Raw genomic sequence first — 72,089 nt, 5'->3', positions numbered from 1 at the left:
CAGTTGGGATATCTACCTATTTGGACCAAGTTCTACAATGTACCACATAGCTACTAGACTGTAAAAGGCCTAAGCCACATTTCAAGTGCTATAGGAGAGCTACTATATACTGATGAAACAACAGAAACAACAACCAAGTTGAAATATGCAAGAATTTGCATCAACATTGACCTCAACAAACCTCTGAAGCATAATGTTCAACTCAAAATGGAAGACATGGACATCAGAATTAAATACCAATGGCAACCAAAAATTTGTGCTAAATGCAAACTCCTCAACCATTCGGAAGCCAATTGTTCCCTCAAATTCATCAACACAGCCCAATGAAATGGCACTACAATCAACACAAGCACCACCAGCCCTCAAGTCCATCCAATAACTGAAGGCTCACCATATAAAGACCACAGTCTTGCAATCCAACCATCCACAGAATGGGTAATAGTTAGAAGAAAGAAGAACAAGGGCACTTCTATCACTATTAAACCACCTTCCCCAACAACTGACAAGCCATCAATTGTTAATCAATTCTCCACTCTACAACATCAATATCTTGATTCAAATAACCTTAACTCACATTCACCAATACAAACTCCCTCCTCAAATAGCACAAATAATACAATGGTCAGCAATTCCCTCACTGAATCACACTCTTATATAGCATCACCATTCCCACCTCATTCTCCCTTTTGCAGCAAGAAGCTCAACTTCTCCTCACCTAAAACCACCCTACTCTCCCCTCACAACCTTTCCATATCATCTGTGCCAACTCCTCATTGCAAAACACCTTCTCCCTACCATATATCTGGCATACCAAATACAATCCTCCAAAATAAAAATCACAGGAAATCCATGCTTTCTAAGACCACTGATGTGGTACAAAGTCATATTACCCCATCAAAACAATCCCCATTGCCTTCTCAGGCCAACAAGCACATTTCTAAGTGATCCAGGAAGCCGTAACAAGCTTATACAGGAAGGGAAAATGACTGCAAGAAGCATCAAGAAAGTTGCAAGATTGAAGGAGCTCAACAATTCAGTGTTGATGCATGAGGGTTCTTCAGGTAAACCAAGGCATCTTGGAGGTCACTTCTCTCCACCCTTCCTATGATTTCATTTCTTGCATGGAATATTAGAGGGTAAACAATTAGAAATTTAAAAACTAATTTCTGATAAAAAATTGGATCTGGTTTCTATAGTGGAAACCAAATTAAGTAGCACCTTCAAATGTGGTAGTTATTCACAAAAACATTGCTCCACAGTGGTCTATCACACATAATTATACTTTTTCAGACCTTAGGAGAATCTAGATAATTTGGAACTGAAATATTTTTAATCTGTGAGTTATTCATTGCGGCAGACAAGCAATTCACTGCTCAATATCATTGATTGGTTTTAATTTATCATTTTTTACCTCATTCATCTATGCTTCAAATTGTGTCATTGAAAGACAGATTCTATGGGATGATATCACCCACCACTCAACAATCTTTGCTCTTACCCCTTGGCTATAAATGGGAGATTTTAATGTCATCCCCAACAAAAGAGAGAAACATGGTGGATCTATGAAATGGAGCACTGCTATGACTAAATTCAAGGACTGCCTCCAAAATGCTAACTTGGAGGACCTTAAGTTCTGTAGATTTCTCTACTCTTGGTCAAATAAGAGTATGGGAGATGTTTGTATAGCTAAGAAGCTTGATAGGGCACTGGTCAACCAAAAATGGACATCCTCTTTCCCAATCTCTGAATGTAATTTCTTTCCCCCAGGTATATCTTATCACAGCCCTATTTTGGTTACCATTGGCATCAATAGACCACAAAGGCATACCCTATTCAGGTTCTTCAATGCTTGGACATCTCATAAGCTTTTTACATTTTTAGTATAAGGGGTTTGGAGGTCACACATCAAAAGATTTATAATGTTTCAAGTTGTTCAAAAGCTCAAACAACTTAAAACAGTCCTAAGAACTAATTGTGGGAAAGAATTTTAAGAAATGGACTCCAAAATCCATGCCATTCAGATTGAGCTACAGTCTTGCCAAATAGATCTTGACCTCTCTCCCAGTGACCCTACTCTCAAAGAAATGGAAAGAGCCCTCACCACAGAATTTTTGAGACTGGCGAACATACAGGAAGATATCCTGAGGCAGAAGTCTAGAACGGTTTGGCTTAAGCTAGGGGACTGCAATTTAAGCTATTTCCATAGATCACTTAGCTTAAGGAATACCAAGAAGAAGATTGTCTCACTGACTGTTGATGATGGATAAGTCATTCATGATATGGAGGGCATTAAAGTTCAGGTGGTTTAGCACTTCCAATCCTTGCTAAGTCAATCTCCCCTTTCAACTCATCACATCATTAACCTAGCCCTATTCATCACCAAGGTTGTTCCCACAAGCCTACACTCCTACTTGGAAGACTTGCCATCCAATTTGGAGGTCCAAAGCTGTATGTTGAAGCTAAACAAAGATAGAGCCTCTGGTCCTGATGGCTATAATGCTTTATTTTTTTAAAGTTCCTGGAATATTGGGGGGAGGATTGTTATCAAAGCAATCTCAAAGTTCTTTAGAAATGGGAAGCTTCTTGCTAAAGTCAACAACACGTATATTGCCTTGGTCCCAAAATGTTAGAATCCAACTTCACTTCATGACTACAAGCCTATCTCTTGTGTCAACACTATCTACAAGTGTATTTCAAAACTTCTTGTTACCAGGCTCCAGTCCACACTGCCACTTCTCATTGATCAAGCCCAATCTACTTTTGTCCATGGTAGGAAGATCACAGACCCTATCTCTTAGCTCATGAGTTGCTTAGAGGATATCACAAACATGGGACTCCTGCAAGATGTGCAATCAAGGTGGACCTCAAGAATGATTTTGATTCAGTGAAATGGGACTTTATTATCAGTTGCCTATCACTGCATAATTTCCCTCTTGAGTTTATTGCACTGATTAAAGCTTGTATCTCATCCCCTTCTTTCACCGTTGCCTTAAATGGTGAGTTTCAAGGCTATTTCAAAGGGAAAATGGGTCTCAGACAATAAGATCCCATCTCTCCATTCCTTTTTGTCATAGTTATAGATGTTTTTTCTTCTATTGCTACTAACTAAGTAGGCAAAGTATTATATTTCAAATACCATTGGAGGTGCAAAGATCAAAAAATAACTCACCTATTGTTTACACCATAAATATTTTCCAGCTGGAAAGGTTATCATGGCTAATCCCATTAGAAATATGATATGCAAAAGCGCAATCATGAAGCAACACGTGGCTTCATCAAATGAAGCCATTTGGTACAAGATCTACAATTGGAAAGAAGTGGACTTTCCAAGTGGACATGTGGCAAACATCTGGAAAGCCATATGTACCTTTGACCTAGTGATCAAGAATGAAACTCCCCCACTCCTATAATATCTGGCGGGGCCATACCAGTTGTTGCATGCGCCCGCCAGTTGCCATCAGCAGCCCAAAGTGCCTTATTGCTAGCGTGTGGAAGCCAGTCCCCCTAATTTTAAAAGGATAGGCCTGGTATTTTGGTTAATTATTTAATTGCATTTTTAATATTTTAAATTTCTTGTTTATGTGAATATTTGAGTTTGTTGATTATTTGCCCAATAGTTGACTTAATTGTGTATTACTTGACAAAAATTTATTTAATTGTTTATTTGTCTATTTAATTGTTTTGTTTAATTAAAGTGTGTGATTGTATGTTTTTACGTGATTCATGATAATAATTGTTTAATTATGTAGTTAAGTTTAATAAGTTTTAAAATACGTTCACTACTTAGGGTTGGTTTTGAAGTTACGTATTGGTAACCGACGGAAAGTATAACTTAGGTTTTCTATGGGCCGATTAGGATTCATTATAGGGTTTGGATTGAATTTAGGTTTTGTATAAACCTATAAAATACGTAATAAGGTTCTACCTAGGGTTTTTAGAACCTAAACACGACTGTGGAGGCAGAGAGAGAGAGAGCAGAAGAAGGTTTCCAGTAGTCGGAGTTCGCCGTAGAATTTAGGAAGCGACGGTGCAAGGTTTCAAACTGAGACCTAAAGGCAAGTTCTAATCCTAACTCCTTCCCTTTGCCTCATATTCTTTGCTTGTCTAACACAACTCCAGGGAACCATTAAAGATTAAAATTAAACTGGATTTTTTGTACCTCTGTTGATTTAAAACTGATCGTAGTGGTAATGTTGTGTACTGCTTGTTTTAATGCTTCCTTGCATATCTTGTGTTTTAAATTCATGTAAATTGGTGTATGAAGATTTTATTAGATTTAAAACACATTGGGAACAATTAAAAATTAATTTGTCTCACATGGTGAATTTACTTCAAACAGTGATGTTCCTGATTTCTTAACTTGCTCTTCTTGAAATCTTCTTGCAATAATCCATGGTTTAATCGATACCGGAAGTTGAAAATGAATATAATGGATTTTGGAACATGTTAAAACTTATTTTACACATCTAAGAACCCTAGGATAGAAAGACAGTTCATCAGAAACACGCCGAACGAGAAAGAGATGAAGAACAGAAAAAAGACGGCTCAAGATTTAACAGAGCAGGCTCTTCCGGACAAAGAGCAGGCTCTTCCAGACAAAGAGCAGGCTCTTCTTTTAAGTAGAGCCGGCTCTAGGGGTCTTGGAGCAGGCTCTTCTTCTTATAGAGCCAGCTCTAAGATGGGAAGAGCAGGCTCTTCTTTTGGTAGAGCAGGCACTTCCCTCGGGTGTGCGTTTTTCAGTTTTTTTCTACGACTGTGTGGGCTACAGAACTTCGATTTTGAAATTTTCAGTTTCTGTTGGAAGCTATATTGAGGTGTTTAGAGGTGGTCTAAGCTTGATTAAAATCCTTGAGAGAAGATTTATGTAAAATAGAGTGACTTTGTTTAATGCAACGGTAAGCAAAAGCTAAGTAAATGAATTTACTTTTCTGGTTGGAAGGATTTCGAATTGCTTAAAGTTTAGGATAGCAATTCTTAGTAATAAAATTTAAAGTTAAATCTATCCCAATGTTATAAAAATAAGCATGTGGATATATATAATATAGTATGCTTATTTGGAACATTGTTGGTTTACGGTTTCCGGAAAGAAAGGATTTTATATTGCTTACTTTTATGATAGCAATTCTCATAGATGATTTGTTTTAAATTAAGTTCCAGTGTTATAAAAATAAGCCTGTGAACGTCTATATTCTGTTATAGTTGTTTTGAAATAACTGGTTTACATATATGACCTGTTGTATCAATTATTGGACATTGCGGAGTAGTATAGATTAAGCCTATTAACGGACAATCTTTTTATCATGCTTAATTTGGAACAATTGATGTTTGTACTTAATGTTTTATTATCAATTGTGGATTGTATGGATTAGTTGATAGTTATAATTTGTATTTATTCTGTCAACTGCTGGATGGATTGGATTGTATGCACTGGTATAGGACGGTGACATACCAGGAATGGTTTAGTTTCAAAATACTAAATCCAACCTGTATTGGAATAAGGGAATGGATTATAAATAAATCCTACTTATATTTATGCTAAGTCAAAGAAGCTGCACAAGCTGAATGACTAGCTGGATTACTTGTTATCTATGTTGAGTCAAAGAAGCTGCACAAGCTGAATGGCCAACTGGATTTCTTATGGATGGATAGGATAGGATTTTAAATATATTTTTATGGAAACACGATATGAGCCTGAGTCTCAGAGTCGCTGGTTAGGGAAAAAATATGCATTGGGATGCATAGCTAGCTATGATGGTTGGATGTGTACCCTGCTAGGTCTAGGAAGTCATGCCCACTTCAGGTGCGCTTTGCATAGTGCCTACTAGTCAGGTTGAGATGGGCTTGTAGTCCAGTGAAAGTCCTGTAGTGTGAATATATATATATATATATATATATATATATATATATATATATATAGATTATTTAGTTATAGTTAACTTGGTTAGCATATATATGCGTATCGAGTCTCTGCTTGGATTGTAGTAGGATAGAACTTGTTCGTGGGCCTGACCCACTCCTATTTTTCAGGTGTACGTTAGTTCCAGGCTAGAGCTTGTTCGTGCTGAGTAGAGACGGTCACTGATTGAGTAGAGACGGTCACTCATTCTTCCGACGACATAGGATCTCTCTTCATGATTTAGATAGGGATTTCTTCAGTTAACATTTCAGTTTTGTTATTCTTATAAGGGGTCCACTAGAGATAGATTCCCGAGTTGTTTAAACTTTCAGTGGTTTTGGACTAATAGATTTCAAGCATTATATGGTTAAGAATTTTATTTTAGAATTCCTTCCGCTTTTATTTATTTATTTTCTTAATTTGTTTTGTAATCTATGTTCGTTAAATATTAATTGTCTGATATCCCTCGGGTTTGGACCTGGGCCTGATCAACCCGTTGTCTCAGATCCGAGGAGTATCACAGTTGGTATCAAAGTACTCTAGGTTCAAGAGTCTCTAGGATGTTTCGTATTAAGACTTCCGCGTAGCGTTTTCTCTTGATTAGAGCTTAAGGTTAGGATTTATTGTATTCCTTTATGGTCCGTTTAGAAATCGTACTGATGTCTGTCTTGCTATATTAACAGATGGTTAACAGTAGGAGAGGAGGACAGAACAGCAGGCAATGAAGTACGGCACGTAGGCAACAATAGTTTCTCTTATGGCATCAGCAGATTGGGGAAGAGCAGCAAATGCCAGCGTTTCAGAATGGTGATGGTCAGTTGCATGTCAAGCAGGAGAACATACAGCTGACTCAGGAGTCTAAGGATCGGGGCTACAATCAAGACAGGAAATCAGAGTTTTCTTCTCAGTTAGTTTACACCATTATTCAAGCTGTAGCAGAGGGCACAACAACTACACTTCAGAATCAACTACACGTTCAGCAGACACTAGAAGCAGTACCAATGGTGCCGAATGTGTTTAAAGGACATTGTTATGCCTGCGGAGATTATGGGCATACAGCCAGATAAGGTCCTAGGTTCGCTCAGCGACAGCATAATGAGGGACCACAGGTAGGATGGGATCAGTCAGAGGCTAACCAACAGAGGAGACCGTTTGGTACTTTTAGGGGTACTTGCTATTCTTGTGGCGAGATAGGTCACACTTTCAGGCAATGTCCAAAACAAGGAGATACCGGGCCGTCCAGGCAGGAGGGTACAGACTCATAGGGAAGATGGTTCTATTAGGAGTTTTTTTAGTTACTTATTGTAGTGCAGGCATTAGTAGAAGTCTGTTACAGATTTAATCACGCACACTAGTAGCATGTTAAATAATTTTTTTTTTTTTTTCTTTTGACAGGTTATGGTTTAAAATATGTTAAGGTTTCTTCTATAAATGGTTTATGGAACTATTTTGTTTTTATTTATTATTCTTATTGCAATAATAAGGATTATCACGATGGAGTGATTGGTTTGGGACAAACAAACAAATATTTGTTTATATGTATGTTGTGTTGAGGCAGGACGATTACCAAGGAGTTATAAACGAACTTGTGTAAATCGATATGGTAGTTTTGTTACCGAATGATGAAGTCCAAGGATAGCACGATAATCTAAAAGGGTGTAGCTTCGGAGTATTTTAGTTACCATACATATTTTACTCTACGGAGTATTCAGCATTCTGGTTTGGATAGTTTAGTTGGTCACACTAGATGTTACAGGCTCAGATTTTTAGCCAATCTAGTGGTTCTGGATATGCACACTCATGTTGTGCTACTTGGGATAGGCTGGTTATCCTATTATTATGGCCAAGTTAATTATTACGATAGGTTAGTTATTTTCACCATACCTGGTCAGGACATGTACGTCGTTGCTACGCCACGTTCTAGCGGGGTCACTAGCACATATTTGTTTCATATGGAGGAGGAAACGCAGGAGGGGACTACTCTATCATTGGATAACATACCAATTGTACAAGATTTTCCAGATGTATTTAAGGAGATTCCAGGGTTGCCGCCTAGTCGAGAGATTGACTTTGTGATAGACTTGGCTCTAAGCACTACGCCTATTGCTAGGGCACCGTAAAGGATGGCACCAGAAGAGATGCGAGAGCTGAGGGATCAAATTCAACAGCTACTCAGCCAGGGTTTTATACGCAGGAGTACATCACCCTGGGGAGCACCGGTTTTATGTGTGAAAAAGAAGGATGGTTCATTTCGGCTGTGTATAGATTACAGGGAGTTGAACAAGGTTATTATTCAAAACAAGTATCCATTACCCATGATTGATGATCTTTTTAATCAGTTAAAGAGAGCTACGTACTTCTCTAAAATTGATCTGCGGTCTGGATATCATCAACTTCGGGTTCGGAAGCAGGATGTTCTAAGGACGGCGTTTCTCTCAAGATACGGATCTTATGAGTTTCGAGTGATGCCATGTGGGTTGACTAATGTACCAGCGATTTTCATGGATTTAATGAACAGAGTCTTCAGGCCTTACTTAGATCAATTTTTCAATGTCTTCATAGATGACATTTTAATTTACTCGAGGTCAGAGGATGATCATGCTAAACATCTTCGGATAGTCTTATAGACGTTTCGTGAGCACCAGTTGTATGCTAAGTTTTAGAAATGTGAATTTTGGCAGTGGGAGGTGAAATTTCTGGGTCACGTGGTGTCAGAAAGGGGAATAGCAGTGGATCCAGCCAAGGTCTCAGCGGTAGTTGAGTGAGGACAGCCTACTTCACCTACCGAGATTTTGAGTTTCCTCAGATTGGCAGGATATTACAGGAGGTTTATCCAGGGGTTCTGCAACATAGCAGGGCCACTCACTCATTTGACTAAGAAGGGTGTACGGTTCGTGTAGGATGAACATTGTCAGAAAGCTTTTGATGTGCTGAAGACTAAATTGACTTCTGCACCGGTTTTGTCTACCCCACAGAGTGGGATAGAGTATCTTGTGTACACAGATGCTTCATTGCAGGGTCTTGGATGTGTTTTGATGCAGGAAGAGCGACCGATTTCGTATGGATGTCGGAAGCTTAAGTCTCTTGAGCTTAATTATCCAACACATGACTTGGAGTTGGCAGTGGTAGTTTTTGCCTTACGTATTTGGAGGCATTATCTATTGGGTGAGTCCTTCAGGATTATTCAGGAATTGCAAGAATCTGTAATATTTGTTCACTCAGCGGAAGCTGAATATGAGACAATGCAGGTGGTTGGAGTTTGTAAAAGACTATCACTTTTCTATACAGTACCATCCAGGGAAAGCGAATATGGTGGCAGATGCACTCAGTCGCCGACCTGTTGGTAGTCTTTTTGCTCTATTCACTTCTGAGTGGAATGCTTTGAAGACAATGGATGAGTTGTCGGATGCTTTCATGGCTTGTATGGTAGTTACACCTTCTAACATTCGCAAGGTTTTGCAAGTACAACTCACGGATCAGCAGTGTATTGACAAAGTTGCGGAGATAGCTTCAGGGAAGGTTCCATTTTACTATATTAGGACTGACGGAGGCTTGAGGTACAAGGGACGCTTAGTGGTACCTTCTGTAGATGATTTGAGGAAGGACGTGAGGACTGAGACTCATCAATCTGACTTTTCTATTTATCCAGAAGGGGACAAGATGTAGCAGGATATGAAGCGGCAGTTTTGGTGGGCAGGTATGAAGAGGGACATTACTCTTTTTATCTCACAATGCAGTACTTGTTAGATGGTCAAGATTGATCATCAGAGGCCACTAGGAGCTCTACAGCCACTGTCGATATCAGAGTGGAAATGGAAGAACATTTCTATGGATTTTGTGGAAGGGTTGCCAAATTCCTTCAGCGATCACAATTCCATTTGGGTATTCGTGGACAGATTGACGAAATCAGCTCACTTCTTACCTATTCGCACTGACTTCACTTCGGAGCAGTTGGCGAGTCTATACATTTCAGAGATTGTAAAGTTGCATGGTATCCCATTATCTATTATATCAGACAGGGATTCAAGCTTTGTATCAGGCTTTTGGAAGATTTTTCAGCAGGCTTTGTGTGAGCTGTTATTTATCGGTTGGCACTTCCAGATAATTTGGATCGTGTGCATAATGTGTTTCCATGTTGCGGAAATTTCTGCGAGATGAGGATCGGTATCAGCGTATCGATGTTGGGGAGATTGAGTTGCAGCCCGATGCAACTTATTTGGAGTCACCGCGTCGTATTGTTGACCATAGGGATCAAATCCTTGGTAACAAGGTTATCCCTTTGGTTCGAGTTCAGTGGAGTAACCACAATGAGGCTAAGTCAACTTGGGAATGGGAGGATGTCGTTCGTTCGCAGTTTCCAGAATTATGGGAAGAAGGTAAGAGCGAATTCCGAAGACGGAATTCCTTTTGTTACGGGGGAAGAATGTAATACCCCCAATTTTAAAAGGATAGTCTTGCTATTTTGGTTAATTATTTAGTTGCATTTTTAATATTTTAAATTGCTTGTTTATATGAATATTTGAGTTTGTTGTTTATTTGCTTGATAATTAACTTAATTGTGTATTACTTGATTAAAATTTATTTCATTATTTATTTGTCTATTTAATTGTTTTGTTTAATTAAATTGTGTGATTGTATGTTTTTACGTGGTTTATGATAATAATTGTCTAATTAGGTAGTTAAGTTTAATAAGTTTTAAAATACGTTCATTACTTAGGGTTGGTTTTGAAGTTACGTATTGGTAGCCGAAGGAAAGTATAACTTAGGTTTTCTATGGGCCGATTAGGATTCATTGTAGGGTTTGGATTGAATTTAGGTTTTGTATAAACCTATAAAATACATAATAAGGTTCTACCTAGGGTTTTTAGAACCTAAACACGTCTGTGGAGGCACTGAGAGAGAGAGCAGAGGAAGGTTTCCAGTAGTCGGAGTTCACTAGAGAATTTAGGAAGCAACGGTGCAAGGTTTCAAACTGAGACCTAAAGGCAATTTCTAATCCTAACTCCTTCCCTTTGCCTCAAGTTGTTTGCATGTCAAACACAACTCCAGGGAACCTTTAAAGATTAAAACTGATTGTAGTTGTAACATTGTGTACTGCTTGTTTTAATGCTTCCTTGCGTATCTTGTGTTTTAAATTCATGTAAATTGGTGTATGGAGAGTTTATTAGATCTAAAACACATTGGGAACAATTAAAAATTAATCTGTCTCGCATGGTGAATTTACTTGAAACGGTGATGTTTCTAATTTCTTAACTTGCTCTTCTTGAAATCTTCTTGCAATAATCCAAGTTTTAATCGATACCGCAAGTTGAAAAATGAATATAATGGATATTGGAACATGTTAAAACTTATTTTATACATCTAAGAACCCTAGGATAGAAAGACAGTTCGTCAGAAACACGCCGGACGTGAAAGAGATGAAGAACAGAGAAGAGACGGCTCAAGATTTCATAGAGCAGGCTCTTCCGGACAAAGACCAGGCTCTTCTTTTAAGTAGAGCCGGCTGTAGGGGTCTTCGAGCAGGCTCTTCTTCTAGTAGAGCTGGCTCTAAGATGGGAAAAGCAGGCTCTTTTTTTGGTTGAGCAGGCTCTTCCCTCGGGTGTGCGTTTTTCAGTTTTTTCTACGACTGTGCGGGCTACAGAACTTGGATTTTGGAATTTTCAGTTTCTGTTGGAAGCTACATTGAGGAGTTTAGAGGTAGTCTAACCTTAATTAAAATCCTTGAGAGAAGATTTATGTAAAATAGAGCGACTTTGTTTAATGCAACGGTAAGCAAAGGCTAAGTAAATCAATTTACTTTTCTGGATGGAAGGATTTCGAATTCTTTAAGTTTAGGATAGAAATTCTTAGTAATAAAATTTATAGTTAAATCTATCACCGTGTTATAAAAATAAGCATGTGGATATATATAATATAGTATGTTTATTTGGAACATAGTTGGTTTACGGTTTCCGGAAAGAAAGGATTTTATATTGCTTACTTTTATGATAGCAATTCTCCAGGATGATTTGTGTTAAATTAAGTTCCAGTGTTATTAAAATAAGTCTGTGAACATTTATATTCTATTATGGTTGTTTTGAAATAATTGGTTTACATATATGACCTGTTGTATCAATTATTGGGCATTGCGGAGTAGTATGGATTAAGCCTGTTATCTGACAATCTTTTTATTATGCTTAATTTGGAACAATTGATGTTTGTGCTTAATGTTTTATTATCAATTGTGGATTGTATGGATTAGTTGATAGTTATAATTTGTATTTATTCTATCAACTGCTGGATGGATTGGATTGTATGCACCAGTATAGGACGGTGACATACCAGGAATGGTTTAGTTTCAAAATACTAAATCCAACTGGTATTGGAATAAGGGAATGGATTATAAATAAATCCTACTTATATTTATGCTAAGTCAAAGAAGCTGCACAACCTGAATGACTAGCTGGATTACTTGTTATCTATGTTGAGTCAAAGAAGCTGCACAAGCTGAATGGCCAACTAGATTTCTTATGGATGGATAAGATAGGATTTTAAATATATTTTTATGGTACCACGATATGAGCTTGAGTCTCAGAGTCAATGGTTAGGGAGCATAAATACATTGGGATGCACAGCTAGCTATGATGGTTGGATGTATACCCCGCTAGGTCTATGTAGTCATGCCTACCTCAGGTGCGCTTTGCATAGTGCCTACTAGTCAGGTTGAGATGGGGGCCTGTAGTCCAGCGAAAGGCCTATAGTGTGAATATATATATATATATATATATATATATATATATATATATATATATATACAGACTATTTAGCTATTATTGAGTTGGTTAGCATATATATGCGTATCGAGTCTCTGCTTGGATTGTAGTAGGATAGAACTTGATCGTGGGCCTCACCCACTCCTAATTTTCAGGCCTACGTTGGTTCCAGGCTGGAGCTTGTTCGTGCTGAGCAGAGACGGTCACTCATTCTTCCGACGATGTAGGATCTATCTTATTGATTTAGATAGGGATTTCTTCAGTTGACATTTCAGTTTGGTTATTCTTATTAGGGGTCCACTAGAGATAGATTCCCGAGTTGTTTAAACTTTCAGTGGTTTGGACTAATGGATTTTAAGCATTATATGGTTAAGGATTTTATTTTAGAATTCCTTCCAGTTTTATTTATTTATTTTCTTAATTTGTTTTGTAATCTGCGTTGGTTAAATATTAATTGTCTGATATCTCTCGGGTTTGGGCCTGGGCCAGATCAAGCCGTTATCTCTGATCCGAGGGGTATCACAATTGGTATCAGAGCACTCCAGGTTCAAGTGTCTCTAGGATGTTTCGAATTAAGACATCCACGTAACATTTTCTCTTGATTAGAGCTTAAGGTTAGGATTCATTGTATTCCTTTATGGTCCGTTTAGAAATCGTACTGATGTTTGTCTTTCAATGTTAACAGATGGTTAACAGTAGGAGAGGAGGACAGAACAGCAAGCAAAGAAGTGCGGCACGTAGGTAACAATAGTTTCTCCTATGGCGTCAGCAAATTAGGGAAGGGCAGCAAATGCCGGCGTTTTAGAATGGTGATGGTCAGTTGCATATCAAGCAGGAGAACGGACAGCTGACTCAGGAGTCTAAGGATTGGTGCTACAATCACGACAAGAAACCAGAGTTTTCTTCTCAGTTAGTTTACACCATTGTTCAAGCTGTAGTAGAGGGCATAAAAACTGCACTTCAGAATCAACTACACGTTCAGCAGACACTAGAAGCAGTACCAGTGGTGCAGAATGTGTTTAAAGGAAATTGTTATGCCTGCGGAGATTATGGGCATATAGCCAGACAAGGTCTTAGGTTCGCTCAGCGACAGCATAATGAGGGACCACAGGCAGGATGGGATCAATCAAAGGCTAACCAACAGAGGAGACCGTTTGGTACTTTTAGGGGTACTTGGTATTCTTGTGGTGAGATGGGTCACACTTTCAGGCAATGTCCCAAACAAGGAGATACCGCGCTGTCCAGGCAGGAGGGTACCGACTCACAGGGAGGATGGTTCTATTAGGAGTTTTTTTTAGTTATTTATAGTAGTGCAGGTATTAGTAGAAGTGTGGTACAGATTTAATCACGCACACTAGTAGCATGTTAAAGAATTTTTTATTTTTTTTCTTTTGACAGGTTATGGTTTAAAGTATGTTAAGGTTTCTTCTATAAATGGTTTATAGAACTATTTTGTTTTTATTTATTATTCTTTTTGCAATAATAAGGATTATCACCGTGGAGTGATTAGTTTTGGACAAACAAACAAATATTTGTTTATATGTATGTTGTGTTGAGGCAGGACGATTACCAAGGAGTTATAAATGAACTTGTGTAAATTGATATGGTTGTTTTGTTATCGAATGATGAAGTCCCAGGATAGCACGATAATCTAAAAGGGTGTAGCTTCTGAGTATTTTAGTTACCTTACGTATTTTACTCTATGGAGTATTCAGCATTCTGGTTTGGAGAGTTTAGTTGGTGACACTAGATGTTGCAGGCTTAAATTTTTAGCCAATCTAGTGGTTCTAGATATGCACACTCATGTTGTGCTACTTGGGATGGGCTGGTTATCCTATTACTATGGCCAAGTTAATTATTATAATAGGTCAGTTATTTTCACCATACCTGGTCAGGACATATACGTCGTTGCTATGCCACGTTCTAGCGGGGTCACTAGCACCTATTTGTTTCATATGGTGGAGGAAACGCAGGAGGGGACTACTCTATCAGTGGATAACATACCAATTGTACAAGATTTCCCAGATGTATTTCAGGAAATTCCTGGGTTGCCGCCTAGTCGAGAGATTGACTTTGTGATAGACTTAGCTCTAAGCACTACGCTTATTGCTAGGGCACCGTATAGGATGGCACCAGTGGAGATGCGAGAGCTGAGGGATCAAATTCAGCAACTACTTAGCCAGGGTTTTATACGCATGAGTACAACACCCTGTGGAGCACCGGTTTTATTTGTGAAGAAGAATGATGGTTCACTTCGGCTGTGTATAGATTACAGGGAGTTGTACAAGGTTACTATTCATAATAAGTATCCATTACCCAGGATTAATGATCTTTTTGATCAGTTGAAGGGAGCTACGTATTTCTCTAAAATTGATCTACGGTCTGGATATCATCAACTTCGGGTTCGGGAGCAAGATGTTCTGAGGACGGCGTTTCTCACAAGATACTGATCTTATGAGTTTCGAGTGATGCCGTGTGGGTAGACTAATGTACCAAAGGTTTTCATGGATTTAATGAACAGTGTCTTCAGGCCTTACTTAGATCAATTTGTCATTGTCTTCATAGATGACATTTTGATTTACTCGAGGTCAGAGGATGATCATGCTAGACATCTTCGGATAGTCTTATAGACGCTTCGTGAGCACCAGTTGTTTGCCAAGTTTGAGAAATGTGAATTTTTGCAGCGGGAGGTGAAATTTTTGGGTCACGTGGTGTCAGAAAGGGGAATAGCAGTGGCTCCAGCCAAGGTCTCAACGGTGGTTGAGTGAGGACAGCCTACTTCACCTACCGAGATTCGGAGTTTCCTCGGATTGGCAGGATATTATAGGAGGTTTATCCAGGTGTTCTCTAACATAGCAGGGCCACTCACTCATCTGACTAAGAAGGGTGTACGGTTCGTGTGGGATGAACATTATGAGAAAGCTTTTGATGAGCTGAAGACTAAATTGACTTCTACACCAATTTTGTCTACCCCACAGAGTGGGATAGAGATCTTGTGTACACAAATGCTTCGTTGTAGGGTCTTGGATGTGTTTTGATGCAGAGGGAGCGACCGATTTCATATGGATGTCGGAAGCTTAAGTCTCATGAGCTTAATTATCCAACACATGACTTGGAGTTGGCAGTGGTAGTCTTTGCCTTACGTATTTGGAGGCATTATCTATTAGGTGAGTCCTTTAGGATTATTCAGCGATTGCAAGAGTCTGTAGTATTTGTTCACCCAGCGGGAGCTGAATATGAGACAATGCAGGTGGTTGGAGTTTATAAAAGACTATCACTTTTCTATACAGTATCCAGGGAAAGCGAATATGGTGGCGGATGCACTCAGTCGCCGACCTGTCGGTAGTCTTTCTGCTCTATTCACTTCTGAGTGGAATGCTTTGAAGACAGTGGATGAGTTGTCAGATGCTTTCATGGCTTGCATGGTAGTTACACCTTCTAACATTCGCAAGGTTTTGCAAGTACAACTCACGGATCCGCAGTGTATTGAAAAAGTTGCGGAGATCGCTTCTGGGACGGTTCCATTTTACTATATTGGGACTGACGGAGGCTTGAGGTACAAGGGATGCTTTGTGGTACCTTCTGCAGATAATTTGAGGAAGGACGTGAGGACTGAGACTCATCAATCTGAGTTTTCTGTTCATCCAGAAGGGGACAAGATGTATCAGGATATGAAGCGGCAGTTTTGGTGGGCAGGTATGAAGAGGGACATTACTCTTTTTGTCACACAATGTAGTACTTGTTAGATGGTCAAGATTGATCATCAGAGGCTGCCAGGAGCTTTACAGCCACTGCCGATATCAGAGTGGAAATGGGAGACCATTTCTATGGATTTTGTGGAAGGGTTGCCAAATTCCTTCAGGGATAACAATTCCACTTGGGTCATCGTGGACAGATTGACAAAATCAGCTCACTTCTTACCTATTCGCACTGACTTCACTTCGGAGCAGTTGGCGAGTCTATACATTTCAGAGATTGTAAAGTTGTATGGTATCCCATTATCTATTATATTGGATAAGGATTCAAGCTTTGTGTCAGGCTTTTGGAAGATTTAATAGCAGGCTTTGTGTGAGCTGTCGCTTATCGGTTGGCACTTCCATATAATTTGGATCGTGTGCATAATGTGTTTCCATGTTGCGGAAATTTCTGCGAGATGAGGATCGGTATCAGCATATTGATGTTGGGGAGATTGAGTTGCAGCCCGATGCAACTTATTTTGAGTCACCGTGTCGTATTGTTGACCATAGGGATCAAATCCTTTGTAACAAGGTTATCCCTTTGGTTCGGGTTCAGTGGAGTCACCAAAATGAGGCTAAGTCTACTTGGGAACGGGAGGATGTGGTTCGTTCGCAGTTTCCTGAATTTTGGGAAGAAGGTAAGGGCGAATTCCGAGGACGGAATTCCTTTTGTTAGGGGGGAAGAATGTAATACCCCTAATTTTAAAAGGATAGTCCTGCTATTTTAGTTAATTATTTAATTGCATTTTTAATATTTTAAATTGCTTGTTTATGTGAATATTTGAGTTTGTTGTTTATTTGCTGGATAGTTGACTTAATTGTGTATTACTTGATTAAAATTTATTTAATTATTTATTTGTCTATTTAATTGTTTTGTTTAATTAAATTGTGTGATTGTATGTTTTTACGTGGTTTATGATAATAATTATTTAATTAGGTAGTTAAGTTTAATAAGTTTTAAAATACGTTCATTACTTAGGGTTGGTTTTGAAGTTACGTATTGGTAGCCGACGGAAAGTATAACTTAGGTTTTCTATGGGCCGATTAGGATTCATTGTAGGGTTTGGATTGAATTTAGGTTTTGTATAAACCTATAAAATATATAATAAGGTTCTACCTAGAGTTTTTAGAACCTAAACACGTCTGTGGCGGCACAGTGAGAGAGAGCAGAGGAAGGTTTCCAGTAATCGGAGTTCGCCGGAGAATTTATGAAGCAACGGTGCAAGGTTTCAAACTGAGACCTAAAGGCAAGTTCTAATCCTAACTCCTTCCCTTTGCCTCATGTTCTTTGCATGTCTAACACAACTCCAGGGAACCATTAAAGATTAAAATTAAACTGGATTTTTTGTACCACTGTTGATTTAAAACTGATTGTAGTTGTAACGTTGTGTACTGCTTGTTTTAATGCTTCCTTGTGTATCTTGTGTTTTAAATTCATGTAAATTGGTGTATGGAGAGTTTATTAGATCTAAAACACATTGGGAACAATTAAAAATTAATCTCTCTCGCATAGTGAATTTACTTGAAACAGTGATGTTTCTGATTTCTTAACTTGCTCTCCTTGAAATCTTCTTGCAATAATCCATGTTTTAATCGATACTGGAAGTTGAAAAATGAATATAATGGATATTGGAACATGTTAAAACTTATTTTACACATCTAAGAACCCTAGGATAGAAAGACAGTTCATCATAAACACGCCGGACGTCAAAGAGATGATGAACAGAGAAGAGACGGCTCAAGATTTAATAGAGCAGGCTTTTCCGGACAAAGACCAGGCTCTTCTTTTAAGTAGAGCCGGCTCTAGGGGTCTTCGAGCAGGCTCCTCTTCTAGTAGAGCCGGCTCCAAGATGGGAAAAGCAGGCTCTTCTTTTGGTTAAGCAGGCTCTTCCCTCGGGTGTGCGTTTTTCAGTTTTTTCTGCGACTGTGTGGGCTACAGAACTTGGATTTTGGAATTTTCAGTTTCTGTTGGAAGCTATATTGAGGAGTTTAGAGGTAGTCTAAGCTTGATTAAAATCCTTGAGAGAAGATTTATATAAAATAGAGCGACTTTGTTTAATGCAACGGTAAGCAAAGGCTAAGTAAATTAATTTACTTTTCTGGATGGAAGGATTTCTAATTCCTTAAGTTTAGGATAGAAATTCTTAGTAATAAAATTTATAGTTAAATCTATCACAGTGTTATAAAAATAAGCATGTGGATATATATAATATAGAATGCTCATTTGGAACATAATTGGTTTACGGTTTCCGGAAAGAAATGATTTTATATTGCTTACTTTTCTGATAGCAATTCTCATGGATGATTTGTTTTAAATTAAGTACCAGTGTTATAAAAATAAGTCTGTGAACATCTATATTCTGTTATGGTTGTTTTGAAATAATTGGTTTACATATATGACCTGTTGTATCAATTATTGGACATTGCGGAGTAGTATGGATTAAGCCTGTTAACTGACAATCTTTTTATTATGCTTAATTTGGAACAATTGATGTTTGTGCTTAATGTTTTATTATCAATTGTGGATTGTATGGATTAGTTGATAGTTATAATTTTTATTTATTCTGTCCACTGCTGGATGGATTGGATTGTATGCACCGGCATAGGACAGTGACATACCAGGAATGGTTTAGTTTCAAAATACTAAATCCAACCTGTATTGGAACAAGGGAATGGATTATAAATAAATCCTACTTATATTTATGCTAAGTCAAAGAAGCTGCACAAGCTGAATGACTAGCTGGATTACTTGTTATCTATGTTGAGTCAAAGAAGCTGCACAAGCTGAATGACCAACTGGATTTCTTATGGATGGATAAGATAGGATTTTAAATATATTTTTATGGTACAATGATATGAGCCTGAGTCTCAGAGTCATTAGTTAGGGAGCATAAATACATTGGGATGCATAGCTCGCTATGATGGTTGGATGTGTACCCTGCTAGGTCTAGGTAGTCATGCCTACCTCAGGTGCGCTTTGCATAGTGCCTACTAGTCAGGTTGAGATGGGGGCCTGAAGTCCAGCAAAAGTCCTGTAGTGTGAATATATATATATATATATATATATATATATATATATGTATGTATATATATATCTACAGACTATTTAGCTATTATTGAGTTGGTTAGCATATATATGCGTATCGAGTCTCTGCTTGGATTGTAGTAGGATAGAACTTGTTCGTGGGCCTGACCCACTCCTATTTTTCAGGTGTACGTTAGTTCCAGGCTGGAGCTTGTTCGTGCTGAGCAGAGACGGTCACTCATTCTTCCAACAATGTAGGATCTCTCTTGATGATTTAGAAAGGGATTTCTTCAGTTGACATTTCAGTTTGGTTATTCTTATTAAGGGTCCACTAGAGATAGATTCCCGAGTTGTTTAAACTTTCAGTGGTTTTGGACTAATGGATTTTAAGTATTATATGGTTAAGGATTTTATTTTAGAATTCCTTCTGGTTTTATTTATTTATTTTCTTAATTTGTTTCGTAATCTGTGTTCGTTAAATATTAATTGTCTGATATCTCTTGGGTTTGGGCCTGGGCCTGATCAACCCGTTGTCTCGGATCCGAGGGGTATCATAATTGGTATCAGAGCACTCCAGGTTCAAGTGTCTCTAGGATGTTTCGTATTAAGACTTTCGCATAGCATTTTCTCTTGATTAGAGCTTAAGGTTAGGATTCATTGTATTCCTTTATGGTCTGTTTACAAATCATACTGATGTCTGTCTTTCTATGTTAACAGATGGTTAACAGTAGGAGAGGAGGACAGAACAGCAGGCAAAGAAGTGCGGCACGTAGGCAACAATAGTTTCTCCGATGGCGTCAGCAAATTGGGGAAGGGCAGCAAATGCCGGCGTTTGAGAATGGTGATGGTCAATTGCATATCAAGCAGGAGAACGTACAGCTGACTCTGGAGTCTAAGGATCTGTGCTACAATCAAGACAAGAAACTAGAGTTTTCTTCTCAGTTAGTTTACACCATTGTTCAACCTGTAGCAAAGGGCATAAAAACTGCACTTCAGAATCAATTACACGTTCAGCAGACACTAGAAGCAGTACCAGTGGCGCAGAATGTGTTTAAAGGAAATTGTTATGCCTGCGGAGATTATGGGCATACAGCTAGACAAGGTCCTAGGTTCGCTCAGCGACAGCATAATGAGGGACCACGGGCAGGATGGGATCAGTCAGAGGCTAACCAGCAGAGGAGACCGTTTGGTACTTTTAGGGGTACTTGGTATTCTTGTGGCGAGATGGGTCACACTTTCAGGCAATGTCCAAAACAAGGAGATTCCGGGCCGTCCAGGCAGGAGGGTACCGACTCACAGGGAGGATGGTTCTATTAGGAGTTTTTTTTAGTTATTTATAGTAGTGCAGGTATTAGTAGAAGTGTGGTACAGATTTAATCACGCACACTAGTAGCATGTTAAAGAATTTTTTATTTTTTTTCTTTTGACAGGTTATGGTTTAAAGTATGTTAAGGTTTCTTCTACAAATGGTTTATGGAACTATTTTGTTTTTATTTATTATTCTTGTTGCAATAATACGGATTATCACAGTGGAGTGATTAGTTTTGGACAAACAAACAAATATTTATTTATATGTATGTTATGTTGAGGCAGGACGATTACCAAGGAATTATAAATGAACTTGTGTAAATCGATATGGTAGTTTTGTTACCGAATGATGAAGTCCCAGGATAGCACGATAATCTAAAAGGGTGTAGCTTCAGAGTATTTTAGTTACCTTACGTATTTTACTCTACGGAGTATTCAGCATTCTAGTTTGGATAGTTTAGTTGGTGACACTAGATGTTGCAGGCTCAAATTTTTAGCCAATCTAGTGGTTCTGGATTTGTACACTCATGTTGTGCTACTTGGGATGGGCTGGTTATCCTATTACTATGGCCAAGTTAATTATTATAATAGGTCCGTTATTTTCACCATACCTGGTCAGGATATGTACGTCGTTACTATGCCACGTTCTAGCGGGGTCACTAGCACCTATTTGTTTCATATGGTGGAGGAAACGCAGGAGGGGACTACTCTATCATTAGATAACATACCAATTGTACAAGATTTCCCAGATGTATTTCAGGAGATTCCAGGGTTGCCGCCTAGTCGAGAGATTGACTTTATGATAGACTTAGCTCTAAGCACTACGCTTATTGCTAGGGCACCGTATAGGATGGCACCAGTGGAGATGCGAGAGCTGAGGGATAAGATTCAGCAGCTACTTAACCAGGGTTTTATACGCAGGAGTATAACACCCTGTGGAGCACCGGATTTATTTGTGAAGAAGAAGGATGGTTCACTTCGGCTATGTATAGATTACATGGAGTTGAACAAGGTTACTATTCATAATAAGTATCCGTTACCCAGGATTAATGATCTTTTTGATCAGTTGAAGAGTGCTACGTATTTCTCTAAAATTGATCTACGGTCTGGATATCATCAACTTCGGGTTCGGGAGCAAGATGTTCTGAGGATGGCATTTCTCACAAGATACGGATCTTATGAGTTTCGAGTGATGCCGTGTGGGTTGACTAATGTACCAACGGTTTTCATGGATTTAATGAACAGAGTCTTCAGGCCTTACTTAGATCAATTTGTCGTTGTCTTCATTAATGACATTTTGATTTACTCGAGGTCCGAGGATGATCATGCTAGACATCTTCGGATAGTCTTATAAACGCTTCGTAAGCACCAGTCGTTTGCCAAGTTTGAGAAATGTGAATTTTGGTAGCGGGAGGTGAAATTTCTGGGTCACGTGGTGTCAGAAAGGGGAATAGCAGTGGCTCCAGCCAAGGTCTCAGCGGTGGTTGAGTGAGGACAGCCTACTTCACCTACCGAGATTCGGAGTTTCCTCGGATTGGCAGGATATTGCAGGAGGTTTATCCAGGGGTTCTCCAACATAGCAGGGCCACTCACTCATCTAACTAAGAAGGGTGTACGGTTCGTGTGGGATGAACATTGTCAGAAAGCTTTTGATGAGCTGAAGACTAAATTAACTTCCGCACCGATTTTGTCTACCCCACAGAGTGGGATAGAGTATCTTGTGTACACAGATACTTCGTTGCAGGGTCTTGGATGTGTTTTGATGCAGGAGAAGCGACCGATTTCGTATGGATGTCGGCAGCTTAAGTCTCATGAGCTTAATTATCCAACACATGACTTGGAGTTGGTAGTGGTAGTCTTCGCCTGACGTATTTGCTGGCATTATCTATTGGTGAGTCCTTCAGGATTATTCAGCGATTACAAGAGTCTATAGTATTTGTTCACTCAGCGGGAAATATGAGACAATGCAGGTGGTTGGAGTTTATAAAAGACTATCACTTTTTTATACAGTACTATCCAGGGAAAGCGAATATGGTGGCGGATGCACTCAGTCGCCGACCTGTTGGTAGTTTTTCTGCTCTATTCACCTCCGAGTGGAATGCTTTGAAGACAGTGGATGAGTTGTCGGATGCTTTCATGGCTTGCATGGTAGTTACACCTTCCAACATTCGCAAGGTTTTGCAAGTACAACTCACGGATCAGCAGTGTATTGACAAAGTTGCGTAGATCGCTTCTGGGAAGGTTCTATTTTACTATATTGGGACTGACGGAAGCTTGAGGTACAAGGGATGCTTTGTGGTACCTTCTGCAGATAATTTGAGGAAGGACGTGAGGACTGAGACTCATCAATCTGAGTTTTATGTTCATCCAGAAGGGGACAAGATGTATCAGGATATGAAGCGGCAGTTTTAGTGGGCAAGTATGAAGAGGGACATTACTCTTTTTGTCACACAATGTAGTACTTGTTTGATGGTCAAGATTGATCATCAGAGGCCGCCAGGAGCTCTACAGCCACTGCCGATATCAGAGTGGAAATGGGAGAGCAGTTCTATGGATTTTGTGGAAGGGTTGCCAAATTCCTTCAGCGATCACAATTCCATTTGGGTCATCGTGGACCGATTGACCAAATCAGCTCACTTCTTACCTATTCGCACTGACTTCACTTCGGAGCAATTGGTGAGTCTATACATTTCAGAGATTGTAAAGTTGCATGGTATCCCATTATCTATTATATCGGACAGGGATTCAAGCTTTGTGTCAGGCTTTTGGAAGATTTAATAGCAGGCTTTGTGTGAGCTGTCGCTTATCGGTTGGCACTTCCAGATAATTTGTATCGTGTGCATAATGTGTTGCCATGTTGCGGAAATTTCTACGAGATGAGGATCGGTATCAGCATATCGATGTTGGGGAGATTGAGTTGCAGCCCGATGCAACTTATTTGGAGTGACCGTGTCGTATTGTTGACCTTAGGGATCAAATCCTTCGTAACAAGGTTATCCCTTTGGTTCAGGTTCAGTGGAGTCATCACAATGAGGCTAAGTCTACTTGGGAACAGGAGGATGTCATTCATTCGCAGTTTCCTGAATTATGGGAAGAAGGTAAGAGCGAATTCCGAGGACGAAATTCCTTTTGTTAGGGGGGAAGAATGTAATACCCCTAATTTTAAAAGGATAGTCCTGCTATTTTGGTTAATTATTTAATTGCATTTTTAATATTTTAAATTGCTTGTTTATGTGAATATTTGAGTTTGTTGTTTGTTTGCTTGATAGTTGACTTAATTGTGTATTACTTGATTAAAATTTATTTAATTGTTTTGTTTAATTAAATTGTGTGATTGTATGTTTTTACGTGGTTTGTGATAATAATTATTTAATTAGGTAGTTAAGTTTAATAAGTTTTAAAATACGTTCATTACTTAGGGTTGGTTTTGAAGTTACGTATTGGTAGCCGACGGAAAGTATAACTTAGGTTTTCTATGAGCCGATTAGGATTTATTGTAGGGTTTGGATTGAATTTAGGTTTTGTATAAACCTATAAAATACATAATAAGGTTCTACCTAGGGTTTTTAGAACCTAAATACGTCTGTGGAGGCACACAGAGAGAGAGCAGAGGAAGGTTTCCAGTAATCGGAGTTCGCCAGAGAATTTAGGAAGCAACGGTGCAAGGTTTCAAACTGAGACCTAAAGGCAAGTTCTAATCCTAACTCCTTCCCTTTGCCTCATGTTCTTTGCATGTCTAACACAACTCCAGGGAACCATTAAAGATTAAAATTAAACTGGATTTTTTGTACCACTGTTGATTTAAAACTGATTGTAGTTGTACCGTTGTGTACTGCTTGTTTTAATGCTTCCTTGTGTATCTTGTGTTTTAAATTCATGTAAATTGGTGTATAGAGAGTTTAATAGATCTAAAACACATTGGGAACAATTAAAAATTAATCTGTCTCGCATGGTGAATTTACTTGAAACAGTGATGTTTCTGATTTCTTAACTTGTTCTTCTTGAAATCTTCTTGCAATAATCCATGTTTTAATCGATACCGGAAGTTGAAAAATGAATATAATGGATATTGGAACATGTTAAAACTTATTTTACACATCTAAGAACCCTAGGATAGAAAGACAGTTCATCAGAAACACGCCGGACGTGAAAGAGATGATGAACAGAGAAGAGACGGCTCAAGATTTAATAGAGTAGGCTCTTCCGGACAAAGACCAGGCTCTTCTTTTAAGTAGAGCCGGATCTAGGGGTCTTGGAGCAGGTTCTTCTTCTAGTAGAGCTGGCTCCAAGTTGGGAAAAGCAGGCTCTTCCCTCGGGTGTGCGTTTTTTAGTTTTTTCTGCGACTGTGTGGGCTAAAGAACTTGGATTTTAGAATTTTTAGTTTCTGTTGGAAGCTATATTGAGGAGTTTAGAGGTAGTCTAAGCTTTATTAAAATCCTTGAGAGAAGATTTATATAAAATAGAGCGACTTTGTTAAATGCAACGGTAAGCAAAAGCTAAGTAAATCAATTTACTTTTCCGGATGGAAGGATTTCTAATTCCTTAAGTTTAGGATAGAAATTCTTAGTAATAAAATTTATAGTTAAATTTATCACAGTGTTATAAAAATAAGCATGTGGATATATATAATATTGTATGCTTATTTGGAACATAGTTGGTTTACGGTTTCCGGAAAGAAATGATTTTATATTGCTTACTTTTCTGATAGCAATTCTCATGGATGATTTGTTTTAAATTAAGTACCAGTGTTATAAAAATAAGTCTGTGAACATCTATATTCTGTTATGGTTGTTTTGAAATAATTGGTTTACATATATGACCTATTGTATCAATTATTGGACATTGCGGAGTAATATGGATTAAGCCTGTTTACTGACAATCTTTTTATTATGCTTAATTTGGAACAATTGATGTTTGTGCTTAATGTTTTATTATCAATTGTGGATTGTATGGATTAGTTGATAGTTATAATTTGTATTTATTCTGTCAACTACTGGATGGATTGGATTATATGCACCGGTATAGGACGGTGACATACCAGGAATGGTTTAGTTTCAAAATACTAAATCCAACCAGTATTGGAATAAGAGAATAGATTATAAATAAATCCTACTTATATTTAAGCTAAGTCAAAGAGGCTGCACAAGCTGAATGACTAGCTGGATTACTTGTTATCTATGTTGAGTCAAAGAAGCTGCACAAGCTGAATGGCCAACTGGATTTCTTATGGATGGATAAGATAGGATTTTAAATATATTTTTATGGTACCATGATATGAGCCTGAGTCTCAGAGTCATTGGTTAGGGGCATATATACACTGGGATGCATAGCTGGCTATGATGGTTGGATGTGTACCCTGCTAGGTCTAGGTAGTCATGCCTACCTCAGGTGCGCTTTGCATAGTGCCTACTAGTCAGGTTGAGATGGGGGCCTGTAGTCCAGCGAAAGTCCTGTAGTGCGAATATATATATATATATATATATCTACAGACTCTTTAGCTATTATTGAGTTAGTTAGCATATATATGCGTATCGGGTCTCTGCTTGGATTGTAGTAGGATAGAACTTGTTCGTGGTCCTGACCCACTCCTATTTTTCAAGTGTACATCAGTTCCAGACTGGAGCTTGTTCGTGCTGAGCAGAGACAGTCACTCATTCTTCCGACGATGTAGGATCTCTCTTAATAATTTGGATAGGGATTTCTTCAGTTGACATTTCAATTTGGTTATTCTTATTAGGGGTCCACTAGAGATAGATTCCCGAGTTGTTTAAACTTTCAGTGGTTTTGGACTAATGGATTTTAAGCATTATATGGTTAAGGATTTTATTTTAGAATTCCTTCCGGTTTTATTTATTTGTTTTCTTAATTTGTTTTGTAATCTGTGTTCGTTAAATATTAATTGTCTGATATCTCTCGGGTTTGGGCCAGGGCCTGATCAACCCGTTGTCTCAGATCCGAGGGGTATCACAGTTGGTATCAGAGCACTCTAGGTTCAAGTGTCTCTAGGATGTTTCGTATTAAGACTTCCGTGTAGCATTTTCTCTTGATTAGAGCTTACGGTTAGGATTCCTTGTATTCCTTTATGGCCCGTTTAGAAATCGTACTGATGTCTGTCTTTCTATGTTAACAGATGGTTAACAGTAAGAGAGGAGGACAGAACAGCAGGCAAAGAAGTGCGGCACGTAGGCAACAATAGTTTCTCCTATGGCGTCAGCAGATTGGGGAAGGTCAGCAAATGCCGGCGTTTCAGAATGGTGATGGTCAGTTGCATATCAAGCAGGAGAACGTACAGCTGACTCAGGAGTCTAAGGATCGGTGCTACAATCAAGATAGGAAACCAGAGTTTTCTTCTTAGTTAGTTTACACCATTGTTCAAACTGTAGCAGAGGGCATAAATACTGCACCTCAGAATCAACTACACGTTCAGCAGACACTAGAAGCAGTACCAGTGGTGCAGAATGTGTTTAAAGGACATTGTTATGCCTACGAAGATTATGGGCATACAGCCAGACAAGGTCCTAGGTTCGCTCAGCGACAGCATAATGAGGGACCACAGGCAGGATGGGATCAGTCAGAGGCTAACCAACAGAGGAGACCGTTTGGTACTTTTAGGGGTACTTGGTATTCTTGTGGCGAGATGGGCCACACTTTCAGGCAATGTCCCAAACAAGGAGATACCGAGCCATCCAGGCAGGAGGGTACCGACTCACAGGGAGGATGGTTCTATTAGGAGTTTTTTTTAGTTATTTATTGTAGTGCAGGTATTAGTAGAAGTGTGGTACAGATTTAATCACGCACACTAGTAGCATGTTAAAAAAAATTTTATTTTTTTTCTTTTGACAGGTTATGGTTTAAAGTATGTTAAGGTTTCTTCAACAAATGGTTTATGGAACTATTTTGTTTTTATTTATTATTCTTGTTGCAATAATAAGGATTTTCACAGTGGAGTGATTAGTTTTGGACAAACAAACAAATATTTGTTTTTATGTATGTTGTGTTGAGGCAGGACAATTACTAAGGAGTTATAAATGAACTTGTGTAAATCGATATGGTAGTTTTGTTACCAAATGATGAAGTCCAAGGATAGCACGATAATCTAAAAGGGTGTAGCTTCGGAGTATTTTAGTTACCTTACGTATTTTACTCTACAGAGTATTCAGCATTCTGGTTTGGATAGTTTAGTTGGTGACACTAGATGTTGCAAGCTCAAATTTTTAACCAATCTATTGGTTCTGGATATACACACTCATGTTGTGCTACTTGGGATGGGCTGGTTATCCTATTACTATGGCCAAGTTAATTATTATAATAGGTCAGTTATTTTCACCATACCTGGTCAGGACATGTACGTCGTTGCTATGCCACGTTCTAGCGGGGTCACTAGCACCTATTTGTTTCATATGGTGGAGGAAACGCAGAAGGGGACTACTCTATCATTGGATAACATACCAATTGTACAAGATTTCCCAGATGTATTTCAGGAGATTCTAGGGTTGCTGTCTGGTCGAGAGATTGAATTTGCGATAGACTTAGCTCTAAGCACTACGTCTATTGCTAGGGCACCGTATAGGATGGCACCAGAGAAGATGCGAGAGCTGAGGGATCAGATTCGGCAGCTACTCAGCCAGGGTTTTATACGCAGGAGTACATCACCCTGGGAAGCACCGGTTTTATTTGTGAAGAAAAAGGATGGTTCATTTCAGCTGTGTATAGATTACAGGGAGTTGAACAAGGTTACTATTCATAATAAGTATCCGTTACCCAGGATTGATGATCTTTTTTATCAGTAAAAGGGAGCTCCGTATTTCTCTAAAATTGATCAGCGGTCTGGATATCATCAACTTCGGGTTTGGGAGCAAGATGTTCTGAGGACGGCATTTCTCACAAGATACGGATCTTATGAGTTTCGAGTGATGCCGTGTGGGTTGACTAATGTACCAACGGTTTTCATGGATTTAATGAACAGAGTCTTCAGGCCTTACTTAGATCAATTTGTCATTATCTTCATAGATGACATTTTGATTTACTCGAGGTCAGAGGATGATCATGCTAGACATCTTCGGATAGTCTTATAGACGCTTCGTGAGCACCAGTTGTTTGCCAAGTTTGAGAAATGTGAATTTTGGCAGCGGGAGTTGAAATTTCTGGGTCACGTGGTGTCAGAAAGGGGAATAGCAGTGGATCCAGCCAAGGTCTCAGCGGTGGTTGAGTGAGGACAGCCTACTTCACCTACCGAGATTCGGAGTTTCCTCGGATTGGCGGGATATTACAGGAGGTTTATCCAGGGGTTCTCCAACATAGTAGGGCCACTCACTCATCTGACTAAGAAGGGTGTACGGTTCGTGTGGGATGAACATTGTCAGAAAGCTTTGGATGAGCTGAAGACTAAATTGACTTCTGCACCGGTTTTGTCTACCCCACAGAGTGGGATAGAGTATCTTGTGCACACAGATGCTTCATTGCAGGGTCTTGGATGTGTTTTGATGCAGGAGGAGCGACCGATTTCGTATGGATGTCGGAAGCCTAAGTCCCATGAGCTTAATTATCCAACACATGACTTGGAGTTGGCAGTGGTAGTTTTTGCCTTACGTATTTAGAGGCATTATCTATTGGGTGAGTCCTTCAGGATTATTCAGCGATTGCAAGAATCTGTAGTATTTGTTCACTCAGTGGGAGCTGAATATGAGACAATGCAGGTGGTTAGAGTTTGTAAAAGACTATCACTTTTCTATACAGTACCATCCAGGGAAAGCAAATATGGTGGCGGATGCACTCAGTCGCCGACCTTTTGGTAGTCTTTCCGCTCTATTCACTTCTGAGTGGAGTGCTTTAAAGACAGTGGATGAGTTGTCTGATGCTTTCATGGCTTGCATGGTAGTTACACCTTCTAACATTCGCAAGGTTTTGCAAGCACAACTCACGGATCAGCAGTGTATTGACAAAGTTGCGGAGATAGCTTCAGGGAAGGTTCCATTTTACTATATTGGGATTGACGGAGGCTTGAGGTACAAGGGATGCTTTATGGTACCTTCTGCAGATGATTTGAGGAAGGACGTGAGGACTGAGACTCATCAATCTGAGTTTTCTGTTCATCTAGACGGGGACAAGATGTATCAGGATATGAAGCGGCAGTTTTGGTGGGCAGGTATGAAGAGGGACATTACTCTTTTTGTCTCACAATGTAGTACTTGTTAGATGGTCAAGATTGATCATCAGAGGCCGCCAGGAGCTCCACAGCCACTGCTGATATCAGAGTGGAAATGGGAGAGCATTTCTATGGATTTTGTGGAAGGGTTGCCAAATTCCTTCAGGGATCACAATTCCATTTGGGTCATCGTGGGCAGATTGACGAAATCAGCTCACTTCTTACCTATTCGTACTGACTTCACTTCGGAGTAGTTGGCGAGTCTATACATTTCAGAGATTGTAAAGTTGCATGGTATCCCATTATCTATTATATCGGACAGGGATTCAAGCTCTGTGTCAGGCTTTTGGAAGATTTAATAGCAGGCTTTATGGGTGCTGTCGCTTATCGGTTAGCACTTCCAGATAATTTGGATCGTGTGCATAATGTGTTTCCATGTTGCGGAAATTTCTGCGAGATGAGCATCGGTATCAGCATATCAATGTTGGGGAGATTGAGTTGCAGCCCGATACAACTTATTTTGAGTCACCGTGTCATATTGTTGACCATAGGGATCAAATCCTTCATAACAAGGTTATCCCTTTGGTTCGTGTTCAGTGGAGTCACCACAATGAGGCTAAGTCTACTTGGAACGGGAGGATGTCATTCGTTCGCAGTTTCCTGAATTATGGGAAGAAGGTAAGAGCGAATTCCGAGGACGGAATTCCTTTTGTTAGGGGGGAAGAATGTAACACCGCTAATTTTAAAAGGATAGTCCTGCTATTTTGGTTAATTATTTAATTGCATTTTTAATATTTTAAATTGTTTGTTTATGTGAATATTTGAGTTTGTTGTTTATTTGCTTGATAGTTGACTTAATTGTGTATTACTTGATTAAAATTTATTTAATTGCTTATTTGTCTATTTAATTGTTTTGTTTAATTAAATTGTGTGATTGTATGTTTTTGCGTGGTTTATGATAATAATTGTTTAATTAGGTAGTTAAGTTTAATAAGTTTTAAAATACGTTCATTACTTAGGGTTGGTTTTGAAGTTACGTATTGGTAGCCGACGGAAAGTATAACTTACGTTTTCTATGGGCCGATTAGGATTCATTGTAGGTTTTGGATTGAATTTAGGTTTTGTATAAACCTATAAAATACATAATAAGGTTCTACCTAGGGTTTTTAGAACCTAAACACGTCTGTGGAGGCACCCAGAGAGAGAGCAGAGGAAGGTTTCCAGTAGTCAGAGTTCGCCGGAGAATTTAGGAAGCAACGGTGCAAGGTTTCAAACTAAGACCTAAAGGCAAGTTCTAATCCTAACTCCTTCCCTTTGCCTCATGTTCTTTGCATGTCTAACACAACTCCAGGGAACCATTAAAGATTAAAATTAAACTGGATTTTTTGTACCACTGTTGATTTAAAACTGATTGTAGTTGTAACATTGTGTACTGCTTGTTTTAATGCTTCCTTGCGTATCTTGTGTTTTAAATTCATGTAAATTGGTCTTTGGAGAGTTTATTAGATCTAAAACACATTGGGAACAATTAAAAATTAATCTGTCTTGCATGGTGAATTTACTTGAAACAATGATGTTTCTGATTTCTTAACTTGCTCTTCTTGAAATCTTCTTGCAATAATCCATGTTTTAATCGATACCGGAAGTTGAAAAATGAATATAATGGATATTGGAACATGTTAAAACTTATTTTACACATCTAAAACCCCTAGGATAGAAAGACAGTTCATCAGAAACACGTCGGACGAGAAAGAGATGAAGAACTGAGAAGAGACGGCTCAAGATTTAATAGAGTAGGCTCTTCCGGACAAAGACCAGGCTCTTCTTTTAAGTAGAGCCGGCTCTAGGGGTCTTGGAGCAGGCTCTTCTTCTAGTAGAGCCGGCTCCAAGATGGGAAAAGCAGGCTATTCTTTTGGTTGAGCAGGCTCTTCCCTCGGGTGTGCGTTTTTCAGTTTTTTCTGCGACTGTGTGGGCTACAGAACTTGGATTTTGGAATTTTAGTTTCTGTTGGAAGCTATATTGAGGAGTTTAGAGGTAGTCTAAGCTTGATTAAAATCCTTGAGAGAAGATTTATGTAAAATAGAGCGACTTTGTTTAATGCAACGGTAAGTAAAAGTTAAGTAAATCAATTTACTTTTCTGGATGGAAGGGTTTCTAATTCCTTAAGTTTAGGATAGAAATTCTTAGTAATAAAATTTACAGTTAAATCTATCACAGTGTTATAAAAATAAGCATGTGGATATATATAATATAGTATGCTTATTTGGAGCATAGTTGGTTTACGATTTCCGGAAAGAAAGGATTTTATATTGCTTACTTTTATGATAGCAATTCTCATAGATTATTTGTTTTAAATTAAGTTCCAGTGTTATTAAAATAAGTCTGTGAACATCTATATTCTGTTATGGTTGTTTTGAAATAATTGGTTTACATATATGACCTGTTGTATCAATTATTGGACATTGCGGAGTAGTATGGATTTCGCCTGTTAACTGACAATCTTTTTATTATGCTTAATTTGGAACAATTGATGTTTGTGCTTAATGTTTTATTATCAATTTTGGATTGTATGGATTAGTTGATAGTTATAATTTGTATTTATTCTGTCAACTGCTGGATGGATTGGATTGTATGCACCGGTATAGGACGGTGACATACCAGGAATGGTTTAGTTTCAAAATACTAAATCCATCCTGTTTTGGAATAAGGGAATGGATTATAAATAAATCCTACTTATATTTATGCTAAGTCAAAGAAGCTGCACAAGCTGAATGACTAGCTGGATTACTTATTATCTATGTTTAGTCAAAGAAGCTGCACAAGCTGAATGGCCAACTGGATTTCTTATGGATGGATAGGATAGGATTTTAAATATATTTTTATGGTACCATGATATGAGCCTAAGTCTCAGAGTCATTGGTTAGGGAGCATATATACATTGGGATGCATAGCTGGTTATGATGGTTAGATGTGTACCCTGCTAGGTCTAGGTAGTCATGCCTACCTCAGGTGCGCTTTGCATAGTGCCTACTAGTCAGGTTGAGATGGGGGCCTGTAGTCTAGCGAAAGTCCTGTAGTGTGAATATATATATATATATATCTACAGACTATTTAGCTATTATTGAGTTGGTTAGCATATATATGCGTATCGAGTCTCTGCTTGGATTGTAGTAGGATAGAACTTGTTCGTGGGCCTGACCCACTCCTATTTTTTAGGTGTACGTTAGTTCCAGGCTGGAGCTTGTTCGTGCTGAGCAGAGACGGTCACTCATTCTTCCGACGATGTAGGATCTCTCTTGATGATTTAGATAGGGATTTCTTCAGTTGACATTTCAGTTTGGTTATTCTTATTAGGGGTCCACTAGAGATAGATTCCCGAGTTGTTTAAACTTTCAGTGGTTTTGGACAAATTGATTTTAAGCATTATATGGTTAAGGATTTTATTTTAGAATTCCTTCCGGTTTTATTTATTTATTTTCTTAATTTGTTTTGTAATCTGTGTTCGTTAAATATTAATTGTCTGATATCTCTCGGGTTTGGGCTTGGGCCTGATCAACCCGTTGTCTCGGATCCAAGGGGTATCATAGTTGGTATCAGAGCACTCCAGGTTCAAGTGTCTCTAGGATGTTTCGTATTAAGACTTCCGCGTAGCATTTTCTCTTGATTAGAGCTTAAGGTTAGGATTCATTGTATTCCATTATGGTCCGTTTAGAAATCGTACTGATGTCTGTCTTTCTATGTTAACAGATGTTAACAGTAGGAGAGGAGGACAGAACAGCAGACAAAGAAGTGCGGCACGTAGGCAACAATAGTTTCTCCTATGGCGTCAGCAGATTGGGGAAGGGCAGCAAATGTCGGCGTTTCAGAATGGTGATGGTCAGTTGCATATCAAGCAGGAGAACGTACAGCTGACTCAGGAGTCTAAGGATCTGTGCTACAATCAAGACAAGAAACCAGAGTTTTCTTCTCAGTTAGTTTACACCATAGTTCAAGCTGTAGCAGAGGGCATAAAAACTGCACTTCAGAATCAACTACATGTTCAGCAGACACTAGAAGCAGTACCAGTGGTGCAGAATGTGTTTAAAGGAAATTGTTATGCCTGCGGAGATAATGGGTATACAGCCAGACAAGGTCCTAGGTTCGCTCAGCGACAGCATAATGAGGGACCACAGGTAAGATGGGATCAGTCAGAGGCTAACCAGCAGAGGAGACCGTTTGGTACTTTTAGGGGTACTTGGTATTCTTATGGCGAGATGGGTCACACTTTCAGGCAATGTCCTAAACAAGGAGATACCGAGCCGTCCAGGCAGGAGGGTACCGACTCACAGGGAGGATTATTCTATTAGGAGTTTTTTTTAGTTATTTATAGTAATGCAGGTATTAGTAGATGTGTGGTACAGATTTAATCACGCACACTAGTAGCATGTTAAATAATTTTTTATTTTTTTTCTTTTGACAGGTTATGGTTCAAAGTATGTTAAAGTTTCTTCTACAAATGGTTTATGGAACTATTGTGTTTTTATTTATTATTCTTGTTGCAATAATAAGGATTATCACAGTGGAGTGATTAGTTTTGGACAAACAAACAAATATTTGTTTATATGTATGTTGTGTTGAGGCAGGACGATTACCAAGGAGTTATAAATGAACTTGTGTAAATCGATATGGTAGTTTTGTTACCGAATGATGAAGTCCCAGGGTAGCACGATAATCTAAAAGGGTGTAGCTTCGGAGTATTTTAGTTGCCTTACGTATTTTACTCTACGGAGTATTCAGCATTCTGGTTTGGATAGTTTAGTTGGTGACACTAAATGTTGCAGGCTCAAATTTTTAGCCAATTTAGTGGTTCTGGATTTACACACTCATGTTCTGCTACTTGGGATGGGCTGGTTATCCTATTACTATGGCCAAGTTAATTATTATAATAGGTCAGTTATTTTCACCATACATGGTCAGGACATGTACGTCGTTGCTATGCCACGTTCTAGCGGGGTCACTAGCACCTATTTGTTTCATATGGTGGAGGAAACGCAGGAGGGGACTACTCTATCATTGGATAACATACCAATTGTACAAGATTTCCCAGATGTATTTCAGGAGATTCCAGGGTTGCCGCCTAGTCGAGAGATTGACTTTATGAAAGACTTAGCTCTAAGCACTACGCTTATTGCTAGGGCACCGTATAGGATGGCACCAGTGGAGATGCGAGAGCTGAGGGATCAGATTCAGAAGCTACTTAGCCAGGGTTTTATACACAGGAGTACAACACCCTGTGGAGCACCGGTTTTATTTATGAAGAAGAAGGATGCTTCACTTCGGCTGTGTATGGATTACAGGGAGTTGAACAAGGTTACTATTCATAATAAGTATCCGTTACCCAGGATTGATGATCTTTTTGATCAGTTGAAGGGAGCTATGTACTTCTCTAAAATTGATTTGGGTTGCGGATATCATCAACTTCGGGTTCGGGAGCAAGATGTTCTGAGGACGGCGTTTCTCACAAGATACGGATCTTATGAGTTTCGAGTGATGCCGTGTGGGTTGACTAATGTACCAATGGTTTTTATGGATTTAATGAACAGAGTCTTCAGGCCTTACTTAAATCAATTTGTCATTGTCTTCATAGATGACATTTTGATTTACTCGAGGTCAAAGGATGATCATGCTAGACATCTTCGGATAGTCTTATAGACGCTTCGTGAGCACCAGTTGTTTGCCAAGTTTGAGAAATGTGAATTTTAGCAGCGGGAGGTGAAATTTCTGGGTCACGTGGTGTCAGAAAGGGGAATAGTAGTGGATCCAGCCAATGTCTCAGCGGTAGTTGAGTGAGGACAGCCTACTTCACCTACCGAGATTCGGAGTTTCCTCGGATTGGCAGGATATTACAGGAGGTTTATCCAGGGGTTCTCCAACATAGTAGGGCCACTCACTCATCTGACTAACAAGGGTGTACAGTTCGTGTGGGATAAACATTGTCAGAAAGCTTTTGATGAGCTGAATACTAAATTGACTTCTGCACCAATTTTGTCTACCCCACAGAGTAGGATAGAGTATCTTGTGTGCACAGATGCTTCGTTACAGGGCCTTGGATGTGTTTTGATGCAGGAGGAGCGACCGATTTCGTATGGATCTCGAAAGCTTAAGTCTCATGAGCTTAATTATCCAACACATGACTTGGAGTTGGCAGTGGTAGTCTTTGCCATACGTATTTGGAGGCATTATCTATTGGGTGAGTCCTTCAGGATTATTTAGCGATTACAAGAGTCTATAGTATTTGTTCACTCAGCGGGAGCTGAATATGAGAAAATGCAGGTGGTTGGAGTTTGTAAAAGACTATCACTTTTCTATACAATACCATCCAGGGAAAGCGAATATGGTGGCGGATGCACTCAGTCGCCGACCTGTTGGTAGTCTTTCTGCTCTATTCACTTCTGAGTGGAACGCTTTGAAGACAGTGGATGAGTTATCGAATGCTTTCATGGCTTACATGGTAGTTACACCTTCTAACATTCGTAAGGTTTTGCAAGCACGACTCACGGATCAGCAGTGTATTGACAAAGTTGCGGAGATAGCTTCAGGGAAGGTTCCATTTGACTATATTGGGACTGACGGAGGCTTGAGGTACAAGGGATGCTTTGTGGTACCTTCTGCAGATGATTTGAGGAAGGACGTGAGGACTGAGACTCATCAATCTGAGTTTTCTGTTCATCCAGAAGGGGACAAGATGTATTAGGATATGAAGCGGCAGTTTTAGTGGGCAGGTATGAAGAGGGACATTACTCTTTTTGTCTCACAATGTAGTACTTGTTAGATGGTAAAGATTAATCATCAGAGGCCGCCAGGAGCTCTACAGCCACTACCGATATCAGAGTGGGAATGCGAGAGCATTTCTATGGATTTTCTGGAAGGGTTGCCAAATTCCTTCAGGGATCACAATTCCATTTGGGTCATCGTGGACAAATTGACGAAATCAGCTCACTTCTTACCTATTCGCACTGACTTCACTTCGGAGCAGTTGGCGAGTCTTTACATTTCAAAGATTGTAAAGTTGCATGGTATCCCATTATATATTATATCGGACAGGGATTCAAGCTTTGTGTCAAGCTTTTGGAAGATTTTTCAGCAGGCTTTGTGTGAGCTGTCGCTTATCGGTTGGCACTTCCAGATAATTTGGATCGTGTGCATAATGTGTTTCCATGTTGCGGAAATTTCTGCGAGATGAGGATCGGTATCATCATATCGATGTTGGGGAGATTGAGTTACAGCCTCATGCAACTTATTTGGAGTCACCGTGTCGTATTGTTGACCATAGGGATCAAATCCTTCGTAACATGGTTATCCCTTTGGTTCTGGTTCAGTGGAGTCACCACAATGAGGCTAAGTCTACTTGGGAACGGGAGGATGTCGTTCGTTCGCAGTTTCCTGAATTATGGGAAGAAGGTAAGAGCGAATTCCGAGGACGGAATTCCTTTTGTTAGGGGGGAAGAATGTAATACCCCTAATTTTTAAAGGATAGTCCTGCTATTTTGGTTAATTATTTAATTGCATTTTTAATATTTTAAATTGCTTGTTTATGTGAATATTTAAGTTTGTTGTTTATTTGCTTGATAGTTGACTTAATTGTGTATTACTTGATTAAAATTTATTTAATTGTTTATTTATCTATTTAATTGTTTTGTTTAATTAAATTGTGTGATTGTATGTTTTTACGTGGTTTATGATAATAATTGTTTAATTAGGTAGTTAAGTTTAATAAGTTTTAAAATACGTTCATTACTTAGGGTTGGTTTTGAAGTTACGTATTGGTAGCCGACGGAAAGTATAACTTACGTTTTCTATGCGCCGATTAGGATTCATTGTAGGGTTTGAATTGAATTTAGGTTTTGTATAAACCTATAAAATACATAATAAGGTTCTACCTAGGGTTTTTAGAACCTAAACATGTCTGTGGAGGCACAGAGAGAGAAAGCAGAGGAAGGTTTCCAGTAGTCGGAGTTCGCCGGAGAATTTAGGAAGCGACGGTGCAAGGTTTCAAACTGAGACCTAAAGGCAAGTTTTAATCCTAACTCCTTCCCTTTGCCTCATGTTCTTTGCATGTCTAACACAACTCCAGAGAACCATTAAAGATTAAAATTAAACTGGATTTTTTGTACCACTATTGATTTAAAACTGATTGTAGTTGTAACGTTGTGTACTGCTTGTTTTAATGCTTCCTTGCGTATCTTGTGTTTTAAATTCATGTAAATTGGTGTATGGAGAGTTTATTAGATCTAAAACACATTGGGAACAATTAAAAATTAATCTGTCTCGCATGGTGAATTTACTTGAAACAGTGATGTTTCTGATTTCTTAACTTGTTCTTCTTGAAATCTTCTTGCAATAATCCATGTTTTAATCGATACCGGAAGTTGAAAAATGAATATAATGGATATTGTAACATGTTAAAACTTATTTTACACATCTAAGAACCCTACAATAGAAAGACAGTTCATCAGAAACACGCCGGACGTGAAAGAGATGAAGAACAGAGAAAAGACGGCTCAAGATTTAATAGAGCAGGCTCTTCCGGACAAAGACCAGGCTCTTCTTTTAAGTAGAGCTGGCTCTAAGGGTCTTGGAGCAGGCTCTTCTTCTAGTAGAGCCAGCTCCAAGATGGGAAAAGCAGGCTCTTCTTTTGGTAGAGAAGGATCTTCCCTCGGGTGTGCGTTTTTTAGTTTTTTCTACGATTGTGTGGGCTACTGAACTTGGATTTTTGAATTTTTAGTTTCTGTTGGAAGCTTTGTTGAGGAGTTTAGAGGTAGTATAAGCTTGATTAAAATCCTTGAGAGAAGATTTATGTAAAATAAAGTAACTTTGTTTAATGCAACGGTAAACAAAAGCTAAGTAAATCAATTTACTTTTCTGGATGGAAGGATTTCAAATTGCTTAAAGTTTAGGATAGCAATTCTTAGTAATAAAATTTATAGTTAAATCTATCACAGTGTTATAAAAATAAGCATGTGGATATATATAATATAGTCTGCTTATTTGGAACATAGTTGGTTTACGGTTTCCGGAAAGGAAGGATTTTATATTGCTTAATTTTATGATAGCAATTCTCATGGATGATTTGTTTTAAATTAAGTTCTAGTGTTATAAAAATAAGTCTGTGAACATCTATATTCTGTTATGGTTGTTTTGAAATAATTGGTTTACATATATGACCTGTTGTATCAATTATTGGGCATTGCGGAGTAGTATGGATTAAGCCTGTTAACTGACAATCTTTTTATTATGCTTAATTTGGAATAATTGGTGTTTGTGCTTAATGTTTTATTATCAATTGTGGATTGTATGGATTAGTTGATACTAATAATTTGTATTTATTCTATCAACTGCTGGATGGATTGGATTGTATGCACCGGTATAGGACGGTGACATACCAGGAATGGTTTAGTTTCAAAATACTAAATCCAACCTATATTGGAATAAGGGAATGGATTATAAATAAATCCTACTTATATTTATGCTAAGTCAAAGAAGCTGCACAAGCTGAATGACTAGCTGGATTACTTGTTATCTATGTTGAGTCAAAGAAACTGCACAAACTGAATGGCCAACTGGATTTCTTATAGATGGATAGGATAGGATTTTAAATATATTTTTATGGTACCACGATATGAGCCTGAGTCTCAGAGTCATTGGTTAGGGAGCATATATACATTGGGATGCATAGCTGGCTATGATGGTTGGATGTGTACCCTGCTAGGTCTAGGTAGTCATGCCCCCCTCAGGTGCGCTTTGCATAGTGCCTACTAGTCAGGTTGAGATGGGGGCCTGTAGTCCAGTGAAAGTCCTGTAGTGTGAATATATATATATATATATATATATATCTACAGACTATTTAGTTATTATTGAGCTGGTTAGCATATATATGCGTATCGAGTCTCTGCTTAGATTGTAGTAGGATAGAACTTGTTCGTGCGCCTGACCCACTCCTATTTTTCAGGTGTACGTTAGTTCCAGGCTGGAGCTTGTTCGTGCTGAGCAGAGACGGTCACTCATTCTTCCGACGACGTAGGATCTCTCTTAATGATTTAGATAGGGATTTCTTCAGTTGACATTTCAGTTTGGTTATCCTTATTAGGGGTCCACTAGAGATAGATTCCCGAGTTGTTTAAACTTTCAGTGGTTTTGGACTAATGGATTTTAAGCATTATATGGTTAAGGATTTTATTTTAAAATTCCTTCCGCTTTTATTTATTTATTTTCTTAATTTGTTTTGTAATCTGTGTTCGATAAATATTAATTGTCTGATATCCCTCGGGTTTGGGCCTGGGCCTGATCAACCCGTTATCTCGGATCCGAGGGGTATCATAGCTGATCATCTCAACCTCTTCTTCTCTTGCTTCTATGGGTAACTAACTCCCTTTTTAGGGAGGTGATAAAGCCCTTCTTTGTAAGCATGCTTTAGTTTTGTTTAATTTGGGGAATGAAGTATGTATGTGGTATTTTTATAATCTAGAGCTCTACACAAGTTGTAATAGATCTTAATTTGTATAAATGATTATGTTGAATCTATTATCTTGTCTTAGATTATATTTTCTCATGATTATATGGCTTGCATCTTCATAATGAAAATGGAGATGAGATTATGAAATGGTGTATAATGGCATGTTATATGTGAAGTTTGATAATCCATAGCTTAGGGCCTCCCTTTGATGGATTATTCTTGGTTTTTGACTTCATGTGCTATTACCATATTTATTGAGGAGTTTGATAGTCTCTAGCTTAGTGAGCATGTCAAGAACTACAACTTAGTTTAGGTAGTTCAAGCATATAAAACTTTGATAGATTATACTTACTTCTTGATTTTATGAATTTCTTGAAGATAATGTAGCAATAGTGTATTACTACTTCTCATTGTCATATACATAAGTTGTTTCCCTAAGTTAATCACAAGCTAGTATGTTTATATGGTTGGTGGTAGATTCACTTCCCTAGCCCTCTCTACATAAGTTCCTCTCCTCTCAAATTCCTTCCATTTACGGTTTTATGCAAATTTCATTTCTAGTTCTAAGTGACAAACAAACCAAACCTTTTACACCTCTTCCCTCAAACAAAGTGATTTTAAAAACCTTGGTTGCCATAAACTTGCAGTCTTTGTGGTTCGACTTACCCCTATGATAGCCCTATTTTACAATGATTTGTGCTATTGCAAGGGTTGATTATAATTGGTAGACATATATTCCACCCACCACTTATCAATGAAATCTCAATAGATTTCATTCTCAATAGATTATGATTAATTATATGATTGGAACATAATTGCAATCTGCTATCCTTGCACTAAATTCGGAGTCTTCCTTCCATTTTTAACTTTTTTTTTTCCTTATCATACTCTTGCGTTTTGGTTTTCAGCAATCTTGTATAACTGATCATCTAAGGGTGTTCTAGCCTTTTAGATTTCAATGCATCCAACGTGACTTCTGAGCGCCATTTTGCCTTTATTTGGATGAAGCACAATGTTGATGGAGACTAATACACTACCAAAGTGTTTGGAAGAAAGTTTTTATTAGAAAAGATCTTGATTTTGAGTTATTTCTTTTTTATAACCTATCTCTTGCTGATAGCAAAATAAACATAGAGACATGACAACGTAAGAACTTAATTAAAGGGATTCCCTTCTTTGTTTATCTGATTTGAGGGAGAAGATCCCGTTGAGTTCTTAATAATCATAATATATTTTGTTTTTCTTTAGATATGGCTAAATGGAGAGTATCTTTGGACTATCTCCTTTGGGTAGTTGATACTGACCAAAAGAAATTGGTGCATCTGTATTATTTTAACCATATTAGTCTATATAGGGATCCCATATTGGTCGATACATATAAGAGAATTCATCAATTCTAATTCGGAATGGGCATAACATAACTAGAGCACCAGAAAAAAAAAAAAAGCAGAAGAGATGTATAAAAAAAGCATTAAGACTATTTCCCATCGTGATTAGCTTACATAACATGGAAAATAAGATAAGAGGACAACAAAATTTTCTTACTGATGATGATTTCTTAAACACTAGAAGTAGGAAAATCTTTCAGTGATTATACACTATTATTCAAACAAGAACATGTAATATATGGCCTTAACCATCAGATTTACTTGGACAATAGATATTGGACATTTGACGATGATAATATACTATTATCCGATCAAAGTGGAAGCAGCATCCCAAGGCCCAGTGAGTTTTACTACCGCAAATTCATTCTCTTCATAGTTTTGTTGAATAATAGATGCTCCATATGGCATCCTAATTGCTTCCAACTCTGTTGCAACTTCTTTCATTGTAGGCCTTTTTCTCCCATTCAAGTTCAAGCATCTTTTTACAAGATTAGCAACTCACATGATCTCTTCTTTCCCACCTTCTTTCACAACTCGAACATCAAGAATATCAAATAGACGATTCTCCTCCTTGTCAATATGAAATATGTTGCTGAACTTTACCATTCTTCAAGTCTGGTGGATGAAATCGACTTTTGTCCTGTTAAGAGCTCAATAAGAACTACTCCAAAGATATAAACATCGTTTTTCTCTGTAAACTAGCTTGATTAGAAGTACTGAGGATCTAAGTGTCTAAAGGTCCCCAGTACTTTTGTGGTCAAGTGAGTTTGATTAACTGCAATTGATCTTGAAGTCCCAAAATCAGACACTTTTGCTCTGTATTTATCATCCAATAGTATGTTTATGGACTTGCTGTCTCGATGATAAATGGGTATGGAAGCTGCTGAGTGTAGATATGAAAGAGCTCTTGCAACTTCTATAGCAATCCGAATATGAATGCCCCAGGAAAGAGGGAATTCTTCATTTTGTTCATGGATATACTCGAAAAGGGTTCCATTAGGGATGAATTCATAAACAAGCAGAGGTACTTCTGTCTCCAAACAACATCCTGTAGCTTGACTACATTTTTGTGGATAATTTGTGATAAAATGACCACCGCATTATTAAATTGCTCAAGTCGGCTTTCATCCACTATTTTGGACTTCTTAACCTCTACAATTTTACCATCTGCCAACATGCCTTTATAAACAGTACCTTGCCCTAGTATCCGATTCTCATTAAAGTGGTCAGTGGCCTTTCCCAACTCCTTTAAAGAAAAGAGTTTGGTTTTCTCAACATTACCTTACCTGAAGACAATTGTTGTTGTAGTAACAAACCCCCATTTCGTTTAAAGAATTTTTCATGGAGCTTAGTTTTCCTTCTTCTTTTCAGTAGTTTAATCATCCACCATGTACCTAGTTTAAATAATATTCAGGAACCTCTTCCAGTGCCTGTAGAACTCAATAGGAAAGAATCACCTTTTTATGCTTGAGTGAAAAAAATAATTGTATATGCTAATATTTCCTAGGCTCGTTCATGTCCTATCTCTTCCCATAAGAAAGACAAGTATTTTAGTGTTCAAAAAGGCAGTCAATTGTAAGGTTAGACTGCTGCAATGGGAATATATCAATTTTTTTATTTTTTTTATTGACAAGTGCAATGGGACTATATCAATGCTACATAGTTTTATTATGAGTGCAAAACTACCCAATTAGAACAGCCAACAGTAATTAGGAACCAACTCAAATGAATTCAGTTAAACCATATTAAATTAAACTTGAAGCTATTAGTTCACAAATTTGATCTAGACTTTATGTTTACTTTTTGGAGCTATATTAATTGTGATCATATTTCCTAAGGGATTCAAGGTTTGCAAAGTTGAATTCTATTTGTGTTAAAAGGCAGATTTAAAAGTCTAGTGTTTTTGTGTGTGTGTGTGTGTTATATTTCCTAAGGGATTCAAGGTTTGCAAATTTAAATCATATTTGTGTTAAAAGGCAGATTTAAAAGTATAGTGTTTGTGTCTCCCCCCCCCCCCCCCCCCCCCCACCCCCCAGTTTGGCTCAAAATTTAGTTCTTTTTTATGTAGACTCTAACTAAATCAATCAATTGTCTGGATTCTCAAATTTGTGCTTTTTGTCTCTTTAGGGGGCGAGGGGGGGGAGAAAGACGTACCTATAATAATGATCGCATTTCTGTTGCCTTCATTGCCTTTAAGTTTATAGCAAGGATAATATCCAACCTTTAAGTACTCAGGTGGACAATAGCACTTGTAACTCCCTAGCGTATTCGAACAGTTCATGTCACAACGATTGGTCTCTATCATCACACATTCATCGATATCTGACATGAAATACCAAACAAAATAAGCTATTAACATGTTTATTTACGCATCTGCACATGACTACACACATAGTAGTTAAGGCATATATTGTGTGCCAAATATAGAAGAGTGACAATTGATTAGGTATTTGGTAATCAAGTGATTAAGATATGTTCTAGTACTGCATAACTAAACTTGACTTTGAATTGAAGCTGACAAAATTCTGAAATTGGTAATCGAATCAATTGATTAAAGAATTGGGAATACACTGTTATATGTACATCAGAATAATGTTATTCTAGGAAACTAACTAATCCTGGAGATATATATTAATACATATAAAAAAACTAATCCCTAGAAATCAAGGATTACAATAACTAATAAATCCCTATCTATTAATAGCATGTACATGATTTCCTTGTACAAGGAAAGAATTGTATTTTCCCACACAACCCCTCAAGCTGGTGAATGGATGTCATCCATTCTAAGCTTGCTGGTTATTCTCTGAAAAATAGAACCAGGCAATCCTTTGGTAAGCATGTCTGCTAGCTATTCTCCAGGAACAAAAGGAGTACAAATGAGGCCACTATCCAACTTCTCTTTAATAAAATGCCTGTCCACTTCAATATGTTTTGTGCGATCATGTTGCACAGGATTGTGTGTAATATTGATGGTTGATTTATTATCACAATAAAGTTTCATTGGACCTTCCCATCTGACTCTCAGATCTTCCAAGATTATCCTTAGCTATAGCAGTTCACATATCCCGAGTGTCATTGCTCTAAATTTAGCTTCTGCGCTGGACCTTGCAACCACATTCTGTTTTTTGCTTCTCCAAGTAACGAGGTTACCACATAGGAAGGTACAATAGCTTGAGGTTGATCTTTTGTCAATCATGGATCCTGCATAATCCGCATCTGTGTAGGTTTCAAGAGTCAGTCCTTCCCTTTTTTAAACAGAATTCCTCTTCCTGGTGTACCCTTCAAGTACTACAGAATTCTATACACAGCTTTAAGATGTGATTCTTGGGATTGTGCATGAATTAAATCACAACACTCACAGCATAAGCTATATCCGGCTTGGTATGTGACAAATAAATTAACTTCCCCACAAGTCTCTGAAAAGAGCCTTTATCCACGGCCACGTCTTCTAGAGCATCACAAAGTTTGTGGTTTGACTCCATATGTGTCTCAACTGGTTTACAGCTTACCTGTATCAGCCAATAAGTCTAACACATAATTTTGCTGTGATATAAAAATCCCTTGCTGAGAGTGGGTTACTTCAATACCAAGAAAGTACTTTAGTTTTCCTAGCTCTTTGATCTTGAATTCCTTCACTAATTGTTTCTTCAAGCTCTCCAATTCCTTCCAAGCCTTCTCCTGTTACTATGATGTCATCCACATAGACCAACAATACTGTCACTCCCCCTGATGCTGAGTGTTTTACAAACAGTATATGATCACCATGACTTTGCTTATATCCTATACTCACCATCACTTTGGTAAATCTCCTAAACCAAGCTCTTGGGGATTGTTTCAATCCATACAAAGCTTTTTTTGAAGCTTACATACCATTCCTTCCTTTTCATTTGAGCCAAACCCAGGCGGAATCTCCATATAGATCTCCTCCTCAAGATCGCCATGTAAGAAGGCGTTCTTGACATCAAATTGCTGTAATCTCCAGCCAAAATTTGCAGCCACTAATAACAGGATTCTCACAGTATTCATTTTAGCAACTGGAGCAAAAGTCTCAAGATAATCTATGCAATAGGTTTGTGTATACCCTTTGGCAACTAATCTTGCCTTACACCTTTCCAAAGAGCCATCTGAGTTGTATTTAGTTGTAAACACCTATTTACACCCAACCACCTTCTTCCTTTTAGGCAGTCTCACCAAGTCCCAAGTCTTGTTTTTCTCAAGTGCTTCTATCTCAACCTTCAAAGCATTTTCCCAATTCTCATTTCCTAATGCATCAGATAAAGTTTTGGGAATAGGGACTGTATTTAGGCTAGTAAGAAAGGCCCTGTGGTTATGAGAAAGATTTTTATATGACATGAACAGATAAATAGGGTGTTTGGTACAAGTTTGAGTTCCTTTTCTAATTGCAATAGGGACATCATAATCATTTTGTTCAGCGGTTTCATGAGTGTTATCATTGGGTTGAGTAATTACCTCGACATTACCAGGAGTAGATTTGGGTGATTGAACTTGCACAAGTTAAGAGATTGGTGCTTTTTTCCTTGAGTAAATCTGCAATGGACGAATAGAGTTTTGAGTTTGCTTCCCATGTAACACTCTTTGTGATTTGGGTGTATGAGGCTCGGCTTCTGACCGTGTATTTGGCTCGGACTGAATGTTTGGGAGTATGTTTGACTCAGATTGATGAGAGATAGGGGCTGAAAACTCAAGGAGAAAAAATCCTTGTCCTTATCTTTTATGAAAGATGTCTCCCCCTAAAGATAAGGACCGTTAAAGTACTAATCTTGTTCGACAAAAGTAACATTAGCAGACACATAAAATCTCCTTGTCGGAGGATGATAACATTTGTAACCTTTTTGGGTGGAGGAATAGCCAAAAAAGACATATTTAAGAGCTCAAGGATCAAGTTTTCCCCTGTTTTGAGAATGCACAAGAACAAAGGCAACACAACCAAATATCTTTGGAATCAGATTATTAGATGCATTAAAATTGGGAAATAACTGTGTAAAGACCTGCATTGGACTTTTAAAACTAAGGACTCTTATAGGAAGCCGATTGATGAGATGAGTAGCGGTTAAAACAGCCTCCCCTTAGTATTATTTTGGAACATTTTTTTGGAACAAGAAAACTCTTGTAATAATGAGAATGTGGCTATTCGTTCGTTCAGCCACCCCATTTTGTTGAGGTGTGCTAACACAAGAGGATTCATGTATTATACCCTATTTTTGGAAATACGGAGAGAAAATTTGATAAAGTAGTCCTTAGCATTGTCAGATTGAAATCTTTTTATCCCTACACCAAACTGAGTTTTGACCATATTGAAAAAAATTGGAAACACATAACTCAAATCCGATTTATTTTTTAACAGAAAAATCCATGACACACGAATGCAATCATCAATAAATAAGATAAACCACCTTGCCCCAGAAACATTAGCAACAGTGGAAGGTCCCCAAATGTCACTGTGAATCATGGTAAATGGAACAGAAGTTCTTTTATTACTGATTTGAAAAGTACGTTTGTACTTTGTAAGTTCACATACATCGCAATGAAAATTTTCAATGGATAAACTTTTGAACAATGAATATTATTTTGAGAACACTAAATGATTGGTGACCAAGACAAATGTGTTGAAGCCATATCTTGTCTTTATTGGATTTGAATGACTCAAAAAGAAATGATAATGGTGATAAACTCTCAACTCTATTTTGTCCATTTGATTCTTCAAGTTAGTATAGACCATCCCTCTCCCTAGCATGTCCAATCATCCTCTTCATGCCCTGTTCCTGAAATATACAACAGAGAGGATAAAATGTCACACTGCAATTAGAATCTGTTATGAGTTTCTGGATTGACACAAGATTGGTGCATAGTTTTGGGACATGGAGGACATTCTTAAGTGTAAGGTGGTCATTCAAAAAAACATCTCTTTGCCTAGCCACGGTTGTCACTGATCCATCAGCTATTACTATTTTCCTATTGTTAGGACAAGGGGTATATGAAATAATTTTTTTTAAGGAATGGGTCATGTGATCTATAGCTCCTGAGTCAATGACCCAGGAGCTTGAGGAGACTGTATCCGGAGCACTAAAAACATAAGAAAATGGGGAAGGAGAAGAAATACCTGAGAACACCAAAGAACAAGTACCTGTTGTAGATAGTTTCTCCAACGTTCCCAATAGGCTCCTTAATTTCTCTATCTCTTCTTTGTTAAATTCGGCAGATAGGATTGAAAGATTGTCTTCACTGTTTGATTGTGTGGTTGCCACATGTGCATGTCCCTGTCCTCTTGGCTGTCCACTCTTTTTCTGACCAGGCTTTGTTCACAGTTTAAGGCTTGCCATGGAGTTTCCAGCACTTCTCCTTAGTATGGCGGGATTTTTTACAGTATGTACACCACAGGGAATCCTTGTTGAATGGTTTTGGCATGTCTGCTTGCCCATTGCCTTCTCCAAAACGTTGTTCAGAGCCATAATTCTTCACAGTCGTGTTTTTTGACACCAAGGCCAAACTCTCTACTATGTGAGTTTCAATCATGACACCCCTTCTTCCTTCCTCAGTAAAAATAATTGCAATTGCCTCATTTAAGGTTGGAAAATCTTCTTTTCCAAGTATTTGCACTCTTACAACATCAAATTCGATGTTTAAACCTGTAAGAAATCATAAATTATGTCCTTTTCAACAAACCTCTTAAGGATAGCTACATCTTCACTGCACTTCATCTAAATGCACTAATAATGATCCATCTCATGTAATAGACCCTTCAAGAGGTTGGAATATTCAATGACTGACCGATTACCCTGTTTAGTAGTGGAGATTTTGGTCTTGATGTCATAGATCTGTGCAACATCACATACTTTGGAATAGGTCTGCTTGACTACTTCCCATATCTCCTTGGCCATGCTCAAAAACATACAAGTGTCACTAATTTTTGGTAACATAGAGTTCCATAACCAGGACATAACCATAGAGTCTTGTTCATCCCAAGCATCAAACTTAGGATCTTCCCTCTTTGAACCATTACCAAGCAAGTGGCTCAGTTTCCCTCTTCCCTTCAAGAACGTGCAGACCATTTGAGACCACTTTAGATAATTTTTCCTATTCAACCTGTACGCCGCCTGGATATTCTGCAATTCTCCTGTTAGGACAGAGCCGTCGCTTCTAGTTATAGGGATCTCTGAAGTGTCGCTGGTTTCGATGGACGCTGATATGGTTTAGAGAGAGGTAAAATCCACTGGATTTTCACAAGACAAGAACACAAAGAATAGGACTAGCAAAGAAGGCCAAGAGAAGATAATTACTCATAAAATAAGCCTAGAGCTCTGATACCATGACAAAATTACTGAAATTAGTAATCGAATCAATTGATTAAAGAATTGGGAATACACTGTTATATGTACATCAGAATAATGTTATTCTAGGAAACTGACTAATCCTGGAGATACATATTAATACATATAAAAAACTGATCCTGAGAAATCAAGGATTACAATAACTCATAAATCCCTAGCTATTAACAACTTGTACACGATTTCCTTATACAAGGAAAGAATAGTAATTTCCCACAGAAGCTATTAGTCCACAAATTTGATTTAGATTATATTATTACTATTTGGAGCTACATTAATTGCTACCATATGTCCTGTAGTTGTTGTACTGTTAGAAGGGATTCAAGGTTTGCAAAGTTGAATCCTATTTGTGTTAAAAAAATCATATTGACAGATTAGGAAATCTAGTTTAGTTTTTTGTTTGTTTTCAAGGTGGGCTCAAAATTTAGTTCTTTTATGTATGGACTTTAACTGAATCGATCAGTTGTCTTGATTCTGATCAAGCAATAATCAGGGCCTCCAAATTTATGCTTGCTATCTCAGTGTGTGTGTGTGTGTGTGTGTGTGTGTGTGTGTGTGTGTGTGTTGGGGTGGGGGGAAGGACGTACCTATAATGATGAACTCATTTATATTGCCTGCATTGCCTCTGAGTTTATAGCAAGAATAATCTCCAACTTTTAAGAACTTTGGTGGACAATAGCACTTGTAACTTCCTGGCGTATTCGAACAGTTCATCACACAGCGATTGGTCTCTTTCATCACACATTCATCGATACATGGCATGCAATATCAAACAAAATATGGTATTAAAATATTTGTCTACACACCTGCACAGCCCACAGGACTACACACAAAAGAGTGACAACAGATTTTGTTAAAAGTTGTTAAAGACAAGTGTCTAGGTGTTTACTTTTCTTGGTAATCAATTGATAAGATATTCTCTAGTATTTACTAATTGCAGAATTTTACCTTGGCATCCTTCAAGCAGATATGGGTTTCCTTCATAGCCGCAGTCACATTGGCATAGATAACCTGAGCTGTTATTGGAAGGGGAACTGTAGGAAGCTTTTGTGCCGCATAATGACTGCCCATGTATATACACAACGGATGAATGGCACGTCCCGTATGCATACCAATTGAGTACAGCAGGGACCTTCTCCATTACCTGTACGGCATAGGGGTCTGTCAGGTTAGTGAACCATTCTTCGTCCACCATAAAGGCATATTTGCACTCTTTATTATCATTGTTTGAATCTATGCTTCTGAAAGATGCATTGATAAACATGATTGTTGGAGGGATTGTGGTTTGGCAGCAGTTGATGCCATAGCAACTTTTATCTCTTGAAGTAAAATTGCCATTGGACACGCACCCTATGATGATTCCTTACCAGCTGATTAAGGCGAGGTTGCCACAACCCAGGGTTGTGAATCGGTTGTAGGTGTCTGAAAAGAAAAAAGGAGTACCAATCAAGGACACAGCTTGATTATTGGTCCTGTTTTCATAATTAGAAGTCATTATAGGGTTGTTGACACGGACAGTGCCTCTGATAATGAGATTTCAAGCAGTTCAAGGTTGATGATAGTGATGAAAGGTTTGGGTGAGTTGAAAGATTTGTTACAGCTTATCTCAAACGACTCTTCATAATAACAATTGGCTCTGATACCAAATAGGAAAGGAATGATAACATTTTCGCATTTGTCTTGACAACCAGGCTGTGCTAGTGTTGCTGCTAGTGCTGATGATGCTGGTGTTAGCCACAATAATAGTGTGATTTGCAGCACCAATTGAATAACCATTCTCACACACACATAGTTTTTAGGAAGATGGAAGGGAAATTAGTTGATGGCATTTGGCAAAGTCAGTAAATCGTTATTCCAAAGTTGCAGGCATTCATCCATTCTTGACCATTTTTAACGTTATGTTTAGCATTACCTTATTGTCAATTGTGATAAAGTGCTTACCAGAAATTAATGTTTAATGGATGATATTGAGTCATTGACATCAATGTTCTGGCATTTTCTTGCCATTCTTTTGAATATTCTCTATAAATATATATATATATATATATATATATATATATATATATATATTTGTTCTATAAAAATATTAGAAGGATTTGATAAGTTACAACCATTTTGGAAACATTCAAATTCAAGTGTATGATCTTGGACTTCAAGATGCATTTATGGAAAAGATGTCCAATTAACTTGGTAAGATTTAATTTGATAAACATTTGATCTGAATTCATGTTAGCTAAATGAATCCGAATCAATCGGATATGACGGTATATAATACGTAATATACAATATGCTTTTATTATTCTTTTAGTCTCTCTCTCTTCTTTAACAAATAGTAAATTAAAGATCTAATTTTTTATTTTTTATTTTGTCCCTTTGTTTGCCAATCTCCTTTGACATTACTCCGCATTTTTTTTTCTTTAAAAAAAGACCACAACAATCAAATATTTATTAATAAATTATTTCTCGGATTATTGAATCAGATAGGGATTCGAATCAGGGCTGAATCTTGTAAATTGAATCTGGTCAGTTTACAGGTATAGTAATAAAGTGCTGTTGGACTTATTCCCACATTGCTTACACGTTTGTCCCATTGCATAGAAGAATAGCCTGACTCCTGTGAAAGGAGAAAATTTTACTTGCTCGCCTTGTAATGGAAGCATTTGGACCGTTCTTATGTTAAAGGCATGGTAATGAATAGTTGGATGCGCTCAATATAATAAGGCGCAAAAAAATATATCTCAAAGGATGACACCGTCTAAATTTTTTTTGGTGTAAATTATCTCTGTTCTCTCATCTCCCTTTTGCATTCAATTTTACCTCTAACTGTTGAGTTCTGTTCCAGTGAATACAACTCTACTTTGTATCACTCTTCTGAATTTAAGGTCGGTAAGAAATCAGCAGCTTATTTTATCAATTTCTCTTTGGAACCATTAATTGTATGTTTATAACTGCATTTTCGGTATATATTTCATCTCTTTAGATAAAAAATTGTTCTTTATGAAGAAATTTATGTGTATATATTAATATGCATGTATGGATCCCAATTGTAACTGAATCTGCATGTATTTTTCAACTGCCCTAAGATTTTAATCTATAATGGAGACCCAAACAATGGGAATTTAAGATTCAGTTTTAGGATGTTGACTTTTTAAATTGAGTTGACATAGGATCATTATGGCTAAAGTCTCGTGGAAGAGAGTTTTACTTGGAATAAATGTTGATTTTGAGCTTATTCTTTTGTATCACCTATCTCTTACTGAAATATAAGGGCCTAGGGAGTAGGTTGATAATCATTTGATAGGAAAATAAATATAGATAAAAGAAAGCAGAAGAACTCAAAGGGATTCCCTTCTATGTTTGTCTAATTTGAGGACGAAGATCTCATTGAGTTCTTAATAATCATTATATATATATTTTCATAGTTTTAGCCAAATGGAGCATATCTTTGGACCATCATTCTTTGGGTGGTTGATACTGAACTAGTAGAATTTGGTGCATCTGTATTGTGTCTACTGTATTGGTCTATATAGGGATCTCCAATAAGAGAATGCATCAATTCTTATTAAGAATGAACAGTTTGCAACTAGACCACCAGAAAACAACAAAAGAGATGTATCATATTCAACTAATAAAAAAAGCATCGTATAGAATTCAAGTTTAGATACAAAATGATATCCATAAATACTTCAAAGAAACATATGTTAAGCATATTTCTCATCATGATTAGCTTACACAAGATGGAAAATAATATAAAGGACAGTAAAATTTTCTTGCTGATCATGATTTCTTAAACACTAGAAGTAGGAACATCTTTCAGTGCTTATACACTATTATTCAAAGAAGGACTTGTAATATAAGGAAAAAACAAAACCTTAACCACCATATTTACTTTGATAATAGATATTGGACATCTGACGATGATGATACACTACTATCTTGATAAAAGCTTGCCGAAATTGAAGCAGCATCCCAAGGCCCAGTGAGGCTAGCTACCGCAAATTCAACCTCTTCATAGTTTTGTTGAATAGTGGATTCTCCATGTGGCATTCTAATTGCTTCCAACTCTGTTGCAACTTCTTTCATTGCAGGCCTTTTTCTCCCATTCAAGTTCAAGCATTGTTTTGCAAGATTAGCGACTCGCGTGATCTCTTCTTTCACACCTTCTTTCACAACTCAAGCATCAAGAATATCAAACAAACGATTCTCCTTCATCGTCAATATAAAATATGCTGCTAAACTTCGCCATTCTTCAGATCTGGCTGATGAGATCGCCTTTTGTCCTATTAAGAGCTCAACAAGAACTACTCCAAAGCTATAAACATCACTTTTCTCGGTAAATTGGCTTGATTAGAAGTACTCAGGATCCAAGTATCCAAAGGTCCCTTGTACTTTTGTGGTCAAGTGAGTTTGATCACCTGCAATTGATCTTGAAGTCCCAAAGTCGGAAACTTTTGCTCTGTATTTATCATCCAACAATATGTTTGTGGACTTGATGTCTCGATGATAAATGGGTATGGAAGCTGCTGAGTGTAGATAGGAAAGAGCTCCTGCAACTTCTATAGCAATCCGAACACGAATGTCCAAGGAAAGAGGGAAGTCTTCATTTTGGTCATGGATATACTGGAAAAGGGTTCCATTAGGGATGAATTCATAAACAAGTAAAGGTACTTCAGTTTCCAAACAACATCCATGTAGCTTGACTATATTTCTATGGATAATTTGTGATAAAATGACCACCTCATTAATAAATTGCTCAAGTTGGCCTTCATCCACTATTTTGGACTTCTTAACTTCTACAATCTTACCATCTATTAACATGCCTTTGTAAACAGTACCTTGGCCTCCTTGACCTAGTATTCAATTCTCATTAAAGTGGTCAGTCACTTTTTCCAACTCTTTTGAAATGAAGAGTTTGGTTTTCTCAACATTACTTTCACCTGAAGACAATTGTTGTTGCAGTAACAATCCCCCATTTCGTTTAAAGAATTTTTCCTTCAACTTAATTTCTCCTCTTCTTTTCACTAGTTTAATCATCTACCATGTACCAATAAGTAAAAATAGTATTCCGAGACCCGTGCTAATACCTGCAAAACTCAATAGGAAAGAATCACCTTTTCAATCTAAAATTTTTATGCTTGAGTGAAAAATAATTGTATAGCTAATAGTCCAAATATTCAATTATGATGTTTAATTACAGTTATATATATATATAAACTCAAAGTTCAATCTGTATAAATGACAAGTCTTGTAAAGCATTTATAATCATATAAAATCATTGTTCACCATCTCACATATTTAATACTAAGGGTAAAGTGCAAAAAAACCCCCCCAAACTTTACTCTCTCTCCCTAAAAACCCCCCCTGAACTTCTATTTTAACAATAAACCCTCTAAACTATTTTAATTTTTGCAACAAACACCAGGCAACACTGTTTCGGCAGGTTTTGTCTGTAAAATGCGCACGTGGCCTATGCTGCAATTTGAAAATGGCAATTTTACCCTTATGTAATAAATTCCCAAATTGAACCCTTTTTAGTCTACAGTAAACCATACCTCCCCATAACTTCCTTCCCTAACGTCGTCTTTCTCATGATGGTTTCATTCTCTGTAAACACTCTCCAACCATTAAACAATCAACAACGTCCCTCTTAAAACCATGATACAGAGAGGAAATAAGAGTACAAGTCATATATGTGTGTCTATATATTATATATAGTTACACAGACCTGACAGACCTGAGACCCATCTCAAACCCATCTCATGGATCCCTTCACAAAATTCAAATACACCTTCGATCACAAGATCAATAATCTTTTTCTGATTTTTCAAAATTGCCTATTTGTTTCTTTCTTTGACGTGCCTCCAAAATTTCTCTCTTCTACCAGTCTCCACCGGCCCGTCGACGTCGGAGCAATATCGCTTCCCCTCACCACCACTCAATAGAGAGCACCTTTCATGGCCGACCATCACTATCGTTATATATATATATATTGTTGAACAGAGGAAATACTCAATCATATGGAGAATAAATCCAAACCCTATAACTGATTCACCATTGTTTTCGACGATGAAGTTATGGTGGGGGTGATGGTGGTTGTAGAAGTGGTGGGTGATGGCAGTGGCTCGGGTGGTTCAATATGAATTATTTGAGTTTCCAAAAATTATGGTTAGATTGGTTCGGCGATGATGGCAGTGACGGTGGCTTTGTAGGGTTCGATTGGGTAGAATAGTTTGAGAGAAGATTTTTGCTTGATTAGTTGACGTTATGGTGGCGTGCCCATAAAAAAATTAGTGGTTTAATTGGTTCGGCGATAATGGTGGTGGCAGCAGTGAGTTTGTCGGGTCTGATTGAGTAATTTAGTTTTCAATACGATGGAGTGCTTGTGAGAGACTATAGCGACAGTGGCGGTGGCGGGATTGCGGCAGAGATGGTGGTGGGAAGAAAGAGTGGGACGGTGGGCATTGATGGCCGGATATGGATTCCGGCGAACGGCTACAATCTCTTCTCCGACGCCATGGATGATCCAGATGAAGATATAGATGCATAGATTGATTGGGCTTTAAAGTAAGCAAGAAGTTTGGTCCGTGATTGCAGTAAAATTGGAGATGACTGGCCACGTTAAGGATGTTCCTCTTCACATCATGGCGGCGTTGGTCTGGGCTTGGCACTGATCTCCGCAACCTCTCTCCTGGCCGTAGTTGTCGTCATCTCCTCCGACGGCAGCGTGTAACTAGGGTTTGTCACTCTCTAATTGGATTTTTTTTAAGGGTAATTTGGTAATCTTGCATCTCTGTTTACCTCTCGTGTCAACAATTTTTTATTGTGTCCTTAATTTGCACTTTTTAAATAGTTCAAGGGTTAATACTTAGTTTAGGGGGATTTTGTGTTATTAGCTGATAGTTCAGGGGGTTTATTGCACTTTACCCTAATACTAATGCACACTACTTCTAGTACATAAAAGAGCTACTTTGAATACGTAAGTGTACCACTTTTAATACACATCCTAAAGAACTATAGTGTAAATATATTTTTGTATATTGGACTTTGAAATTTTCATATACCTATAGTGTAAATGGAAATTTTTATAGCTTCCCTACAGTTGTTCCTATCTATAGTAGTTGTAGACCTTAAAAAATCATGTTGACAAATTTAAAAATCTAGTGTGTGTGTGTGTGTGTGTTTGTTATTTATTTTCTTCTTCTTCATTTTGGCTCAAAATTTAGTTCTTTTTTATATGGAGTCGAACTGAATTGATGGGGTGTGGGAAGTTGTTTGTACCTGCGATAATGATCACATTTCTGTTGCTTTCCTTCATTTTATAGCAATAACTTCCGTCCAGAAATAAAGGTGAGTACCCAGGTGGACAATGGCACTTGTAACTCCTTTGCGTATTCTCACAGTTCATGTGACAGCGATTGGTATCATCCCTCGCACATTCATCGATATCTAACATGCAAAATCAAACAAAATAAGTTATTAACATGTTTGTCTACACGCCTGTACAGGACTAAATACAGAGTACTCCATACACAGAAGAGTGACAACAGATTTAAACTTGTGTACATATTGTTAAAACTAGGGTAAATTACACTTTATCTTCTATAGTTTAATTTGTCAAATTACACGCTAATAGAGCATCTAGAGTTTATTACTTTGATCTCCTTTTAAATTTAGTGCGTGTGCTCAGCCACGTACCCCCTCCACCATCAATTGATTGTTAGAATAGTTAAAAATATTTATATAGTCCTAAACTACCCTTATATTATGCAAGAAGACATTAATTACCTTACAATTCTATGTAATCTACATCAATACATACATACATATACATATATATATATATATATATATATATATTAAATTAATTCAATTTAATTAGCAAAAAAAAACTATAATTTTTTTTGGACTATAATTTTTTTTGGGTAAGGTCATACACATACTCAGTATATATATATATATGTATGTACATATATATATATATATATATATATATATATAATCGACATACAAATTTATTATATTTAAATAAATTAATATTAATCTATTTCTCCTTCAACTTGTTCTACTTTCCCCACCCACTCCTTTGCCAACGCTGCCGTCAGCTTCCTCTTCCTTTCCCAAACCCTAAAGTCTCCTTAACTATTTTTACGTCTCTAAAAGCTCCTCTCATCCACTTCTTTCTTTCTCTAACATCATTCATCATCACAATCCCTACATTCATCAGAATCATCAGCAACATAATTTCCACTTCCACCTTCATGATCACCAGCACCATCTCATGAAGAGTCAAAGTATCTGCTCCTGATTGCTGCATCTGAATTGCCTGTTGGTTCTCTCAAATTTCAGCAGAGGTCAGTGTAATTTATCCTAAAATTTAATACAGACAAGTGGCTAGGGTGTTTGCTGTTCTTGGTGATGACGATAAACTCAAGTATTGCAAAACTAAACTGAAAATTTATTAATTGCAGAACTTTACCTTGGCATCCATGAAGCAAATACGGGTTTCCTTCATAGCCGTGGTCACAATAGCATAGGTCGTAAGTTGAGCTTTGATTAAAACTGCAGGAAGCATTAGTGCCGCATAATGAACTATTGGACACATTAGAATTGTAGAAATCGAATGTATTGCATCTCCCATATGTACCCCAACTCAGCACAACAGGGACCTCATCCATTTTCTGCACGGCATAGGGGTCGGTCAGGTTAGTGAACCATTCTTGGTCCACCATAAAGGCATATGTGCACTCTTTATTATCATCGTTTGAATCTATGCTTCTGAAAGATGCATTGATTGAGTCATATGATGGAGGGATTGTGGTTTGGCAGCAGTCGATGCCATAGCAACGTTTAATTTTTGAATCACTAATGCAGATGGACATGCAGCCCCCTTTGACCGTATCTTGGTAGGTGATTAAGGCGAGGTTGTTACAACCCATGGCCATGAGTCGGGTGTAGGTGTCTGAGAAGTAAAAAGGAGTATCATTCAACTTCACAAATTGATTATTAACCCTGTTTTCACAATTAGAAGTGATTACCGGGTTGTTGACACGAACAGTTTGGGTGGGGTGAAAGATTTCAAGCACCTCAAGGTCAATGCCAGTGATGAATGGTTTGGGTGGGGTGAAAGATTTGTTGCAGATTATCTCAAACGAGTAATAGGGCTCATTACAATTGGCTCCAATGCCAAATGGGTATGGAATGCTAACATTTCCGCATTTGTCTGGACAACCAGTCTTTGCTAGTGATGCTGCTAATGCTTGTGTTAGTGTTAGCCACAACAATAGTGCGATTTGCAGCACCAATTGAATAATCATTCTCTCTCTCATCTTTCTGTTTTTGGAAGAATGAAAGAAGAATGCTGCTAATTCTTCTATTAGTGTTTGCCACAACTATGTACTATTAGTCATTAACTCATTAGTCAATGCCAGAGTCATTAAACCGTTATTCCAAAGTTGCAACCTTCCATAGTTTACCATGGGTTAGATTGATCATTGATTATTGAGCCAGTCGTCCATTTTCCTTCTCAAAATGAGAAAAATAACTCAAACATATTTAGTCAATTGTCAAATTTGATAAAGCCTTGCAATAAATTTAGGTTGATTTACAATTTTTTTTTTTGAATGACATTGACTTGAACGTTTGGCATTCTCTTGATATTATCTGTCTTTGAAAAGATTGTTTTTTAATATTGTTTCTTTATTTATTTTATCAGGTAAATTAGAATTCTTAACCTCAATATATTTCCATATAGGTGCCTTCACGTGGAAACTTCTACAATCGTTATAATATTAGATTCAGGACAACTTGCAAAGGAGGGTGCATTTAAAATGATGTTTTCTTATTAATGATATTAATTCCTCCTATTTCTACCTTCAATATGCTTGTTCTCTTTGCTCTTCCATCTTTTACAACATTTGCATTTAAATTAATCATAATATATAATATTAATAAATGGGGTATAATACTTTTCATAGATTTATTATTAGGACGGATAAGTTTGAACAATAATAAAGAATAAGATATCAAGAAAATATAGATCAGTGGTGCTTGTGAGAGAAACGTTATCACTAGTGAAACTTCACCACACCACAAGACTATTCTTTGATTGTCATTATATGATCTTTTTATTTTTTGGACTTAATCATAAACTTATTGCTTAGTTTTGTTCCCAAGTTATAATTAAAATTTGTACTAATATTATCGTAGCACACCTTACCCAAAAAAATTAATAATAAAAACCCTCCATACCAAAAGAATATCATTATGATATTGTTTTGCAAAATATAGTAAATTCGAAAATTTAGGTTACAAACTTCAATTGGATTAGATAATTTTTTTTTTTGTAAATTACACTTACCTCCTCCCTTGAAATTTGAACAAAGAGATAATTACACTGACCTCCCCTAAGATTTCATCAACCTACACAGACCTCCCCTCTTGTTTGTCATATTACACTCACCTCCCCTAACAAGCCTATAAGATGGATGGCGTTAATAAAAAGAGTACAATTAAGAATTTACGCTTTATCCACTCTCTTTCTTTACAATAACACGGTGCTCCAAACACCATCTCCGGCGAACCTAGTTGAGTATAGTCGGCTTCATGATATCCCCAAATATAAGTGGGATAGTTCAACCGACTTTGGTCAGCCAATTGACTATTTTTGCCCCCTTCATTTGATTGGTGATAAGCAAGTGGGCATAACAGGGTTGGCATTTTCAGATCAGAGTGAGCAAATCCAGCTCCAACCTCTATATTTACGAATGATATGGGATTAGGACCCAATCCAGCTCCAACCTCTCCAGTAATTATGGCCAGTGATGCGGATCATTCCAATGTGGACATTGATGTCAAAGTTGGTCCCCAAGTCTACAAGGGTCACAAGAATTTGTTTTATGGTTGGGTGTGAGTTTTGGGTCTAAGTGTGAGTATGTCATAAGTGGGTTAGATTGTGAGTGTGAGTATGCAAAGCTCCATTAATCTAAGTGTGAGTATGCAAAGCTCCGAACACCATCTCCGGCGAACTCGTTGCATGAAGCGTTTCCAGCGAGGAGTGCACCCGAAAGACAACTTGCCAAACTAAAATGGGTTTACGCCAAAACTATGAGCTCACCGTCACAATGGAGCTTTGCTGTTCGCCGTCGTGAGCTTCGCCGATGGATTCTTCATTCCTCGCCGGGGAGTTCTTCATGTCGCGGTTTGCTCACCGGCCCATCCTCGCTAAATTCAGTGCTTGCATCGCGGCCGAATCCTTACACTATGTTGCTCACTGCCATTGCCGGAATCGCGACTATTATAGTCGTATCTTGCTCGGTGAAACCCAATTCCAGCGAGACTCTAGCATCATCTTAAGCTTCGACCAACCTTCAAGACCCTTTCTCGACGAAGCTTCCCGGCACCATCATAGACTGCCCATTGCTAGTTTTACTTTTAACTTCCCAGCAACCATTGTTGCCCTTATCAAAAGCTAAGTGCTCTCTCTCTGGGTTTATATTTCTTTGTATACAAATTTGTGGTTCCGATGTGGTTCAGTCCGAACTGGGTTTTGCTGTCACTGAAACCAAGGAAGGTCTCAAGAGACAATAATTTTGTTGTCACCGGAGTTGCAGTTTGTCCGAACTGGGTTTCACACCGAGGAGTGTTCTTGTCGATTTGGTGGCTGATTGGTTCATTCAAGCTACGCTGCTACTTGGACGATGTGTCTCAGAGGCTCACCGGAATGGTGAGCCCAAACTGAAACTCATCGATCGGTTTAGATGAAGATGATGGTCACCCAAACTGAAGCTCACAAGGGTGGAATGGGAATTTGATAAATAAATAAGGGTTAAGTGCACTAAACCCCCCTCAACTATGACCCGATTGCAATAAACCCCCCTGAAGTAAGCAAAACCCCCTGAAGTATTGTTTTGTTGCATGCCGTGAAGATCCGTTAGCAATCCTTAACGGAAAAATGAAATGACAATTTAGCCCTTATTTAAACTGTGTTGTTTTAATACTATATTGGTGTTGATAAGTTGATTTGACTATGTAATTTGCAGAAGTAATGAAGACGTGACATGTATGCCTCTAACCTTATCAATAAGAGGCCTTATCTAAAAATGGCGCCAAACAATACCCAGTGTTCCTTTTATGGCGCCAAACAAGCCCTATCCTAATCAACAATCAGATATAACTTTATTTTACGAGTTCTAATCAAAACCCTAAACCGGCTACATGTAGTTGCAAAGCGCCAAACAAGTCCTGTACTAACAAGTCCTGTCCTAATCAACAATCTGCTTTGTTGCTCTCGATCCTAATCAACAATCTGTTTTGTTGCTCTCGGTTCATTGAAGAGTTCTATTTTGTTGCTCTCGGTTCGTTGAAGGCAGAAGAAGGCTGTACTCCCTGACACAATGGTAAACCTAAACTTTGTTCTCAATAAAAGAATTCCTCTATATTTTTCAAAGTTTGCTTTTTGTGGAATCTTGAATAGCACAAAAGAATTTGCCTTGTGTGTTTTTGTATGATTTATTGGTCATACGAATAAATTAACAAGATTTATTTTTCAAAGTTTGCTTTTTGTGGAATCTTGAACAGCACAAAAGAATTTGCCTTTTGTGTTTTTATATGATTTATTGGTTATACGAATAAATTAACAAGAGAAAAGGCTTTCTTGTCTATTTGTTGTGTCTTTCGACAGGGAACACAACACAATATATGGTGGCCCATTTGTTGTATTTTTCAATGGTTTTATGTCAATAGATGTAATTTTCACAAAGATTATGTGTGTATGTTTTCAATCTCTTTAGTGTGTGTGTGTCCCATATCTTTACTGTCTTGTCTATTTTACTTTGTATGTGTTTTGTCTATTTTAGGCATTATATTCTGTTAAATTGACTGATAATGTTTGTTATTTTGTGTTTTGTCAATCTCTTTGGTCCTTAGATAGTGGTCCCTTTGTATTGAATATGTTCTAAAATTGTCCAATTGTTCTTTATTATTATGGATATGCATTGAATCTGCCACCTACTACTTTAATAAATTTATTTTACTTCGATAATTTTAATTTTTTTTTTTTTTTTTGGTAGTTGGACAGGGAATACACTATTGTTTTACACCATGGGGGTTTTTTCATAAAAAGACCCCATAGGGCATACATAGGACAAAAAATATCCACATTTGAAAATGTGGATCCAGACCTAATGTCCTACATAGAGGTCAAATATGTGGCAAAAAAACTTGGATATAAGGAAATTAAAGAAGCCCTATATGTGATGCCCTTTGATGATGGTGGTGATGGATTCCAACAAATCAAGTCTGATCAAGATATGGTGGAGATGTTTTCTATTTTTAAGCCATTCATTGAAGTGAAAGAAATCCACATTTACATTGTTGCATCAGTTGATGACTCAGCTAAGAAGAAAACTGTACATGAAGAAATGGATATGTCCTATGAGGCTTCACCTTTTGATGATCACCAATTAAATGATTTGCCTTACACTGATGATGATGATGAATATCGTGAGCAGTTATTTAATTTTGCTGAAGTTGACTCTGATTATGCTCCTATTGATGAGTTGGTCAGCCTTTGTAACTCATCTGATGATGATGGTGATACCCAAAGTCCTAGGTACATGGAATTTATTCCTTCAAGGGATTTGGGTGTAAAACCACTACAACTTGGGTTGAGGTTTGCATCAGCTGTAGACTTCAGAGATGCACTGAGAGACCATGTTGTAAAGGGGAAGTTTGATATAAAATTCAAAAGAAATGATGGGGACAAAATCAGTGCAGTGTGTAAGTATGATTGTGGCTGGAGGATTTATGCAAGCAAGACAAGTGATGATCAGTGTATGATAATCAAGACATTTAAAGATGAACATAACAATTGTTTGTGGATTCACAAAAGTAAGCAAGCCACATCAGGATATTTAGCAAATAGGTACTTGGAGCAAATTAGGTTGAACCCAACCATTAACAATGGGGCTCTTAGAAAGACTATTGCTGCTGAATTGGATATTGATGTGTCAAAATACAAAGTAAGCAGGCCAAAAAGGAGGGCATTGAATATTATAGAGGGAGATGAAGCTGAACAATATTCTAAGATGAAGGAATATGGTGAATTAATCTTAAGGACAAATCCAGGAAGCACTGTAAAATTATGTACTGAGCCCACTGATGGTGATGAGTCAATTAGGACATTTCAGAGGATTTTTATTTCTTATGCTGCAATGAAGAAGGGATTTACAGATGGTTGTAGACCATTTCTGGGTGTTGATGGGTGCTTTCTAAAGGGACCACATGGTGGTCATTTGCTCTCAGCTGTGGGCTGTGATGGAAATGATCAAATGTTCCCTGTTGCTTTTGCAGTTGTAAAAGCTGAAACAAAAGAGTCATGGCATTGGTTTATGGAAGAGTTGATGGATGCTGTCGGCCCTCATCATGACATTACATTCATGTCAGATAGACAAAAAGTAAGTACTTTAGTTTCAATTTTTTTTTTTTTAAACTTTTATTTTTGTCCTTTTTACTTTACTTCTGTTTTTTATTTATTTATTTATTTATTTATTTTTCTTTCAGTTTTTCTAGAACTATTTTGTAACTTTTTTACTTTAACTTTCTGCTGTAGGGTTTGGTAGAAAGGTTTGATACCATTTTGTATGGGGCCAATCATAGATTCTGTGTGAGGCATTTATACGAAAATTTTAAGCTAAAATATAAGGGGCAAAATCTCAAAAATGCCTTGTGGGAAGCTGCTCAATCATACACAGATGCTGAATTTGATAAGCATATGAAGAAGATCAAGGACATTAAAGTTGAAGCTTATGAGTGGCTAAAAAAGGTGCCACCTGAGGTTTGGTCAAGGTCCAAATTTACTAAGAGGTCAAAATGTGCTTTGGTGCTCAACAATATGTGTGAGTCCTGGAATGCATTCATTCTTCCAGCAAGAGACAAGCCTATCCTATATATGTTGGAGTGGATTAGAAAGCTTCTCATGTTGAGGTTTGAAAGTAAGAGGCAGTGGATTAATTCTAATTATGGGTTGATATGCCCAGGAATTCAAAGGGAATTGGACAAAAGGAAAAGAGAAGCAAGAATATGTACAGTGAAGTATGCTGGGTATGAGAAATATGATGTGCAATGTAGAGGAATTGAAGATGCAGTTAATATTGCTGCCAAAACATGCAGTTGTAGGCAATGGGATGTAAGTGGTGTGCCTTGCATACATGTAGTTGCATGTTGTTTTACAAGGAAGGAACTCCCTGAGATATATGTGCATCCCTACTATCACAAAGATACATATTTGAAATCCTATGGTGGCATAATCAACCCCATGCCTATGAGAAGGCTGCTAATAACAGAGCCTACAGCCCCTATCCATCCTCCAATTTGTAAGAAGCCAATTGGTAGACCAAAGAAGAAGAGAAACAAAAAAAATGATGAGCCTACCACTTCAATCCATCTGAGCAGGTCAAAAGAAAAACTGCAGTGTTCAAGATGCTTGGTATATGGCCATAATACAAGGACTTGCAAAGTTGCAGAGCAAGTAGTTATTGAGAAAACTCCACCAAAGAAAGGAGGAAGACCACCATCAGCATTTAAAATAACTAGAAGAGGTAAAATGTCAAGGGCAAGTACAAATGCAAATGGTGGAAGAGCATCTGTTGGAACTTCAAGGCAATCTCATGAGATACAACTAAATTATACAATCTCAATATTCTATTAATAAACATTAACTTTTTTATTATTATTAAATTTTTTTTTTTTTTTGCAGATTACAAATGCAAATGGTGGAAGGGCAAATAGAAATGTGAATGGTGGAAGGGAAACTATTATAGCTTCATATGGTATTTTAAGGCAATCTCATGAGGTACAAGTAAACTCTTTTTCTTAGTTATTTAAAAAAAAAAAATTTATTATTAAATTTTTTTAAAAAAAAACAATCTGGTGGTTTTGATTTGGATTTCTCTCATTGTAACAATAAATGTTGTAAATGTAAATGTAGACAAGTGAATGATTATGAGTTAAGCTGTTTGTCTATAATATAACCTCATCTCTTGAATTATCCTAACCAATGGATTTATTCCTTTTTAGCTTGACAAAGGGAAAAGAGCTGAAGTGATAGGATTTTTTATTTTTTTATTGTTATCTGTGAATACAAATCCTCTCCAGTTCAAGCTCACTATCTGCTGGACGCACTAGTTAAAAGCAGAGGCCAGTGGAGAGGATCTATTTCCCATAAGAGTTTTATGGGGAGTTTAAAAGCCTTACAATGTTTTTGATTTACTAATTTGCTAATCACATTTGTCTTATGCTTGATAGTTAACTTCTTCAAGTGATTCTTCAGTATTAATTGTTGAAATCCTGCCAGATTGGTCATCACATTTGTCTTATGATTGATAGTTAACCCATAAGAGAGGGCTTTGATTCTATCATAGTGCAGGAAACTATCAATCTGCCCCCATCATTACACCAATTATATATCCACTATCCACGATAGTAATTTAATCAAACCAACCCTTATCAAATATTCATAAAGAAATGGTGGAAGGGTTAAGAATTTTATTTATTTATTTATTTATTATTTTTTTGCAGATTACAAATGCAAATGGTAGAAGGGCAAATACAAATGCAAATGGTAGAAGGGAAATTGTGGGAACTTCATATGGTACTTTAAGGCAATCTCATGAGGTACAACTAAATTCTTTTTCTTAGTTATTTCAATCAAAATTATACAATGTCAATATTCTATCAATAAACATTATTATTTTTTTATTTTTTTTTCAGATTTCAAACATTTCCTTTTCTCATTTACTTGAAAGCCAATCATCAACTTCAAGGTGAATTAATGTTTAAATTTTTCTAACTAAGATTTTTTTTACATTTTTCTAACTATGCCAGTCATTTTCTAACTAATATTTTTTTAGATTTCTAACTATCTTCAATGTTTTTGCAGGTCAATGACGAATGATGACTATGCTTATTGGTGAAACAGTTAGTAATTTTTTGGTGTTTTGTTGAAATGGGACAAGCAAAAGCAGTTGAAGACTTTGGTATTGATGAGCGCTGAAAAGTACACATTTAAACCCCTTAAGCTTGAGTATTCTAGGACCTTTATCTATCTTATTTACCCGTTTTAGTACTTATTTGTGTTTTTGTCTATTTCAGATCAAAAATGTTAAAATGGGCTGAAAATAAGTTCTTAAGGCCTTTTTGGAGTCAAACTAAGTCTTAGCAATGATCCGGAGCAAAAAAGAGGCTGATTTGGAGCAAAAAGAAGCTGATACTGAAAAGCTGAAAAGTTGGATGGATCGCAGAAAAAGTTGGATCGATCGAACTTTTAGTTGGATCGATTAGAAAAGTTGGATCGATCAGAAAAGTTGGATCGATCGAAAAATAAGTTGGATCGATCGAAAAAGTTGGATCGATCGAAAATAAGTTGGATCGATCGAATTGGACATGCTGGCAGCAAGCTGTCACTTTTTCCGTGCGCGCCCAAAAGTTCACCTACCAAAAAGTTGCGGGATTAGATATTTTTGGGCATATATTCTAGACTTAGTGACTAAGAAAAGGACCTTCTATATAAAGGGAAGCAACCCATTTGTAAAAGAGGATTTTTTTAGGCTTTTTATCATTTTTATTTTCTACAGTGTAATTTTTATTTTCTCTCTCTAAAAAAGTTAGAGATTAGGGTTAGAAGAAAAGAGAGAAGTGGAGGCACATCTCAAGAACACATCTCTAAATCCACTATCTCTCCATCTCTAGAGCTTCAAAGAAGAAGAAAAAGAAGAGGAAGAAGAAGATGGAGCCATGTTTGGAGCTTGATTCCATGACTACATCCACCTCCTCCATGATTGACTAGATCTACACTTAGGGCTTGGATGAGCCCTAAGTCTTGTGTAATCTAAACCCTTGTATTTCTATTTTTGGAGATTTATATATATATTGTTGTGATTAGTGTTCTAGCCTTGTGAATTTCATGAATCTTGGTATATTTCTATGATTTTCATGGTCTAATTCTTCCTATTAATTCTCTAGTTTATTTACATGTCTATGTGTGATTAAATTAGGAATTATGTCTCACATGATTCATATGGGTTAATTCTTCCATTGATTCTCTATTTTAATTACATGTTGTCTTATGTGTGATTATTTGGGGAATTGATCTCTACACTAGTTTTTCTATATTAATTGCATGTCTATGTGTGGTTAATTGAGAATCTAGTGATGGCTAGACATTAGTGCTTAATGGAATGCTCTTGTTATGTCTCTTAATGGTTCATACTTATTCCTTGATGGATTGTGCCTCTCCTTTAGTTTATTTTCATGCTAGTAGTGTAGTTGTAGTGTAGTGTTAGATGGGGAGACAATTCATGCTTGTTCTTTGATGTTCCATGTTTTTGAATGCAAGAAGCATATGCTCTAATATTGTGGTGTAATGGAATTTTGAGCTTAATGAATGATTAATGACTTGTTATGATATATTGTATCTTTCACATGTGTTTAGACAATATATTCCTCTCCCAATAGATATATTGTGGCCTCTCACATGATGTTTAGACAATACATGTTTAACTAAGTCATCCTTGTGAATTATTTGGACTATGAGCTTAATGAAAGGTTTAATGACTTGATTTGATATTTTGTTCTCTTCACATGTTGTCTAGACAATATATTCCTCTTCCAATAGATATATTGTAGCCTTTCACATGTTGTTTAAACATTATACACTTGTTGAGTCACCTTTGCTAATCGAACCAATTTTGTTCACAACAATGTATTCCCCATTAATGGAAAGCAAGTGGTTAATTACATGAGCTTAGTGGTGATTCCAACACCCTAAGTCCTCTCTTCTCATCTCTTAAATCCCTATCTCTACTTAGTTTTATTTTTATTGCATTTTAATTAATTCTTTTCTAGAAGTAATCAACCAACCCAACTCTCTTTTGCAATCATTTGGTACGCTAGAGTCGAAGTTGAAATTCCAACACGTATAATCCCTTGGGACAATCCCTACTCACTCTTGCTACGTTAGTAGTGGTGTTGGTAGTGGTTTTTATAAATTTAAATTTGACATAAAAGGCTTTTCTTGAACCACATATTCACTACATTTAGTTTGGCGTTTACATGCGACCTCGTCAGATTTTGGCGCTGTTGCCGGGGATTAACGGTTTTGTTGGAATTAAACTAGACAATAGTGTTCATTAGATTGCTTCTATTTTTATTTTATTTTCCATTGTATATTCTTTTCTCTTGATTCTCATTATTATTTGTTCAATTAGGTACTTGATTACAAGGAAGGCAAACTTTGGAATTTAAAGCAATCATTGGAGCTTAAAAGCTAAATTGGGAGTTGAAGTGCTAAAGGACCATTGTGAGCAATTCTTGGCACTCTTGTATTTTAATTGTTTCACTTCTTTGTATGCTTGTGATAGCCCTTGTTGAGGCTCATTTTATTATTAAATTTTTGTCCAAGCATAGGCCCTTGTTGAGGCTAATTTTTTTCTTGCATTTGGGTTTTAATTGTGAATGAAGGAATTGTTTGATCCAAGTTTGGGGGGGAAATTACATCCCTTCACCTTATGTTCCTCCATCACATTTTAATCCTTATGAGATTGAGTCCAATTCATTTCATGCATCATCTTATTATGAACTTGATCACTCATTTAATCCTTCTTATGACTATTGCCCTCCCCCACCATTTTATGATGAATCAATTCCACCACTTTCTAAGTACTCACCCGGATTTGAAGAAAAAGTGTTAGCTTTACTTGATGTGCATATTTCACACACTTCACTTATTAATTCTCATTCTCAAACTTTAGCCAACTTAGAAGCTCAAGTTGAGCAAATTGCAAGTACTCTTTCTCATCAAGAGGAGGAGGAAGAGGCAAATGAAAAAATGGCAAGAATTTTAATGAATATAGATAAGGATGATGAGAGTGAGGAGAATGAAATAAGTGAGCTAATGCCTAACACTCTATCTTGTATAGAGGAAGAAGTGGCAAGTGAGTTAGTGGCTAATCCAATAGAACATAACATGATTAATGAGGACTTTCCTTGTTTTGATTATGATTTTATCTCGGACATGACTACTCTAGAGAGTGAGGAGATGTTGACCACACTTGAGGTAGGAGAGAAGGAGGAGGAACTTGTTGAAGAGGGCCTTCCTTCTATTATCTCTAATGACCCTCTTGAGGAGTGTCTTTTGGAAATGTATAAAAATTGTGGTTTTGACTTTAAAAGCTCTAAAAATGAAATAAACTCTCTAATGGACTCCTTAGCTTACTTAGAAGGTGATGAAATAGTAATTTATGAGGAGGAGAAGGGATGAAGAGAGGGTGTTTTTTATTAATCCAAATGAGTCTTTGAAAGACAATGCCTCACCAATTATCAATATGGATGATCATTTGAATGTGTTTCAAGAACACAACAAAGAGGCAAGCCTAACCATGATTGATTTTGTTTTCAAGACCGTAGATGAAAGGAACAATATCATCTCTTTTATTTCTTTTCAAGTCATTCTTTTGGTGGATGATTTTATTGTCATAAGTGGGACATTAAATGAGAAAAGTGAAAAGAGGGTCAATAAGGATGTTTCATATCCAGTTTTTGATTCATTTGATTAGTGAATTGACCTAACGTCTTGCTAGAGACGTTAAACACTAGTATTCGTAGAGTTTCACAACTCTATTCCTCCCTCATTTCTTTTTATTTTTCATTCTTGTGTACATTCTTCCATCTATTTTTCAAATTTTCATTCTTGTTACCATCATTGGGGCTTAGCATAGGATTTTCTGCACTTTCAGTTCAAAATTAGGCATTTGGTGCCAGTTCGATCGATCACAAGAGCACCTTCGATCGATCGAATTGTTCTTCGATCGATCCAACTATGGATTCGATCGATCGAACTCCACATGAGTCCCAACACTTACAAAAATTTTGGACCTGCATCCAAATTCCAAAATGCATGCTCTCGGGATCTCCAAAATTTCAAAAGTTCGATCGATCGTAAACCATTTCGAGCGATTGACTACCTTTCGATCGATCCAACATGTGGTTCGATCAATCATGAGTCCCAACACTTAGAAAAATTTTGGACCTGCATCCAAATTCCAAAATGCCTGCTCTCGGGATCTCCAAAATTTTACATATTCGATCGATCAAATTTCATCTCGGATCGATCACAGCTATGTTCGATCGATCAAACTTCATCTTCGATCGATCACAACTTTGCCCCTTTGACCCTTTCACTTTTTGACTTTTTCCTATTTCTATTTTTATTTTATTTTATTTTTTTATTATTTTATTTTATTTCATTTAGTTACCTCTCTCTCTTAACTAGAAAAAAAAAAAAAAAAAAAAAAAAAAAAAGTTTTTGGAAATTTGTTAAAAACACAAAAATATTTTTGTTAATTTTATTTTATTTTCAAAAATTCCAAATAGATTTTTATTTTTACTTTTATTTCCAAGCTTTATTTTTATTTTTATTTCAAATATTTAAAATTAAAAAAAAAAATCAAATCCCAAAAAACATTTTTCTTTTATTTTATTTTATTTCCTTTTATCTTATTTCCAAAAATCCAAAAATATTTTGTTTAACTTTAATTTTTAATTTCGAAAAAAAAAAAAAAAATCTTTGCATTCCTTATTTTCTTACATTTTTATTTACTTGCCTTTTTATTTTTATTTGTGTACATATTTGTTTTGTTTAAAAAAATAAAATAAAAAAAGACGGTTTTTCAAAGAAGCATTCCGTCTTAATAGAGACGTTAAACTTAGCACCCATTTTGCATATTTCTTACATTTTTCATTTTTCTTTGCATGTTTTCACATATATATTAAAAAAAAAAAAAAAAAAATGAAAAACAAAAAGTAAGAAAATTTTGTATATACTTGCATTGTACATATTCTTTCCATTTTTTTTTTACATTGTACATGTTCCTTTTCATTTCTTGCATTGCACATATTGTTTTTCATTTCTTACATTGAACATATTCTTTCATTACATTTTGCCTTATTTAATTTTCTTTTTATATTTTGTTCATGCATTTTATTCTTTGTTTTTCTTGCATTTTGTATATACTTGCTTTCATTAAATGAAAAATATAAAAAGATTCATCATTGTGCCCTTATGTGTAGTCATGCGTACTTTATGCTTTAGTCAGGGCTTGATCTTATATCTCTCTTGCATCATGTGTTACATTGCCTTAGAATGCTTGATTTGATTATTCTTATCCCATTTGATATTTGATGTGAGTTTGTTAGCATGGTTATTCAAGTAGGTTGTTGACTCCAAGTTTGGGGGAGACGTCTTTCGAATTGGATCATGACCGGGCTTCATGTCTACACCACCATGGTATACTCTTTCCATTTTTTTTTCCATTGTTCTCATTGCACATTGAGGACAATGTGCGGTTTAAGTTTGGGGGTAAGGTGTCTTGTTGCATTCTACTTAAGATTTGAGCTTTAAATGCATGATTGAGATTTGAGATTGATGTTAGCTATGATTTTGATCTTTTGAGGACTATATTGCTTAAAATTTAAAAATTGCTTGATTTGAGAGTCCAATACTCCTTGTATGCCTTGTGAATGCCATTTAGGAGTAAATTTTTTGAAAGATTGATATCTTGCTTGCATTTGTGGTCCACATCATCCTGATTTTGTGATTGTTTTGAGATTCATTCTATGATTCTACACTAGCACCGGCGCACGCTAGCATTCAATTGTGGGGTACATGCTTTGTTGATTATTGAATTGGTTATATCCCAATTGGGCTAGTAGTGCATTGAAAGCTTTCATTCTTGATAAAGGTGGATAACAACCCCTTTTCATTGAGTAGCCGGGATTCTTGCCTCATTAAGTAGTGAACTTCTTGCGCCGAAAGGTGGAGGGCCCAAACTCTAGGTTAATAATTGATTAAAAAAAAAAAAAGAAGTTGCAAAAGTAATAAAAGTGAGGACTTCTCCCAAAAGGTGAGAAGTAGGAAATGATTAGATGGTTGTTGTCTTGATTTG

At 37.2% G+C, this 72,089-nt stretch overlaps 2 pseudogenes; both read right to left on the bottom strand.

Moving 5' to 3' along the window:
- Positions 1–42,046: 42,046 nt before the first annotated feature.
- On the bottom strand, positions 42,047–50,868 carry LOC132272986 (wall-associated receptor kinase-like 10; annotated as a pseudogene).
- Positions 50,869–52,977: 2,109 nt separating this feature from the next.
- On the bottom strand, positions 52,978–58,406 carry LOC132272980 (wall-associated receptor kinase-like 10; annotated as a pseudogene).
- Positions 58,407–72,089: the final 13,683 nt, after the last annotated feature.

This window comes from Cornus florida, unplaced genomic scaffold (genome assembly GCF_030987335.1).
Source record: "Cornus florida cultivar Cherokee Brave unplaced genomic scaffold, ASM3098733v1 CherokeeBrave_3.0.0_Hap2_Chr01, whole genome shotgun sequence".
NCBI classification, from domain to species: domain Eukaryota; kingdom Viridiplantae; phylum Streptophyta; class Magnoliopsida; order Cornales; family Cornaceae; genus Cornus; species Cornus florida.
This window is presented reverse-complemented; position numbering and strand designations above follow the sequence as displayed.